This window comes from Hypanus sabinus, chromosome 4 (genome assembly GCF_030144855.1).
Source record: "Hypanus sabinus isolate sHypSab1 chromosome 4, sHypSab1.hap1, whole genome shotgun sequence".
NCBI classification, from domain to species: Eukaryota; Metazoa; Chordata; class Chondrichthyes; order Myliobatiformes; family Dasyatidae; genus Hypanus; species Hypanus sabinus.
This window is the reverse complement of record NC_082709.1, coordinates 189,333,179-189,405,267: the sequence shown is the minus strand read 5'-3', so window position 1 is coordinate 189,405,267 and position 72,089 is coordinate 189,333,179.

Below are 72,089 nucleotides of genomic sequence, written 5' to 3'. Positions count from 1 at the left end.
AATTGAACATAACCACCTGGTGAGGCTGAACCAGTGGTTTATCACAGTTCAACATGAGCCCCGATGCCTCCCTGCCGTTATCCTCTGTGCCTCTGCTGACAGAGCTAGGTATTGTGTGTGTCCTTTAATCGACATTTTCAGCTGCCCTCCCACTATTGATAACTTGTGCCCCCATACCCCAGCTCCCTGCCCTCCTACAGTCATTTTACAACAAGATCCCATGTAGTCTCTCCTCATTCTTGGTATCATCATGGAATGGCGAATCAGATTCAATGGGCTGAATGGCCTAATCTTGCTCCTATGTCTGATGTTCTTATGGTGAGATACATCACCTCACGTTCCTCCCCGTTAAAACTCATCTGCTACACATCTGCCCCCTTCCACCAACCTGCTGTAATTTATCACCAGTTATCCATAAGCTTCAAAATTATAACCATATAACTATATAACAATTACAGCATGGAAACAGGCCATCTTGGCCCCTCTAGTCTGTGCCGAACACTTACTCTCACCTAATCCCACTGACCCGCATTCAGCCCACAACCCTCCATTCCTTTCCTGTCCATATACCTATCCGATTTTACTTTAAATGTCAATACCGAACCTGCCTCTACCACTTCTACTGGAAGCTTATTCCACACAGCTACCACTCTCTGAGTAAAGAAATTCCCCCCCATGTTACCAAACTTTTGCCCTCTAACTCTCAACTCATGTCCTCTTGTTTGAATCTCCCCTACTCTCAATGGAAAAAGCCTATCCACATCAACTCTATCTAACCCCCTCATGATTTTAAATACCTCTATCAGAACTTTGTTCTGCTGAGCATTGTGGGTATGCTATGTTGGTGCTGGAATGTGTGGTGACGTCTGCGGGCTGCCCCACCACACCCTTGGGGGTGCTGGTGCATTTCGCTGTATGTTTCCATGTATGTGTGATAATGAATCCTGTAATCCAGGAGCAGTTAGTTGTAAACTAATCACCAAAGTGAGGGTGTAAACATAGGAGCAGAATGAGGCCATTTGGCCTTTCAGATTTGCTCTGCCATTCCATCATGGCTGATTTATTATCCCTTTCAACCCAATTCTCCTGCCTTTTCCCTGTAACCGTTGATGCTCTGACTAATCACGAACCTATCAGCCTCCATTTTAAATATACCCAGTGACTTGGCCTCCTCAGCAGTTCCTGGCAATGAATTCCACAGATTCACCATCCTCTAGTTAAAGAAATTTCTCCTCATCTCTGTTTTAAGTGGATGACCCTCTATTCTGAGGCTACGCTCTCTGGTCCTAGACTCCCCCACTATAGGAAACATCCTCTCCGCATACATTCAATTCAGGCATTTTAATATTTCAAAGTTCACAGTACATTTATTATCAAAGTATGTATACTATGTACAACCTTGAGATTTGTCTTCTTACAGGCAGCCACAAAACAAAGAAACCCAACAGAACCCATTAATAAAAATTATCAAACACTCAACGTACAGTAAAACAAATTGTGAAACAATAAAGATAACCAAATTACATTCAGAACCGAAATTCATGAAAGCAAAGCCATGAAGTCAGTCACAGCTGGTCCAGGAGCCCATTAGCTGCAGGCCACAGCCTCAGTTCAGCACAGAGACAAAGTAAACCTCGCAGTGCAGTGAGCTGAACACTGACCTGTTCTGCTCTGGCCCCAACCCCTTGACCTTTGCAATTTAGCCTGGCCTTTAAATCAGTCATCTATCAGCTTATTCCTCCCTTTTGGGCCTGGCCCTGCTGCTTTGACTGTATCTTGCCTTACTTTGGATCTGCTGCTCCATGTCTGCTCCAGCAGTTGTCAAAATTGGCTCATTCCGACTGGATTGAGTGCAAACGCGCCACGGTGCACCTATCCTGCACCTCTGAGACTTCAATCTGCACCTCAAAAATGCCAGTTCGTACAGACAGTTTCAAAGCTCAATGTGAAAGGGAGGTTACAGGCTATTCATTGCAGAGATCATTTTTGAGAAAATATGTGATTAATAAAGTAATTAGCAGTTTTCTTTGCTGGCACCAAAATCATTGCTGTGCTTTACAAGTGCCATCTTAAACCGGAAGATAGGTTTCAATGAATTATCCCCACCATTTTTCCAAACTCCAGTGAGTACAGACCCAGAGCTAACAAACACTCCTCATTCATTAACCTTTCATTCTTGAGCTCACTGTCATGAACCTCCTTTAGACCCTCTCCAATGCGGGCACATCTTTTCTTCGATAGTAAGGATTTGCAAATATTCTCTGTGTTTTTCAGTTATTTCATGATTTCCCTCTCAAGCTATTTTGACACTGGGGATTGCTTTCATGTTTTGTTTTGTGCACTGGCTCTCCAGGTCAGGTTTCAGAGGTACATTAGATCAGTAAAAATAAAATGAATTTAGTTTCTGGCTGATTCCTTGTGAACTTGACCTTGAATGTCATTGTGGTCCATTTGATGAATACTTGGTTTTTCAGGGAATCCAAAGCTTGTCAACCCCTCTGCGAACTATTTAATCAAAAACGTTATTTCATTCCTCATGATCTTTACAGCAAACTTCAGCTTTGCACTTACCTTTTGGAATTGGTTTATTATTGTCACATGTGCGGAGGTACAGTGAAAAACTTGACTTACGTACTGTTCACACAGATCAGATCATTACACAACGCATTGAGGTAGAACCAGGTAAAACACTAATAGAATGCAGAACAAAGTGTAATAGATACAGAGAAATTGCACTGCAGTTAGACAAGATCACAATGAGCTAGATTGTGAGTTTGAGTCCATCTTTTTGTACTAGGGAAGCATTTAATAGTCTTATAACTCTAGGATAGAAGCCATTCTTGAGCATAATGGTATGTGCTTGCAAGCTTTTATATCCTCTGCCAGATGGGAGAGGAGAGAACATCCGGGGGCAGTGAACTCTTTGATAATGTTGGTTGCTTTAATGAGGCTGTGAGAAGTGTAAACAGAGAAACTATTTTGGTTTCTGTCTCCGGTATTATGGAGAAACAAATGTCATGCATTTTAGGAGCATTGGTATCACCTGTTGTCATTTTGCATCTCAGGCAAAAATGGATTTGGTTTCACCAAGTTTTTGCACTACTAGCCTCTGCAGATGTACATGAATCACAGTGAGAAATGTGTTGTTGTTCTCTAACAGAGTCAGTGCCGATGCACCTGTCTTCTGCCACAATCCTCTGTGTGTTATACTTAACGACATAAGGTAGAGTGTACAACGTGTCTCCAATTAAACGAAATCCCACCTGGATCATCGATTAAAAATTATAACCTTAAATCTCTGTCTCTAAAATCAAGAGATAGATGCAAATTATGAATTTACTCTTGCAATCATGAAATTTTAAAAAACTACCTGGTCCATTAGCCAGATCTGTGCAAGGTGCTTCAAGATGCAGCTCTTAAGAGACCGAGTTAGAGTACTGAACCTGCAACTCAGTGACCTCAGGCTTGTCAGGGAAAGTGAAGAGGTGACAGAGAGGAGTTACATAGACAGTCACCCCAAGGTTACAGGAAACAGATAAATAGAAGACTGAAGAGAGAGTAAGGAGTAAGTCAGCAAGTGGAGAACAACCCTGTGACAGTCCCTCTCAGTAATAAGTATTCCATAAGACATGAGAGCAGGAATAGGCTGTCTGGCCCATCGAGCTGCTCTGCCATTCAATCTTGACTGATCCTTTTTTTCTATCTCCTCCTCAATCCCAGTTCTCAGTCTTCTCCCTGTAACTTTTGATACCATGTCCAATCAGGAACCTCTCAATCTCTGCCTTAAATACATCCAATGACCTGGGTGGCAACAAATTCCACAAGTTCACCATCCTTTAGCTAAAGAAATTTCTCCGCATCTCTGTTTTGAAAGGGTGCTGTTCCATCCTGAGGCTGTGCCCTCTTGTCCTAGACTCTCCCACCATGGGAGACATCCTTTCCACATCTACTCTTCAACATTCAAAAGGTTTCAATGAGATCCCCTCTCATCCTTCTAAATTCCAGCAAGTACAGACCCAAAGCTATCAAACATTTCTTGTATGATAACCCTTTCATTCCTGGAATCATCCTTCTGAACCTCCTCTGGACCCTCTCCAATGTCAGCACATCTTTTCTAAGATGAGAGGCCCAAAACTGTTCACAATACTCAAGGTGAGGCCTCACCAGTGCCTTATAAAGCCTCAGCATCACATTCTTGTTCTTGTATTCTAGACGTCTTAAAATGAATGTTAACATGACATTTGCATTCCTCACCACTGATTCAATCTGCAAGATAACCTTCAGGGTGTTCTGCACAAGGACTCTCAAGTCCCTATGCATCTCAGATTTCCATTTAGAAAATAGTCTCCATATTTATTTCTATTACCAAAGTGCATGACCATGCATTTTCCAACATTGTTCTTCATTTGCCACTTTCTTGGCCATTCTCCTAATCTGTCCAAGCCCTTCTGCATCCTACCTGTTTCCTCAACATTACCTGTCCTCCACCAATCTTCGTTTCATCTTCAAATTTGGCAACAAAGCCATCTATTCCATCATCTAACTTATTTATATGCAGCATACATAGAAGTGGTGCCAACACTGACTCCTGCTGACCACAACTAGTCACTAGCAACCAACCAGGAATGGATCCTTTTGTTCCCACTCACTGCCTCCTACCAATCAGCCAATGCTTTAACCATGTTAGTGACTTTCCTGTAATACCATGGGCTATTAACTTTATCAAAAGCATTCTGAAAGTGAAATATACAACATCCACCGCATACCCTTTATCTATCCTTCTTGTAATCTACTCAAAGAATTCCAATTGGTTCGTCAGGCAGGATTTTCCATGAAAGAAACCATGCTGACTTTGCATTATCTTGTCCTATGTCACCAAGTACTCCACCATCTCATCCTTCACAAGTGACTCCAACATCTTCCCAACCACTGAGGTCAAGCTAACTGGACTATAGTTCTCTTTCTGCTACCTTCCTCCTTTCTTAAAGAATGGAGTGACATTTGCAATTTTCCAGTCCTCTGGCACCACGCCAGAGCCTGATAATTTTTGAAAGATTATTTCAAATCCCACCACAATTTCTAATGCTACCTCTTTCAGAACCCTAGGGTGCAGTTCCTCTGGTCCAGGTAACTTATGTACTTTTAGTTCTTTCAACTTTTTGGACACCTTCTCCCTTGTAACAGTAACTGCACCCACTTCTCTTCCTTCACACACTACAACATCAGGCACACTGCTAATGCTTTCCACAGTGAAGAGTGATGCAAAATACTCATTTTGTTCATGAGCCATCTCTTTGTCCCCCATTATTATTTCTCCTGCCTCATTTTCTAGCGGTCCTATATCCACTCTCATTTATCTTTTATTTTTAACATACTTGAAAAAACGTTTACTATCCACGTGGATATTATTTGCTAGCCTGCTGCATTATTTCATCTTTTCCCTTCTAAAGATTTTTTTTTGCTTGCTCTCTGTAGGTTTTTAAAAACTTCCCACTAATTTTTTGCTTTTTGTATGCCCATTCTTTTGCTTATGTCCTGCACCTTCCTCATTTTTCCCAGAAAGGCACGCCATTGCTGCTCTGCTGACATCCCTTCCAGTTTACTTTGGTCAACTCTTCTTTCATACCACTGTAATTTCCCTTACTCCACTGAAATGCTGCTACATCAGACTTTACTTTCACCCTATCAAATTTCAAATTGAACACAACCGTGTTGTGATCACTGGTTCCTAAGGGTTCCTTTACCTTAAGCTCCTTTATCGCTTCTGGTTTATTACGTAACCAATCCTGCCAGTATAGCCAAGCCCCTAGTATGACAAACTGCTCTAAAAAGCCACTTCTTAGGCATTCAACAAACTCACGCTCTTGAGATCTATTACCAACTTGATTTTCCCAATTGACCAGCAGGCTAAGACCTCCCATGACATTGCCCTTCTGACTTGCCTTTTCTATTTCCTGTTGTGACCTGTGGTCCACCTCCCAGTCACTGTCTTAACTCAACCCACAAGGATTCAACATCTTCTGATCCTATGTCACATCTTTCTAATGATTTGATGCCACTCTTTACCAGTAGAGTCACACCATCCCCTCTGCCTACCTTCCTATCCTTCCGCTATAACGTGTAACCTTGGACATTCAGCTCCCAACTACAACCATCCTTCAGCCACGATTCATTGATGGCCACAACATCATACCTGGCAATCTGTAATATTGCAACAAGATCATCCACCTTATTTCTTATACTACATACATTTAGATATAACATCCTGAGTACCGTATTTGTTATCTTTTCTGATTCTGCATCCCAAATGATTTGATACTCAGCCTGTTGGCTGCAACTAAGTCCCATCACCTGCCTGCCCTTCCTGACAGTCTGACTACACGCTAATTATCCAAAAACTTGAAGCCCTGCCTCCTGCACCAGATTCTCTGCTATGCCCTTATCTGCCAAATTATCCTGTTTCTACCCTCCCTGGCATGAGGTACAGGCAGCAATCCAGAAATTACTACTTGGGAGGTCCTGCTTTCTACCTAGCTCTCTAAATCCTCTTTTTAGAACATCATTGCTTTTCTTTCCTATGTCTTCCCATTTTAAATACTGTTGGGAGGTCGACCTATCTGTGGGAAACAACATCGGCCATGCCTCTGGCACTGAGTCTGGCCCTGTGGCTCAGAATAGTAGGGAGCTACTACTCTAGCAGCAATAATAAGCAACTCTATAGTCAATTCTGTGGCTGCGAAAAGGAAACACAAATGAGGGTTTGCTTCCAGGTGCTAGGGTTCATGATGTTTCTGAACATGTCCACAATATCCTGAAAAGGGAGGGTGAGCAGCCAGAAGTCATGGTACATATTGGAACCAATGACATAGGAAGAAAAAGGGAGGAGGTCCTGAAAAGAGAATACAGAGAGTTAGGAAGGAAGCTGAGAAATAGGACTGCAAAGATAGTAATTTCAGGATTGCTGCCTGTACCTCACCACAGTGAGCATAGGAATAGAATGAGGTGGCAGATGAATTATGTGGCTGAAGAACTGGAGCAGGGGACAGGGATTCAGTTTTCTGGATAATTGGGACTTCTTTCTCAGGCAGGTGTGACCTGTACAAAAGGGATGGGTTGCACTTGAATCTAAGGGGGACCAATATTCTTGCAGGCAGATTTACCTGAACTGTTGGGAGTGGCTTAAGCTAATATAGCAGGGGGGTGGGAACCAGGATGATAGAGCTGAGGATGAGCCAGCAGGTTTACAAATAGATGATGGTTATAATATGAATGTAAGGAAGAACAAGCCAATGACTGGGTACAAATGCAGACAGAGCAAAGAATTAGATTGTACCACAGAGGCAAAATTAAAAAGGGGGAAGAATGTAGGACTGAAGGTTCAGTATTGAAATGCATGTATCATTCAGAATAAGGTGGACAAACTCGTAGCGCAATTAGAGATTGGTCGGTATGACGTTGTGGGCATCACTGAGTTGTGGCCAAAAGAAGGCCATATTTGGGAGCTTAACATTAAAAGATATACAAATGTTTGTACTTTGTATTGAAAGGACAGGCAGGAAGGCATAGGTGGTGGTGTGGTTCTGTTGGTAAGAGATGGAATTATATCTTTAGAAAGAGGTGACATAGGGTCAGAGAATGTTGAATTTTTGTGGGTGGAGTTAGGAAACTGCAAGGGTGAAAAAACCATTATGGGAATCATATATAGGCCTCCAAATAGAAGCCAAAATGTGGGTTTGAGTTTTCAAAGGGAACTGGAAAAGGCATGTAATAAGGGTAATTATACAATTGTAATGGGGGACTTCAATATGCAAGGGGATTGGAAAAACAAGTTGGTATTGGATCGCAAAAGAGGGAATTTGTTGAAAGCCTATGAGATGGCTTTTTAGAGCAGCTTGTGCTTGAGCCTACTCGGGGAAAGGCTATCTTAGATTGGGTGTTGTGTAATAACCCTGATCTGATCAGGGAACTTAAAGTAAAGAAACCCTTAGGAGGTAGTGATTATAATATGATTGAATTCATACTGCAGTTTGAGAGAGAGAAGCACAAGTCACATGTATCTGTATCACAACAGAATAAAGGGAATTACAGAGGCATGACGGAGGAGCTTGCCCAGGTGGATTGGAGGAGGATACTGGTGGGGATGATGGCAGAGCAGAGACGGCTGAAGTTTCTGGGAATAGTTCACAAGGTGCAGGATAGATTTGTCCCACAGAGGAAGAAGTTCTCAAGTGGCAGGGGTAGGCAACCGTGGCTGACAAGGGAAGTTAAGGACTGTATAAAAGCCAAGGAAAGGGTATATGAGGTAGCAAAAGTTGGTGGGAAGTTGGGTGATGGGGAAGTTTTTAAAATACAACAAATGAAACTAAAAAAGCCCAACTAAAGAAGGGAAAAGATGAAATATGAAGGGAGACTAGCCAATAATATAAAGCAGGATACCAAAAGTTTTTTCAGTTATATAAAGAGTAAAAGGGAGGAGAGAGTTGATATTGGACCACTGGAAAATGATGCTGGTGAGGTAGTAATGGGGACAAAGAAATGGCAGATGAACTTAATGGGTACTTTGCATTTGTCTTCACCATGGAAGACACTAGCAGTGTGCCAGAGGTCCATGAGTGTCAGGGAGCAGGAGTGAGTGCCATTGCTATTTCAAAGGAAAAATTGCAAGACAAACTCAAAGCTCTTAAGGTGGTTAAGTCACCTGGGCCAGATGGACTACATCCCAGAGTCCTGAGAGAGGTTGCTGAAGAGATAATGGATGTATTGGTCATGATAATTCAAGAATCACTTGATTCTGGCATGGTCCTGGAGGACTGGAAGATTGCAAATATCACTCCACTGTTTAGGAAGGGAGGAAGACAAATGAAAATAAATTATAGGCACATTAGGCTGATCTCAGTGGTTGGGAAAGTGTTGGAGTCTATTTTTAAGTATGAGATTTCTGGGCACTTGGAGACTAATGATAAAATAAGTCAAAGTCAGCATGGTTTCTGTGAAGGGAAATCTTGCCTGACAAATCTGTTAGAGTTCTTCGAAGAAGTAACAAGCAGGGTGGACAAAAGGTGAGTCAGTGGATGTCATTTACTTGGATTTTCAGAAGGCGTTTGATAAGGTGCCACACATGAGACTGCTTAACAAGATAAAATCCCATGGCTTTACAGGAATGATACTGCCATGGATAACTGAATGGCTGACAGGCAGGAGGCAACGAGTGGGAATAAAAGGGGCCTTTTCTGGTTGGCTGCCAGTGACTAGTGATGTTCCTCAGGGGTCAGTATTGGGACTGCTACTTTTCACAGTTTGTCAATGATTTCCATAATGGACTTGATGGCTTTGTGGCAAAGTTTATGGATGATATGAAGATAGGTGACGGGCTAGGTAATGCTGAGGAAAGAATGTGATTGCAGCAGGACTTTGACAAATTGGAAAAATGAGAACAAAAGGGGCGGATAGAATGCACTGTTGGAAATGTATAATGAATTTTTCTTCAAGGAACAATAGTGTGGACTATTATATAAATGGGGAGAAGGTTCAAACATCAGAAATGCAGAGGATTCATTGTGCAAGACTCTTAGAAGGATAATTTACAGGTTGAGTCTGTGGCAAAGAAAGGAAATGCAATGCTGGCATTTGCTTCAAGGGAAATAGAAGATAAAAGCAAGGAGATAATTCTAAATATTGAGAAGACACTAGTCAGGCTGCACTTGGAGTATTGTCAGCAGTTTTTTGTCAACAGTCAACATATCTCAGAAAGGATGTGTTGTCAATGGAGAGAGTCTCATGGAAGTTCACGAGGATGATTTCAGGAATGAAAGGGTTAGCATATGAGAAGCGTTTGACAGCTTTAGGCCTGTACTCACTGGAATTTAGGAGAGTGTGGGGGATCTCATGGAAAACTACCAAAGGTTGAAAGGACTAAATACAATGGATGTGGAGTTTCCTCTGGTGGGGTATCCAGAACTAGGGGGTATGGTTTCAAAATTGAGGGGTGATCCTTTAGAACAGAGATAAGGAGGAATTTTTTTAGCCAGTGAGTAGTAAATATGTGGAATGCTCTGCCACAGATCGTGGTGGCCAAATCCATCGGTATACTTTAGGCAGAAGTTGATCGTTTCCTGACAGGTCAGGGCATCGAAGGATATGGTGGGGGTTGTCAGGGGGTGTTGGGGGTTGAGTGGGAACTGCAATCAGTCATGATGGAATGGCAGAGCAGAATTGATGGGCTGAATGGCCTATTTCTGCTCCCATGTCTTATGGTCTTATATTCTGATAACCAAAGAGTTCCCTCAGAGAGGGGTTGCAAAAGGGAACATAATTGTTGGGACCCCCCCTCCCATTGTTTGTTCCTCCAGAGAAATCCAAACACATACTTAGTTTTTAAGAATTGATTTGGTTTTATTGCCAGTTTTAACTTTGTTCAGATTCATTTATTATGCCGATATGATGTTTCACCCTGAGGGTGTAATAGTTCCTTTACTTTATAATTGTTAGCAAATTATTTGGGCATTGGGTAAAGGTTGCTGTCTAACTACAGTTATCACTTTTATTTCTATAAATGACAAACTCAGCAAGAGCTGTGTGCCATGATGTTAGCACTAGTTAAAAACCTGTAAGAATTGGGCTTCAATACAGGTCCAGAAATAGAAATGTAGAAACATAGAAAACCTACAGCACAATATAGGCCCTTCAGCCCACAATGCCGTGCAGAATATGTACTTTCTTTAGAAATTACTTCGTGTTACCCATAGCCCTCTATTTTTCTAAGCTCCATGTACATGTCCAGGAGACTCTTAAAAGACCCTATCGTATCCACCTCCACCACCATCACCGGCAGCTCATTCCACGCACTCACCACTCTCTCTGTAAATAAACTTACCCCTGACATCTCTTCTGTATCTATTTAAAACAGTGTTTGCCATGGTGTTAGCCACTTCAGCCCTGAGAAGAAGCCTGTTACTATCCACATGGTCAGTGCCTCTCGTCATCTTATACACCTCTATGAGGTCACCTCACATCCTCCGTCGCTCCAAGGAGAAAAGGCCGAGTTCACTCAACCTATTCTCATAAGGCATGCTCCCCAATCCAGGAGATATCCTTGTAAATCTTCTCTGCACTCTTTCTATAGTTTCCACTTCCTTCCTGTAGTGAGGTGACCATTATCGCTGAAGCTTTGCTGAGCCAAAGCACTCTTGCGCTGACTCCCTCTACTTCAACGACACTCTATAAAGCTGTTTTCTTTTCAAATTCTTCCCACTGGTCTCACTCACTGATGTCCACGCCCCTGCGCAGTCGTGCCACAAGCAAAATGCTGAAGAATGACAACACAAAAATTCCAGCCAGCTGTGCCGGCATGGTGTGCTGGCAGTTTCACTCTGTGCAAGATACAGTTGAGTTATTGCATCTCTGGTGTAAATAACTGAGGCTCCAGACAAGCTGTTTCTGATGGTTTCAATGCTGGTTCCTAACTGATAAGGTGAAAAACAGCCCCATTTTGATTTATTCATACAAGACAAAAGTATTTCAGTTCGCCTGAATAACACACTGCTCCCAATCCACCCCCAGCAGAGGAGTGGAGGTCTCGTTTACAGTGCTGTTAACCATCACTTGTCAATAATCTTCCACTTGTCAGGGTGGCATGATAGCTGGTGTTACACTATGCAATGCCAGCTGTAAAGTTACAGTTCAATACCGGCCGCTGTAAGAAGTTTGTACAACCTCCCTGTGATCATATGGAGAACAGTTTCCTCCCACATTCCAGTGATGTACAGGTTAGCTTTAGGTCCAATCACCCTCACAGTGAGACCAATCTCCCTCACAGTGAGTCCAATCTCCCTCACAGTGAGTCCAATCAACATCACAGTGAGACCAATCACCCTCACAGTGAGACCAATCTCCCTCACAGTGAGTCCAATCAACATCACAGTGAGACCAATCACCCTCACAGTGAGACCAATCTCCCTCACAGTGAGTCCAATCACCCTCACAGTGAGACCAATCTCCCTCACAGTGAGTCCAATCTCCCTCACAGTGAGACCAATCTCCCTCACAGTGAGTCCAATCAACATCACAGTGAGACCAATCACCCTCACAGTGAGACCAATCTCCCTCACAGTGAGTCCAATCAACATCACAGTGAGACCAATCACCCTCACAGTGAGACCAATCTCCCTCACAGTGAGTCCAATCAACATCACAGTGAGACCAATCACCCTCACAGTGAGACCAGTCACCCTCACTGTGAGTCCAATCACCCTCACAGTGAGACCAATCTCCCTCACAGTGAGTCCAATCAACATCACAGTGAGACCAATCACCCTCACAGTGAGTCCAATCACCCTCACTGTGAGTCCAATCACCCTCACAGTGAGTCCAATCACCCTCACAGTGAGACCAATCACCATCACAGTGAGACCAATCACCCTCATAGTGAGTCCAATCTCCCTCACAGTGAGTCCAATCACCATCATAGTGAGACCAATCATCCTCACAGTGAGTCCAATCACCCTCACAGTGAGACCAATCACCATCACAGTGAGACCAATCACCATCACAGTGAGACCAATCACCATCACAGTGAGACCAGTCACCCTCATAGTGAGTCCAATCTCCCTCACAGTGAGACCAATCACCCTCACAGTGAGTCCAATCACCATCATAGTGAGACCAATCATCCTCACAGTGAGTCCAATCATGGTCACAGTGAGACCAATCACCCTCACTGTGAGTCCAGTCACCCTCACAGTGAGTCCAATCACCATCATAGTGAGACCAATCATCCTCACAGTGAGTCCAATCACGGTCACAGTGAGACCAATCATCCTCACAGTGAGTCCAATCACGGTCTCAGTGAGACCAATCACCCTCACAGTGAGTCCAATCTCCCTCACAGTGAGTCCAATCTCCCTCACAGTGAGTCCAATCACCCTCACAGGGAGATCAATCTCCCTCACAGTGAGACCAATCACCCTCACAGTGAGTCCAATCACGGTCACAGTGAGACCAATCACCATCATAGTGAGACCAATCACGGTCATAGTGAGTCCAATCACGGTCACAGTGAGACCAATCACCATCATAGTGAGACCAATCATCCTCACAGTGAGTCCAGTCTCCCTCACAGTGAGTCCAATCACGGTCACAGTGAGACCAGTCTCCCTCACTGTGAGTCCAATCAACATCACAGTGAGACCAATCACCCTCACTGTGAGTCCAATCTCCCTCACTGTGAGTCCAATCAACATCACAGTGAGACCAATCACCCTCACTGTGAGTCCAATCTCCCTCACAGTGAGTCCAATCACCCTCACAGGGAGATCAATCTCCCTCACAGTGAGACCAATCACCCTCACAGTGAGTCCAATCACGGTCACAGTGAGACCAATCACCATCATAGTGAGACCAATCATCCTCACAGTGAGACCAGTCTCCCTCACTGTGAGTCCAATCACGGTCACAGTGAGTCCAATCACGGTCACAGTGAGACCAATCACCCTCACAGTGAGACCAATCACGCTCACAGTGAGACCAATCACGGTCACAGTGAGTCCAATCTCCCTCACAGTGAGTCCAATCACCCTCACAGTGAGTCCAGTCACCCTCATAGTGAGTCCAATCACCCTCACAGAGAGACCAATCACCCTCATAGTGAGTCCAGTCACCCTCACAGTGAGACCAGTCACTCATAGTGAGACCAGTCACCCTCACAGTGAGTCCAATCACCCTCACAGAGAGACCAATCACAGTCCCAGTGAGACCAATCACCCTCACAGTGAGTCCAATCACCCTCACAGTGAGACCAGTCACTCATAGTGAGACCAATCACCCTCATAGTGAGTCCAATCACCCTCACAGAGAGACCAATCACCCTCATAGTGAGTCCAATCACGGTCACAGTGAGACCAATCACCCTCATAGTGAGTCCAATCACCCTCACAGAGAGACCAATCACCCTCATAGTGAGTCCAATCACGGTCACAGTGAGACCAATCATCCTCACAGTGAGTCCAATCACCCTCACAGAGAGACCAATCACCCATAGTGAGTCCAATCACCCTCACAGTGAGTCCAATCACGGTCACAGTGAGACCAATCACCCTCACAGTGAGTCCAATCACCCTCACAGAGAGACCAATCACCCTCATAGTGAGTCCAATCACCCTCACAGTGAGTCCAATCATGGTCACAGTGAGACCAATTACCCTCACTGAGAGTCCAATCACCCTCACAGTGAGTCCAATCACCCTCACAGTGAGACCAGTCACCCTCACTGAGAGACCAATCACCATCACAGTGAGTCCAATCACCATCACAGTGAGTCCAATCACCCTCACTGAGAGTCCAACCAGCTGCCATGACTTTCCATGAGATCATTAGACGTAAGAGCAGAATTCGGTCATTCAGTCCAGTAAGTCTGGTCCACCATTCCATCATGGCTGATTTATTATCACTTTCATCCCCATTCTCCTGTCTTTTCTGTGTAACCTTTGACAGACTTACTAGTCAAAAAGCTATCAACCTGTGCTTTAAATTTACCCAATGACTTGGCCTTCACAGCCATCTGTGGCAATGAGTTCCACAGTTTCACCAACCTCTGACTAAAGGAATTCCTCCTCATCTCTGTTCTAAATTGATATTCCTATATTCTGAGGCTATGTCTTCTTGTCCTAGATTCATGCACTATTAGAAATATGCTCTCCACATCCACTCTATTGAGGCCTTTCAATGTTCAATAGATTTCAATGAGATCCCCGTTATTCTTCTGAACACCACTAAGTACAGACCCAGAGCCATCAACTGCTCCTCATACATTAGCCCTTTCTTTCCCAGAATTATTCTCGCAAAACTCCCCTGTTACCCGCTCCAATGCCAGCACATCCTTTCTTAGATAAGGGGCCCAGAACTGCTCACAAGACGTCAAATGTAGTCTGACCAGTGCCTTCCAAAACTTCAGCATCACATCCTTGGGGTTAAACATGGTAGTTCTGCTCGCTGGTGCCATTTATAATAATATTTAATCCTTACTTGTCACTACAGACTAACAACTATCCATGTGCTTGCATGACAGATCTGATTATGTGATTCTCAGGTATATCACACTCACATTGTCATGCCTCCCCTCAGTGGTGGAGACTAGGGGTGTGGGAGGTGCTGTCAGAGTAAGCTGGAGCACCTGCACTTCTTTCTGTAGATGGTGCACACTGTGGTCATTGTGTGCCGGTGGTTGAGGGGGTTAATGTATAGAGGGTGGATAAGAGGAAGTGGAGGGAGTCTACTTCATTCTGGATGAGAGTTATTGGAACCGCACTCATTGGGCAATGTGGACTTTTCCATCACCTGCTGACTTGTATGTTGTTCAAAAGTTGAAAGTTCTAAGTAAATTTATTATCCAAGAACATATGTGTTGTCATATTCTGAGATTTGTTTTCTTGTGGGCATTCACAGTAAATACAAAGAAACACAATAGAGTCAATGGAAGACCACACACAACAAGACAAACAAACAAGCAATGTACAAAAGACAACAAACTTTGCAAACAGAAAAAGAAAAAAACAAACTCAATTATAATAATAAATAAATAAGCAATCAATATCGGGAACATGAAATGAAGAGTCCTTGAAAGTGAGTCCATTGGTCGTGGGAACGTTTCAATGTTGGGGTGGGTGAAGTTATACTCACTAGCTCAGGAGCCTGATGGCTGAGGGGCGATAACCGTTTCCGAGGCTCCTGTATGTCCTGCCTGATGGCGGCAGTGAGAAGAGAGCATGGCCTGGATGGTGAGAGTCCTTGATGAAGAACACTGCTTTCCTGCAACAGCACTTCTTGTAGATGAGCTCAGTGGTGGGAGGGCTTTACCCATGATGGACTGGGTGAGATCCACAGCACTGCTTGCTTCTCCACCGATCTTCGCATTACCTACAGACTTGGCCACAATGCCATCAATTCTGTCATACAGATTATTAACACAATAGGAGTAGCAAACTCAATATGGTCCCAGCGGAACACCACTCGTCACTGGATCCAGGTCTCAAACACACAAGGACCATTCAGATGTAAAGCTGCTGTCTACTGAACCATAACCAGGCAGAAAGGGATTTTTAAAGTCTGCACATTGAGCTGTTGTCAAATACAATGAAATCTAATTTTGGCCTAGCATGCCAGTTTGAATGATTTTCTGCTGTCTTCTTATACGCCATGAAAAGAAAATATTTTTGTGAGAATAAAGCGGGAAATATTACAGGGCCATAGCCACGGCAGCTGAATAAGCAGAATGATTGCATCAAATAACATAAAAAATATGAGCCCAGGTTTGTAAAAGTTGCAAGCAAACCAGAAGTAAGACATAGGAGCAGAATAAAGCCATTCAGCCCATCAACTTGTTTTGACATTCCTACTCCACATCCACTCTATCTAGGGCTAGTTCTTTCAACATTCGATAAGTTTCAATGAGATCCTCCCTTATTCTTCTAAACTCCAGTGTCATTAAATACTCAGCCAAGAGCATGTCAGGAAAGGATGATCATTGAGAGGTATTAGAAGAAAGGGCTGGTTGTTTTCTATAGATTACGTTATGCTTCAGTATTCAGAAGATGGTGTATTTAAAGTTGAGACTGATCGGTCCTTGTTTAGTAAGGGTGTCAAAGGTTATGGAGAGAAGGCAGGAACATGGGGTTGAGAGGGATAATAAATCAGCCATGCCCATGTTAGAATGGTGGAGCCAACTTTATGGGCTGAATGGCCTAATTCTGCTTCTGTGTTTTATGGATATGTGATCTAGTCTAATGAACTGCTTTTAGCTGAGCACATCTGAAGCTGATGGTTGGATATTGGTCTTGCGGATGCTTGGGTTTAAGTGGTGAGAGGTGACACCTGCTGCCCTGGGTGGTCTTCTGATTTTTAGGTTGGCAGCGGGTCAGATGGTGGTAAAGCTGATTGGCTTTATTATCGTAATCCGACAGCTCCATCTGCTGTCGTTGGCAGTGAATCCTGTTCGCGTTGTAGTTCACTGCCCCAGCTGACAAGTGGCCATCCAGATTGCCCCTGCCTTCAGCTTTTCACCACCATGCTCTTCCAGAGTAGCACAGTTGTCAGGTGTGGAAATTAGCCAAGGTGCAGTCCACAAATCTATCGAGTGGATGAACAGTGACAGCTACACCACACCTGTTTGCAAGTGTACAGGTGGCTGCTGACACAGGCACGTGCCCACCCAGCTGGCACTCTGCGTTCCTCCTGCCCTTTGACTGTGACCGCTCTCCACTTCTGAAGCTCACTGCACTGCTGGTTTTGCCAAGAGCGCTGTGGTGTGCCGTGAGGTGCTAGGATAGCCCGGGCTGTAACAAACCCCTCAAATGAGGTGGCATAATTTTAAGATGATTAGAGGAAAGTATAAAGCGAGTTGTCGGAAGTAATTTTTTACCCAGAGTGGTGGGTACATGAAACATCCTGAAGGAGATTGCAGGATAGGCAAATGTATTAGAGACATTTAGAGATTTTTAGAAAGGCACATGAATGATAAAAAAAATAGAGGACTATGTGGGAGGGGAGGGTTAGATTGATCTCAGAGTAGTTTAAAAGGTCGGCACAACATTGTGGGCTGAAGGGCCTCTACTGTGCAGAAATGTTCTATGTTGTAAACCATTCCAAGACTTTCAATCACAACCACAGAATGAGTGTTTGAAAATTGGATGCAAGACGCATCATAAAACATTGGGTGTTGGTGTATGGCGTTTGACTGGTTTTATGTACTGCCTGTGTTAGTGAATGAGCAGAGATACGAAAATGTACCATTTTATGCAATCCAGCAGCACAGAGCGAGGAGGTATTTCGTAGGTCGGCTGTGCTCATTTAAGAGGAGAGCTTTGCAGGTGTTTGGTGTCATTCCGGCGGCCCAGTCAGTGGTGGGAGCAGTGCAGAGAGGAATAAATAAAAGTGCAGAACAGACAAGTGGAGCAGCCATTGTCAGGAATGGACCAGTGGTGAGAGTGGGAGTGTCAGCCTTTGACTCAGAGGTGGAGTTGGCTCTAGCTAAGCTGTAAACTTGAAAGTTTCCCTTTTGTCAGGGGTACTTAGTGTAATTTAATTGGTTGTTGTGTGTTCTTCATGCTGGATGTTGGAGTCCTGGAGACCCAGAGTCTCCCAGGGAGCATCTGTGGAAGTGCATCCGGCTGCAGCTCCTTGAAGACTGTGTTAGGGACCTGGAGCAGCAGCTGGACGACCTTTGGCTTGTACAGGAGAGTGAGGAGATCATCGATCAGTTACAGGGAAGTAGTCACCCCGAAGTTGCAGGAGGCGAGTGTCTGGGTGACTGTCAGAAGAAATGAAAATGTGAATAGGAGGTTAGCGCAGAGCTCCCCTGTGGCTATTCCCCTCAAAAATAAATATACAGTTGTGTAGGATGACCTCCCGGGTAATGCCATGGAGACCAGGTTACTGGCACTGAGTATAGGTCCATGGTGCAGAAGGGAATGAGGGAGAAGAGGGGAGCAGTAGTGATAGGAGACTTAATAGTCAGGGGAACAGACAGGAGATTCTGTGGACGTGAATGGGACACCCGGATGGTATGTTGCCAGGGTCAGGGATGGCTCAGATCACGTTGACAGTATTTTGGAGGGGGAGGGGGAGCAGGCAATTGGTGCATATTGGTACCAATGACATAGAAAGGAAAAAAAAAGAGGTTCTGAAAAGAGAATTTAGAGGGTTAGGTAGAAAGCTGAGAAGCAGGACCTCCCGGGTAGTAAATCTGGATTGCTGCCGGTGCCATGTGCCAGTGAGGGTAGAAACAGGATGATTTGGCAGATTAATGCGAGGCTGAAACACTGGTGCAGGGGGCAGGACTTCAGGTTCTTGGATCATTGGGATCTCTTTTGGGGGAGGTATGACCTGTTCAAAAGTGATGGGTTGCACCTGAACCCGAAGGGAACCAATAGGCTCACTAGCTGGTTTGTTAGAGTTATCATAGAAGGTTTAATCTAATTTGGCAGGGGAATGGGAACCAGAGTAAAGGGATTCAGGATAGGACAGTCTGTAATAAAACAAAGATAGCATGCAGTCAGCTAGTTGAGTGGTGTTGTAGCAACAACCTTGCACTCAATATCAGAAAGACCAAGGAAATGTTTTAGATACATGGCTTATGACCAAAGGAAAAATGCCTGGAGTTCCTCAGCACTTTAGAGAAAGGGTGTTTATTAGGTGCAGCAAAAATCAAACTCACAAAAAATTAGTAAAAATAGTGAAAAGAAAACTGCCAATATTTACAAAAGCATATCTCCCAGAAAACATGATGACAGCTCCATACTTTGACCAGCATGAAGTCCTGGCAGTGCTGCTACTCTCCCTCTCTCATACTGAAAGCAAAAAGCCCAGTTTATTAAACATTAGGACGTACAATTTTAATTACACACAAAGTTAACTTAAGACTATATGTGACTTGGAAGTGTTATTAGGAATATGAAGTGTTGCTCCTCCAACTTGAGTATGGCCTCATCATGGCTGTAGAGGAGGCCATGGATTGACATGTAGAATGGTAATGAGTCTAAGCCAGGCATGGGCAAACTACGGCCCGTTAAGCTTTTTAATCCGGCCCACAGAACTTGATGAAATTATATTAATAAACCTTGTTAACGTCTTTTCCCCGCAATTCTGGCGTTTTCCCAATAGATGACGCACTCTATATACATTGACCTTTGTTGAGGTGCAGCGTATTACTCCACATTTGCGCTTTACTCTGTGACCTTGTGGCGACCCATTTCCTGGCACATCCGAACCGGCTCACAATTAGCCAGCGTTCCGGCTAAGGGAGATGGCCTGCGGGGATTTGCGAGCACAGAGCTTTGGAGCCTCTGTGCCACGGGGGGGGCGGGGGGGGGGGCAGGTTGAGGGAGTCTTAAAAGTGAGGCTGGGGATTTCGAATAAAGTTTTTTCCTTCGACTGCAGTTACTGACTCCGTGTCGTAATTTTAGCGCTGCGTGTAGCACACCGCTACAACCTCTCACCCCTTCTGTAAAGATGAGTGGAGCTAAGAAAAGAAAAGTGGATAGAGAATGTCGGGTGTTTAATAAGGAGTGGACAACTAAATATCTTTTTACCGAACACCGATCAACTGCTGTATGCCTGATATGCCAAGAGACTGTGGCGGTTTTTAAAGAATATAATATCCCATGATATTTTATTTTCTCTTATGAGTGTATTACCAAAACACTCCGTCCATCTGCTCCTGGTCCGGCCCCCCTGTCAAATTTTAGAATCCTTTGTGGCCCACAAGTCAAGAAGTTTGCCCACCCCTGGTCTAAGCAGACAAGATTAAAGAAAGCAGCATTTTGCATATTTGGTTGAGGTGGAATGTTGGAGAATACAGTGCTCTCTCAGTATTTACTAGCCTCTCAGTCTAGAAATAATCACCCAGAATCAGCTATAATCCAAAACCTTTTGATCTGGGTGAATGTGTAGTCAGTAGAGACAGGTTGACATTAGTAAGGCAAAGTAATTGTATATATTAAAGTGCCCAACTGCAGAGTACATTAGAATGTGATTAGAGCCTTGCAAACGAGCTTGTATGTTGTTGGTAAACCTGGACCATAGTGACAAGCGTACTGTTGTACTCATGTCTGCCACTGCAGTGAAAACGTTTGGTATTGGGCCAAACTCTTCATTACCCATGGACAGATTTAAACAGGACTGCCCTTTGTTAACAGAGCTGAGTCATTTGGATAGATTCTCTCTACCAAGACATATACAAAAAACATTTTTGGGACTGATTTCTATTGCTGCAATAAATCAAACTGCTGAGCTATAGTAACAGTGAAAATATAAAGGCTTTGTTATCATTTTCTAATGGCCTCACTCACACTTATTGCTCTGACAAAGTTATTCTAACATCACTGACAACAATATTAGGAATATAAATATGTTCTTTGCCAGAACAATGTTCTCCATTCAAGCTGATTCTATCTGAACTGAAGAAAAGAACCTGCAGAAATGGAAAGACCTTTAACCCGATCAAAGCTGAAGATTTTGATTAATTTCAGCCCCACGGACACTTTTTTTTCTCAACAATACGTCCTCTGTCCAGAAACAGAATTTGTTGAGTCTTGAACAAGTTTATTCAAGTTGCGTGAATAGACTTCCCCATTCCAGTGCCCTAAGTGATTTCTTTCTAATGTTAACCTTTGTTTCTTGCTAGGTCTGGCAGTTTCCCAGTACCTAGAGGGAGAGCAATTGTTTCATGTGCTTTCAAGGTCTCTGATTTAAACAAATCTTCTGGGATTTGAGTTTTTTACAAAGGGAATAATTTGCTTAGATCAGTTTTGTCATTGGAATGAATTTCAGATTCCGATTCAGATTTATTCATTCTATGTACATTGAAACATGCAGTAAAATGTGTCATTTCCGATATCAACCAACACACCAAGGACGTGTAGGGGCAGTCCTCCAACCCAGTACAGGACTCTGGGCCTCCAGTTTCCAGATATTGGGCATTGACTTTGGATTTCCAATTGATGTTAGGTATCTACCTCCAGACTAGCAGATGATGGATCCCTGAACTCCAGGCTTGAACTCTGGGCTCACAAAATGACCAGACCACCATGAAATCTGCCATTCCTTAATAAATCAATGAAATGCCTTTAGATTGTCTTGTGAAAGTATATGGGAAGGCACCCCACCCCCCCCCAGCCTTCTCCCTCTAACCTTTGATGCAGCATCCAAACACAAACTTACCAATTTCTGACTTAAAAAACACAACAACATGGCCTCCACAAATGCCTGTGGTAACAAGTTCCACAAATTCACAACCCTTTGGCGAAAGAAACTTTTCCACATCTCTCTTTTAAATGGACGCCCCTCTATCTTAAGTCTGTGCCCTCCTGTCCTAGACTCCCCCACAATGGAGAACATCTTTTCCTCATCTACTCTGTCCAGGTCTTTCAACATTTGAAAAGTTTCAGTGAGATCCCCCTCATCTTTCTAAATTCCAGTGAGCACAGGCCCAAAATTTTCAAATGTTCCTCATAGGATAACCCTTTAATTCCTGGAATCATCCTTGTGAACCTCCTCTGAACCCTCTCCAATGCCAGCAAATCTTTTCTTAGATGAGAGACCCAAAACTGTTCACAATACTCAAAGTGAAGCCTCACTAGTGTCTTATAAAGCCTCAGCATCACATCTTTGCTCTTGTATTCTAGATCTCTTGAAATGAATGCTAACATGGCATTTGCCTTCCTCACCACAGACTCAATCTGCAAGTTAACCTTCAGGGTGTTCAGCACAAGGAAGTCGATTTGCATCTCAGATTTTTGGATTTTCTCCCTGTTTAGAAAATAGTCCACACATTTATGTCTACTAACAAAGTGCATGATCATGCATTTTCCAACGTTGTATTTCATTTACTACTTTCTTGCCCATTCTCCTAATCTGTGTAAATCTGTCTGGATCTGACCTGTTTGCTCAACACTACCTGCCCCTCCACCAATCTTCATAGCATCTGTAAACTTGGCAACACAGCCATCTATTCCATCATCTAAATCATTGATATACAGCATAAAAAGAAGTGGTCCCAACACTGACCCCTGTGGAACACCTCTAGTCACTGGCAGCCAACCAGAAAAGGATCCTTTTATTCCCACTGGCTGCCTCCGACCAATCAGACAATGCTCTAAACATGCCAGTAACTTTCCTGTAATACCATGGGCTATTAACTTGGTAAGCAACCTCATGCGTGGCACCTTATCAAAAGCTTTCTGAAAGTCCAAATGTACAACATCCACTGCATCCCTTTTATCTATCCTACTTGTAATCTCCTCAAAGACTTCCAACAGGTTTATCAGGCAGAATTTTCCATGAAAAAAACCATACTGACTTTGTACTATCTTGTCCTGTGTCACCAAGTACTCTATCACTTCATCCTTAACAATTGACTCTTACATCTTCCCAACCACTGAGGTCAGGCTAACTGGTCTATGATTTCCTTTCTTCTGCCTTCCTCCTTTCTTAAAGAGTGGAGTGACATTTACGATTTTCTAGTCCTCTGACACCATGCCAGAGCCCAAAGATTTTTGAAAGATCATTTCTCATGCCACCACAATCTCTAATGCTACCTCTTTCAGCGCCCTAGGGTGCAGTTCATCTGGTCCAGATGACTTATGTACCTTTAGGTCTTTCAGCTTTTTGACCACCTCCTCTCTTGTAACAGTAACTGCACCCACTTCTCTTCCTTCACACACAACATCAGGCATACTGCTAGTGTCTTTCACAGTGAAGACTAACGCAAAATACTCATTTAGTTCATCAGCCTTCTCCTTGTCCCCTATTATTATTTCTCCTGCCTCATTTTCTAGCAGTTTCATATCCCACTGTCATTTGTCTTTTATTTTTAACATACTTGAAAAAACTTCTGCTATCCACTTTGATATTATTTGCTTGCTTGATTTCATATTCCATCTTTTCCCTTCTAATGATTTTTTTAGTTGCTCTCTGTAAGTTTTAAAAAACTTCCCACTCCTCTATCTTCCCATTAATTTTTGCTTTGTTATATGCCCTTTCTTTTGCTTTTACAATAGCTTTGACTTCCCTTGTCAGCCATGGTTGTACTATTTTACCATTTGAGGATTTCTTCATTTTTGGAATATACGCATCCTGCACCTTCCTCATTTTCCCCAGAAGCTCATGCCATTGCTGCTCTGCTGACATCCTTGCCAGCAGCTCCTTTCAGTTTACTTTGGTCAAGTCCTCTCTCATACCACTGTAATTTCCCTTACTCCACTGAAATACTGCTACATCAGACTTTACTTTCTCCCTATCAGATTTCAAGTTGAACACAATCATATTGTGATCATTGATTCCTAAGAGTTCTTTTACCTTAAGCTCCCTAATCACCTCCAGTTTATTACATAACACCCAATCCAGTATAGCTGATCCCCTAGTAGGCTCAACAACAAACTGCTCTAAAAAGCAATCAAGAAACTCAGTCTCTTGAGATCCATTACCAACCTGATTTTCCCAATCGATCTGCATGTTAAAATCTCCCATGACTTCCATAACATTGCTCTTTTGACTCGCCTTTTCTATTTCCTGTTGTAATCTAACATTGCATTTGCATTCCTCAACACTGACTCACCTGAAAGTTAACCTTTAGGTTGTTCTGCACAAGGACCCCTAAGTCCCTTTACATCTCAAATTTTCGGATTTTCTCCCCATTTAAAAATAGTTTGCAGATTTATCTCTGCAGCTAAAGTGCATTTTCCAACATTGTATTTCATTTGCCACTTTCTTGTCCATTCTCCTAATCTGTCAAAGTCCTTCTGCAGCCTTCCGTTTCCTCAACACTACCTGCCTCTCTACGAACCTTGGGATCAGCTGCAAACATGGCAAAAAAGCGATCTATTCCATCATCTAAATCATTGATACAGCGTAGAAGAGACCCCAACACCGACCCCTGCAGAACACCACTAGTCACTCGCAGCCAACCAGGAAAGGATCTTTTTATTCCCACTTGCTGCCTCATGTTTAGAGCATGCAAATCAGCCAATGCTCTAGCCATGCTAGTGACTTTTCTGTAATACCATGAGCTCTTAACTTGGTAAGCAGCCTCATGTGTGGCACCTTGTCAAAGGCCTTCTGAAAATCCAAATGTACAACATCCACTGCATCCCCTTTATCTATCCTACTTGTAATCTCCTCAAAGAATTCCAACAGGTTCATCAGGCAGGATTTTCCCTGAAGTAAACCATGCTGACTTTGTCCTATTTTGTCCTGTGTCACCAAGTACTCCATAACATAATCCTTAATTGAATCCAACATCTTCCCAACCACTGAGGTCAGGCTAACTGGTCTATAATTTCCTTTCTGCTGCCTCCCTCCTTTCTTAAAGAGTGGAGTGACATTTGCAATTTTCCAGTCCTTTGGCAGCATGTCAAATTCCAATGATTTTTGAAAGATCATTACTAATGTCTCATCAATCTTGACTGCTAAATTTCAATGTTTTCATTTCACTTCAGAGCATGGCAATCATACTGATGGCCTAGCACTAAAATTCTTCCTGAAAGTATGTTGATAAATAATTATTACAAAGACTGTGAGAATATTGAGGAGTGTGAAAACATCTCTAGAACAAGGGAGGATTGAGGAAGGAGTAACTGGATGTTGCACAGGAGTTTTAATTTCACGAAAAATATCTACCAACGTTATAATGACCGGATATTGATCTACTCACTCTACTTTGGGGCTTGTGAGATGGCTCTGCAAATTGTAAGAACAATATTTAAAATAATTATAAAGGTAACATGATTCTGAAATGCCTCTTGCCCTGACATTAATATCCTGAAATGGAGAATCTGTATGTTTACACGCATTGATCTTGGCAGGCACCGCAGTGTAACAGCATAAGATCGGGGTTTGATTCCCACCACTGTCTGTAAAGAGCTTGTATATTCTCCCTGTGATGGCCTGGGCTTCATCTGGGTGCTTCAGTGTCCTCCAACATTCCAAAGAAGTAAGTGCTTGGCAACACTTGTGGGCTGCCCAAAACAAGTCTCGCTGATTTGATTTGACACAAATAACACATTTCACTGTATGTTTCCATGTACACGTGACAAATAAAGCTAAACTTATTAATGTTCGACTTTTTCCAGTGAAGAAGTACTTTGCCTTTGACTTGGGCCTGTTTGCCATCTCCTTCGACATCAACATGTGAGTAGTGTCACTCTCTGACTGTAGGACAGGTCCATCAGCAGCTGAAGCATCTGATTCACTGATGAAGTTTGAGTACTTCTCTCCTTCTATCATTCGGAAACAGCTCTCTGGTCGTTCCATGGGAAGAAGGGACAAGGATCAGTGAGATTTGTGGTGTTGTTTTACTGGAAGCACAATCATGGCGAATTAAATGCTTTCAGACGGCCTTTCAGTTCATTGTGTGTGTGTGTGTGTGTGTGTGTGTGTGTGTGTGTGTGTGTGTGTGTGCCAACTCACTTCTGACCCATTCAACCGTAAGACCTCAGAGCAGAGTTAGGCCTCTCAGCCTATTCAGTGTGTTCTGCCATTCCATCATGGCTGACTTATTAACCTTCGCAACTCCATTCTTCTGCCTTCTCCCCATGACCTTTGATGCCCTCACTAATTAAGTACCTATCAATCTCTGCTTTAGATACACTCAGTGTCATGGCCTCCAGAGATTTTTTTGACAATCAATTCCACAGATTCACAACCCACTGGATTAAGAAATTTCTCCTCATCTCTATTCCCTTTCCATGGCTATGCCTCTGCTCCTAAACTCCCCCTCTATAGGAAACATAATCTCTATATCCACTCTATCTAGGCCTTTCAATATTCTATAGGTTTCACTGAGATCACCCGTAATCCTTCTAAACTCCAGTGAGTACAGGCTGAAAGCCATCAAACACTCTTCATATGTTAACCCTTACATTCCTGGTAATCATTCCCTTGCTCTATCCCTGTGGCCCATCCATTTTCTTTGCTCAGCTCTCTAAAATCCCCATTGAAATCTTTGGTTAACACTGTTTTCCCATCTCTTTACACAGCATTCATTACAGTGAAATACATTGCCCTCACATTCTCCTTGTCCCCACCACCTTTCTTCACCATCATGTTAAACATGTTCCCTCTCACTACAGCTGGTGGACACAGCTTTGTTTTATTTATTCTAAACAATCCTGACCTGATCTTGTCCCGTCCCAGCTCCAGCTCCTCTTGTCTGAATGTATCTAAGAGCCTCTAAATGTCTCTAACGTCTCTGCCTCCACCACCGCCCTTCACAGTGCAATCCAGGCACCCACTGCTCTCTAAAACAACACTTTACCCACACATCTCCTTTGAACTTTTCCCCCCTCACCTTAAATGCATACCCTCTGCTATTAAACACTGCAACCCTAGGAAAGAACATCATTATCATCTCCTGTGTACCTTTCAACAGCCTCACCAGAAATATAAGTCAGGTTTCCCATTGCAAATCCATGCTGGATGTTCTTAGCCTCAACTGTCTCAAGTGCTTTTTGAAGTTTTCCCGAGCCCTTGTTTCTCAGCACCAGGGTGGAGCTGAGTGACCTGCAGTTCCATAGCTTGTCTTTATATGCTGCATTGATCAAGATGGTGACGTCTTCCACCTTGCCTGTGTCCGGGAAGGTGGCAATCTGGTATAAGATCTTCACTGTGCACATCCCATCTGGCCCAAGTAACATTCATACTTTTACCATAGCTTGCCTTTCTAATGCCCCATGTTTATCAATTTTTACCCCATCCAATACCCCATAATAGGCCAGTACTGAGACTTTGTCAGTGTCATCCGCAAAAAATATGGTGCACAGTATATACTAAATATTGTAGCCTCTCTCTTCATCATCTTTGTGGTTCTTACTCTATCCCATTATCCCTTTTATTTCCAGCTCACTTTTCATAAATTGGGTTCTCATCTTCTGAAAATGTCTCTTTCCCTCAATTAGATTCTCAGTTCCTCTCTCAGCTCACAATATTCAGCCCACTTCCCATTTGAATTGTTCATCTGAGATCTGTCATATTCACCCTTTTGTTGACTGAATTTTATTGACATGTAAGTGTAATAGATAGTGTAATGCTTTACAGTGCTAGCAATCAGTGCAAGTGTAATAGTGTAATGTTTTACAGTGTCATCAATCCGTGTATGTGTAATAGTGTAACACTTTACAGCATAAGCAATCAGTGTAAGTGTAATAGTGTCATGCTTTACAGTGTGATCAATCAGTGTAAGTGTAATAGTGCAACGCTTCACTGTGCTAGCAATCAATGTAAGTGTAATAATTAGTGTAATGCTTCACAGTGGTAGCAATCAGTCTAAGTGTAATAGTGTAATGCTTTATAGCTCTAGTTTTCAGTGTCAGTGTAATAGTGTAACACTTTACAGCACGAGCAATCAGATTCAACTCCCAACACTGTTTGTAAAGTGTTCGTATACTCTCCCTGTAGCAAACCTACAAAGTGTAGATTATTTCCTCCCACATTCCAAAGACCCATGGGTTAGTACGGGTTGGTGAGTTCTGGGTGTGCTATCTTGGAGCCAGAAGCACGGCAACACTCATGGCCTGTCCCAGCACGTCCTCAGACTGTGTTGGTCATTGACACAAACATCGCATTCCATTGTATGTTTTAATGTACATGACAAATAAAGCTTATCTTTAACCTTTAAAATTCATTCCAGTTCCCACATGAATCATTCATCTGCGATTTGTTATATTTGCCTTTTTGTTGACCACATTTTATGAATATTTAAAAGAATCAAGTAATTTAAGGCTCAGACTTTAAAAAACACACATGAGAGTTTTTCTAAGAGGGCTCACCTGCTGTGACATTGTGAGCTTTGGTCTTAGCTCCCTTCCTGCTGCGATATAGGGTTGACTGACTGGGTTACCCATGCAGAGACCTCTCCTACCACCTCAGGTGAAGGGATCCTTTCGCAGACCTGTCTGATGTCTGGGCTGTTGAGGTCGACAATGGATGTAAGATAAACAGGACTTCATCCAAAACACTGGTCAGCAAAAAGTGGGATGAGGTATAGCAAAGAATAGAAAAGATTATTTTGGAAATATTTCCTTGAGAAGGAATGATCTTGAGGACCTCAATGGAGATTTCTACAGTTCCAGTATGATCCCTCTACTTTAATTTTCTATGTCTTGCCCAATAAAATCAAATAGAGTGTCTGCCTTCTTAACGGCCTGTCCTGCTGTCTTTAGAGATGAGTGGATGTGCCTTCACAATCCCCCTGTTCCTCAATGTTTGTCAGTAGCCACCACTTGTTCCTTGTCTATTTTCCCTGAACCAAACCCACTCCTCTTCTTCTCCAATGCCCACTTCCTTGCCCACCCAGCCAATCTGTTGATTTATTCTCATTGCCTAGGATGCTCACCCTCACTGTCAAGTCTGGAATCATCAGGGAACTTGATAAATGTGGCCCCCTGCTTTGTCAAAGTCAGTTATATTTACCACAAGAAATCAGAGGACCTGTCCAGGTCTATGCCCAATCCCCTGAGACCAGCTAACCAGTCGCTAAATACCCCACCTCTTCACCGTCACTGAGATAGTTTCTGATCTAAATTACCACCAATAAATACAGAAAATACAGGAAACATCCAGTCAAGCAGCATCTGTAGAGAGCAAAACAGAGTTAATATTGTGGGTCAAGGCATCATTAGTTTTGGCAACCTGAAATATTAACTGTCTTTCTCACACCACAGATGCTGACTGACCAGCCTTGAGCTTCCAGAAATTTCTGTCTTTATTTCAGATTTCCAACATCTACAGTATAGTCTTTTTAGTTGATTTTCATCAGCTTGTTTCTTTCCCTTCGATCTTCTGGGCTTATGCCTTTTTAATAGTTCTGCTGTAGTGAGTGTACCTTGTTGGAACTGTATTATTTTAATAGTAATCTCATTGCCACGAAGATTTGCAAAATGATTTAGAAATAATACAGAGAATGGTAGAGGGGTTTGCTTCTTTGCAGAATTATATTGAGAGCTTAAGATTTCACCACGCAGTGCTCTGATGTTCTGTTGTCAATTTGCTTCCGATCAGCAGCCTCTCCTCTTTCCCGATGCATTCAGGGCATTGAAATAGCATGAATAATAAATAACAGAAGAACCAAGATTGCAATCCTCCCCATGGAAGCCGCCAGCAATGCTGCTCAACCCACGTTTTCTGCAAACTGTGGCCTTGTGAATTCCTTGAGCTTTTTAAAAAAAAATTCAGTATTTTCAGCAAATGGCAATAAAGTTTTGAGCAATTTCAAGCTCTTGTTGGGGTCAGAAGTTGACGTTGCTGATAATGAGAAGCGCTTCACAGTGTACAGAAGATCATTCTGCTTTCGAGCCAAGACCAGAGGTCATGGATTGAAGCCGGCCACTAATGAACCCAATCAGGAATTCAGGAGGAAGGTACTCACCCCCATTGTGGAGCTGGCAGTGTGGCAAACAGCAGAGGAAGCAATGTAACCATATGGAGGGAGCGGAGTGGGTCAGTGCAAGGGGAGGGAGCTGGCAGGAAGTTATTAGCATGCAACAGCTCAATCATTTACACTGTGTTTCACGGCCTCTCTCTCTGGGTAATGGCAGACTTCAGTTGCCATTTTGTTTTTACTGACACACAAGAGAACTCTAAGTAAATTAATCTCAAACACGAGATTCTGCAGATGTTTGAAATCCTTACCAACACACTCAAAATGCTCAAGGAACTCAGCAGGTCAGGCAGCATCTATGGAAGGAAATGAATGGTCACTGTTTCAAGCTAAGATCCTGCATCAGACCTGTCATTTTGTTTCAAGAGGTTTTGCCTTCTCATCTGGATTAACAGTTCGAATGAAAATTATTCAGTGTTGTAAAAGTTTCTGCAGCATTTTCCTTAACGGAGGATTCTATCCTCTGAGCAAGAGAGTTTGAGGCGTACACAGGCCAGCATGACCAGAACCTGCTGGTGCAGGTCTCGACATAATCCATTAAATGGAGGCTAAGACTGCTTGTGGTCAGTCAAGAACATACAGTGTGTAGTCAGACAGTGAGTGATGGGACAGTCAGTATACAAGTAGATACAGTGTGTAGTGAGACAGTGAGTGATGGGACAGTCAGTATACAAGTAGATACAGTGTGTAGTGAGACTGTGAGTGAAGGGGCAGCCAGAATACAAGTGGATACAGTGTATAGTGAGACTGTGAGTGAAGGGGCAGCCAGAATACAAGTGGATACAGTGTATAGTCAGACTGTGAGTGATGGGACAGTCAGTATACAAGTAGATACAGTGTGTAGTGAGACTGTGAGTGAAGGGGCAGCCAGAATACAAGTGGATACAGTGTAGAGTGAGACTGTGAGTGAAGGGGCAGCCAGAATACAAGTGGATACAGTGTGTAGTGGGACTGTGAGTGAAGGGGCAGCCAGAATACAAGTGGATACAGTGTATAGTGAGACTGTGAGTGAAGGGGCAGCCAGAATACAAGTGGATACAGTGTGTAGTGAGACTGTGAGTGAAGGGGCAGCCAGAATACAAGTAAATACAGTGTGTAGTGAGACTGTGAGTGAAGGGGCAGCCAGAATACAAGTGGATACAGTGTGTAGTGAGACTGTGAGTGAAGGGGCAGTCAGTATACAAGTAAATACAGTGTGTAGTGAGACTGTGAGTGAAGGGGCAGCCAGAATACAAGTGGATACAGTGTGTAGTGAGACTGTGAGTGAAGGGGCAGCCAGAATACAAGTGGATACAGTGTGTAGTGAGACTGTGAGTGAAGGGGCAGCCAGAATACAAGTGGATACAGTGTGTAGTGAGACTGTGAGTGAAGGGGCAGCCAGAATACAAGTGGATACAGTGTGTAGTGAGACTGTGATGATGGGACAGTCAGTATACAAGTAGATACAATGTGTAGTCAGACTGTGAGTGATGGGCCTGTCAGTATATAAATAGATACAGTGTGTAGTCAGACTGTGGAAGGACAGGCAGATGATAGGGGAGAATTGCAGTCAGTGGGATGAGGTGAAGTGCAACACGGGGGCAAAATCAAAAAGGTGATGAATACAAGACTGAAGGTGTTATATTTGAATGAGCACAGTGTACAGAATAAGGTAGATGATCTTCTAGCTCAATTAGAGTTTGGCAGGTATAACATTGTGGACATCTCTGAGTCATGGCTGAAAGAAAATTATTGTTGGGAGCTTAGCATCCAAGGATGCAAATAGGATTGAAAGGACAGGCAGGGTGTAGGGTGGCTCTGTTAGTACAAAAAATTAAATGAAATCTTTCGAAGGAGGTGACAGGATTGGAAGATGTAGAATCCTTGTGGGTAAAGTTAAGAAACTACAATTGTAAAAAGACCCTTATGGCAGTTATAAACAAGCTTCTGAACAGCAGCCAAGATGTGGGATATAAATTTCAATAAGGAATAGAAAAAGCATGTAAAAAGGGAAATTTAAAAATAGTCATGGAGGATTTCAAAATGCAAGGAGTTTGTAAAAAGCAGGTTTGTGCTGGGTCCCAAGAAAGGTATTTGTAGAATACCTATGAGATGGCTTTTTAGAGCAGCCTATGGCTAAGCCTACTATGGAAAACCCTATTGTGTTGTGTGTTGTTTTGTGTTGTGTTGTGTATTGTGTAATGAACTGGATTTGATGAAGGAACTTAAGGACAGAGGCATGGCAGGTGAGCTGGCCAAAGTTGATTGGAAGGGGACATTAGCAGGGTGACGGTGGATTGGGAATGGCTAGAGTTTCTTTGGACAATTTGAAGGGTGCAGGATGAAGAAGTATTCTAAAGGGAGGATGTGGCAATTGTGTCTGACAAAGGTAGTCATTGACAGCATAAATGCAAAAGAGAGGGCTTATGTATAATAATATGCAGATTGCCAGGTACGATGTTGTGGCCACCACTGAATTATGGCTGAAGGATAGTTGTAGTTGAGAGCTGAATGCCTAAGGTTATACGTTATATCAGAGGGGGATAAAGGGGGCTGTCGGTGACGGGTGATTCTCTGCAGGGCTTGATATTGGGACTGCTTCTTTTCATGTTATATGTCAATGATTTGGATGATGAAATTGATGGCTTTGTGTCCAAGTTTGCAGATGATGCAAAGACAAATAGAGATGCCTGTAGCGTTGAGGAAGTGGGGAATCTGCACAAGGACTTGAACAGATTGGGAGAATGGGCTGTTACAAACCCTGTAACTGGGTCACTTACCAGCAAAGATAGAGAGGTCTGTTGAGGTCTGATGGTACTATTTTAACAGTATTTATTGATAAAAATACACAAAATAATATCAATGCAAACATACAGATAATATACGTCGTCAATACTAAATCTAAAAGCACGGGTATAATAATAATCAATAAGAAATAGCTCTATCGTTGTCTAGGGGATAATGTATTGTCCAATGGAAATATAAAAGTCACTGTTAGTTCGTTCAAGCTGCAGCGTTTTGGTTTGAGAGAAAGACGGGTTAAAACTTGCCCAGTCCTTTTATGATGTCAATCCTTCGAGAGTCGTTGGGAGTTGGTTTCCCCGTTGTTAGCGAAAAGCCATTCTTCCGTGGTAAAGGACACCGGTTCAGGGGCAAATGGAACCGAATGCACGTGGCCTCCCCACCAGCTTCCGCAATTACGCGATCGCTAGCGTTTCTTCTGGTGCGTCTGGAGGGGCAGTTCCCCAGACCCTCTTTTATCCTGACTCACAGGGTCTCAGATGTCAATCAGGTTGAGATGATGCAATCTCTCCACCAACCTCCCCCTCGGTTCATTGCCTGGGGCTTCGATACAGGATGCAATACATAAGTCCATCTCCAAGAGACAGTAGCCGGTATCAATGGGTCCGCCTCTCTGAGGCCAGATCACATTCCAATCTTTGTGAATTCTGCATGTCTTTCTCTCATTTCCTGGGTCTCCTGGACTGACTCAATAGTGATCTTGCTATTCTCACAAAGGAGGGGGCTACCCCGCACCCTTCGGCCCCTCAGAGCTGTGGTCCATTCATAACAGGGCAAAGAGTTGGCAGGTGGAATATAGAGTAGGGAAGTGTATGGTTATGATTTGATGGAAGGAGTCTATTTTCTAAACAGGGAAAAAGATTTTTAAAAATCAGAGGTGCAAAGAGACTTGTGAGGCCTCGTGCTGGATTCCCTGAAGGTTAATTTGTAGGTTGAGTGGGTGGTGAGGAAGGTAAATGAAAAATTAGAATTAATTTTGAGAGGACTAGAATATAAGGACAACAATGTGATGTTGAGGTTTTATAAGGCATTGGGCAGACCGCACTTTGGAGTAGCTGTGGGCCAATTACCTCAGAAAAGGTGAGCTGGCATTGAAGAGGGTCCAGAGGTGGTACACCAGAATTATTCCAGAAATGAAAGGAGTAACATATGAGGAATGTTTGATAGCTTTGGGCCTGTATTCACTGGAAGTTGTAAGAATGAGTGGGATCTCATTGAAACCTATCGAATATTAGAAGGCTTTGATAAAATGGATGGGGAGAGGATGCTTCCTTTTGTGGATGATTGGACCATTTCTGGAAGGGAATAAATAGTCAACTGGCAGGTTTTAGGTGAGAAGAGAAGAGGGGAAGGATGGTGAGTGGAGCAGGGGGATAAATTGAGAAGCTGCATCCAGGACTGGCAAATCATTTGAGGATGAATATAGGAGACAGGGGAGATTTGATGAAGGTATACAAAATTATGATGAGTATACATAGGGGAAATGCAAACATGCTTTTTTCCACTGATGTTGGGTGAGACTACAACTAGAGGTCATGGGTTAGGGGTGAAAGGTGAAATGTTTAAGGGGACCGTGAGAGGGAACTTCTTCATTCAGAGGGTGATGAGAATGCAGAGCAAGCTGCCAACAGAAGTGGCGGATATGGGTCAACCACAATGTTTAAGAGAAGTTTGGATAGGTATGGAGGGGTATGGAGGCCTGTGGTCCAGGTGTGTTGATGGGACTAGGTAGAATAAGAGTTTGGTGTGGACTAGATGGGCCAAAGGGGGTGCTTCTGCTCTATAATGCTCTATGACTCTATGGCACTGCTCCCACTGTTCTGAGGTTTTTGAGATACCAGGCCACAGCACCTTTCATGGCCAATGTGGACTTTCCCGAGGAGTTTGATAATAAGCATAAAATAGCAAGACTGAAGACTGTGGGTTACACAGAAAGGAACCAAGACAGCGTGATACTGAAAGGTGTTTCTCAGACTGGAGAGACATCAGCTTGCAAATTCTGTATTGGAACCACAGCTGTGTGTGATCGATCTGGGGGTGTCGGAGGGGCAGTGAGATGCCATTCCAAAATCTGCAGAAGACTGAGACTGAGGAGTGCAGTGAGCTGTGGGGAGAGCAGCAATAGACTACAAAGAGATAAACGTAGGCTGTTGGAAGGACAGATGCCCATATGTGGAGATGCAAGATGTCCTTTTGAAGACGGTTTGTGTGTTAAAGAATGTGAAGATGACAGATATTGTAAATACTGTGTTCCGTTCTGGTTGCCCCGTTATAGGAAGCTTTGGAGAGGGTGCAGAGGAGCTTCACCAGGATGCTGCCTGGATTAGAGAGGGTGCAGAGGAGATTCACCAGGATGCTGCCTGGATTAGAGAGGGTGCAGAGGAGATTCACCAGGATGCTGCCTGGATTAGAGAGGGTTTAGAGGAGCTTCACCAGGATGCTGCCTGGATTAGAGTGTGGGTTTTCTGAGGATAGTTTGAGCAAGCTAGGACTTTGTTCTTTGGAGTGGAGGTGGATGAGAGGTGACTTGATAGTGGTGTACAAGATGATAAGAGGCATAGATCGAGTGAACAGCCCGAGACTTTTTCCCAGGATGGAAATGGCTAATGCAAAGAGACATAATTTTGAAATGATTTTGGAGATAGTGGGGGGGAGGATGTCAGAGGTAAGTTTTTCTGCAGAGCGTGGTGTTTACTGCTGGGGTGGTTGTATAGGGACATTTAAGAGATTCTTAGATTGGCACATGGATGAAATAAAAATGGAGAGCTATGTGGGAGGGAAGGGTTAGATTGATCTTAGAATAGTTAAAATATTGATACAATGTCGTGAGCCGAAGAACCTGTATTGTGCTGTATGTTTCTATGTCTGATGTTCTCAACAGGTGACAAAGCTGTCAATATTTCATGTATAAGCCCAAGAGATTCTGCTGATGCCGGAAATTCAGAGGTAATGGGTGCATTGGTTGTGATCTTTCAAGGATCACTTGATTCTGGCATGGTCCCAGAGGACTGGAAAATTGCAAATGTCACTCCACTCTTTAAGAAGGGAAGAAGGCAAAGGGAAATTATATGTCAGTTAACTTAACCTCAGTGTTTGGGAAAGTGTTGGAGTCTATTATTAAGGATGAGGTTTTGAGGTACTTGGAGACTAATGAAAAAAATAGGTCGAAGTCAGCATGGTTTCTGTGAAGGGAAATCTTGCCTGACAAATCTGTTAAGAGTTCTTCAAGGAAGTAACAAGCAGGGTGGACAAAGGAGAGGCAGTGGATGTCATTTACTTGGATTTTCAGAAGGCATTTGATAAATGCCACACATTTGATAAATGCTGCTTGACAAGATAAAATCCTATGGTGTTACAGGAAGTATACAGGCATGGATAACAGAATAGAATTGATGGCTTTGTGGCAAAGTTTGCAGATGAAATGAAGATAGCTGGAGTTGTAAGTAGTGCTGAGGAAGCAATGCGATTGCAACAGGATTTAGACAACATGCTGGAGGAATTCAACAGGTTGGGCAACATCTATGGAAATGAACAGTCAACCAGCATTCCTCCAGCATGTTGTACATGTTGCTTTGACCCCAGCATCTGCAGTGTACTTTGTGTTTAGGATTTAGACAGATTGGAAGAATGGGCAACAAAGTGGCAGATGGAATAGGGTATTAGGAAACGTATGATAATGCATTCTGGTAAAAGGAAAAATAGTGTGGGCTATTATCTAAGTGAGGAGAAGGTTCAACCTTCAAAGGTGCAGAGGGAACTAGAAGGTTAATTTACAAGTTGAGTCTGTGGTAACAAAGGCAAAAGCAATGTTGGCATTTATTTAAAGGGGAATAGAACATAAAAGCAAGGAGATAATGCTGAGGCTTTATAAGACACTTGTCAGGCTGCACTTGGAGTATTGTCAACTGTTTTGTGCCCCTCAGGCAAGAAGTGTTGTCATTGGAGAGAGTCCAGAGGAGGTTCATGAGGATGATCCTGGGAATGAAGGGGTTAACATATGAGAAGCATTTGGCTTCTTTGAGCCTGTATTCACTGGAACTTAGAAGAATGACAGGCAATCTCATTGAAACGTACTGAATGTTGAAAGGACTAGATCGGGTGGATGTGGGGAGGATGTTTCCTGTTTCCTGTAGTGGGGGTATCCAGAGCTAGAGGGCGCAGCTTTAAAATTGATCTTAGAATAGGTTAAAAGGTCGTACAGCATCATGGGCCAATGGTCTGTACTGTGCTGTATTCCATGTTCTATAAATTGATGCCCCGTTCTTTCTGCCTTCCTTATTGTCCTCCTTCACTCCTCAGTCATTACCTCTTTGCTGCAGTACCCATTACATTCTCTCAACTTAAACACAAGAGATCCTGCAGAAGCTGGAAATCCAAGGAACACACACAAAATGCTGGAGGAACTCAGCAGGTTGGGCAGCATGAATGGAAAAGAATAAACAGTCAACGTTTTGGGCCAAGACCCTTTATCAGGTTTGGAAAGTAGGGTGCAGAAGCCAGAGTAAGAAGGAGAGGCAGGGAAGGAGGACAAGTTGGCAGGTTATTGGTGAGGGGGAAGGTGGATGAGGCAAGAGAGTGGGAGGGGATCGGTGGAAAAGATAAAGGGCTAAAGAAGAAAGAATCTTGAAGAAGGAGGGGAGTCAGAAGGAGGTGATAAGCAGGTGAGGAGAACCAAAATGGGGAATGGAAGAACCTCTCGTATCTTGGAAGGTGTGAGATATCCAGTTTTCCCCTCACCTGAGGTAATCAAGTACTGCCTGCCCCACCACCTACTGGGATCCTGCAAACCTTCCTCTCTGTAGCAGAGATTACCAGAGTCACGTGGGAGATTGACAATGCTGGAAATCTCAAATAACACAAAGCACTGGAGAAATTCAGTGGATCAGGCAGCATCTGTGGGGGGCAATAAACAGTCTACACTAAGACCGTTCATCATAAAATTTTGAAGCATTGACTGGAAATTGAATGAATCTGATCAGATATTCAATGCTTCACCCCTCAGGCAGAGTGAATCCATTCACTCCACCTTCCTTCATCAGTCTCCTTGGCTTTTGAATACTACATTTAGTCACGAAAGAAGTATTTATCCATAAATACTGACAGTTAAACAGAACCTCATCTTCCATGAAGATGCATGCAGTGCAATTGCACCATTAACACTTAAGGTTAAATGTACATATTCACCAACTTCTGTGCAAAATACAAGATAATTGTAGCTGTACAGATTTCAGGCTTCGAGAGAAGGATTTTACACAGTTTTCTATGGATCTTGTAATGCCGGTGCAGAGAATAACTTGTTCCTCTTCCAAGAGAGAAAGCATTATGATAATAGTTTAGCATATTCATCTTAATTAATGTGCCAGGTACAAAGGTGCCTGAGGAGCACGTACTTGTACCCTTGGATATCGTCAAGGCTTAGCTTCATTCGGCTAAAGGAACTACATGTGCTGGAATGTATAGTCTGCTTGTAAATAAGCAATTAAAGTGCTTTGAATTTTGGGGCAGGCAATTAGGAAATCTCATTAAGAAATATTGAGACATGTGTACTGAAGGAATTCTCAAATTCCTTCATTTGTAATGTTGCGGGGGGTTAATTTCAAGGCGAAGATGCGAGTTCTTTGAAGATGGATTTGGTACCTGTTCTGTATTGATTTTTACTGTATTGCTTTTCTGACTAGCTGGCTTTATTGGATTTGTTTAATGAATGTGCTGCAGTGCCACGCATGGGTTCATTATCTACAAGCAGTCTTCTTCATAAAGGTTTGAAGAAGTTGAAAGGCAGATGTCTAAGTTTCATTCCCAGGGACACTAATGTTCCAGTCAGTGGGTCTGCTACACCAGCAAATATTATCTGGATGAAAACGAAGTACCCGGTGAAGAGTTGGGAAACTTTCAGAGTCTGATGTTAGCTCAAGTTGTCTTTGTAGAGAAAACATCGTTTCATTAGGAATCTGTACCAAAGGACTATTGAATGAAAAGGCAAAGGTGTGTGAGGTCTCCAATTAGTTGCACTCCCCCACTCTTAACTTTTTTTTTTCATTAGTTATGTCTAAGTATAATCTTGTGAAGATTCCTGATAAATCAACATGTATTGCTTTTTGTGGGAATGTGACTTGGCAGATTGTTTTGTAAATTAGAATTCTCCTCAAAGTCCCTCCCCGCTGCAATTTAATTGTTGACCATCTTCAGACCATTTTGTCATCTCCTTGTTTCTTCTACAGAGAGAGACACAAGAGGCCACAGATACTGGCATGTGCATTCTTACCCTAAGCACCTTCTCTTTTGGCTCTTCCCACTTTCCACAAAAACTAGCCATGGGTACTCACACAGGCTCGAGCAGTGCTTGTCTATTCAGTGGCTACATGCAATTATCCCTGTTCCAAACCTCCTCTGGTACCACTCCCAACTCTGTCTGTGTTACGTTAATGTGGCTTCCTAACCTTATCACCTTCACCATTAAAGTCCAATCAGGCCTCAAATTCACACAAGCCATTTCTGACTCATTTCTCCCTTTTCTAGGTCTCCATCTCCATTTCAGGTCATTAACATTCTACTGAGATTAATGATAAATTCACTGACCAACATAGCTGCCTAGACTGGACCTCTTCCCATCTTGTCTCTGGTGAGGATGCCATTCCTTTCTTCTTGTTCGTACACCTCTACCTGATTTGTTCTGAAGCTGGGGCATCTGAACTGTCCTCCGTTTTTGGGAAGTTTGACTTCCCCGCTGCCTGATCTTGCACCTCCTCAGATTTTTGTCCTTCACATCTCACCCTGCCCCCTTCCGCACAAATGGAACAGGGATAGATTTCCCCTCATCCCTATGAGTCTCTGCATCCAGTGCATCATCCTTTATCATTTCCGCCTGCTGCAACAAGATCCCACCATTAGTCACATCTTCTCCCTATTTCCTGCATTCTGCAGGGACTGCTCCCTGTGTGACTCCCTGATCCACTCACCCCTCCATACCAATCCCTCTCTGACCATTGCACTTTCCCTTGCAGTCACCTCTACCCTCACCACCATACACAGCCTTAAACAGCTCATCCTAGTGAGGCAGAGATTCACCTGCACTCCCTTCAGCCTGTTCTATGGCCTCCTCAGCATCACGAAACCTGGGCGAATGTTTGGCAAGGTGGTAGCCATTCTAAGCATTGAAAGCTATTTCAATTGCCACTCCCCTTCCCAGGCTGACACTAAGCCCACCTAGTTCTGGTTGAACCTGCCATGCACCTCTTTCATACTCATTCCCATTCTCACCTACTGTACCATCAGACTCCAGCACTGGGACGCCTTACAGTTCCCTCGAGTAACTGACACTCCTCTCCCACCGCGTCATTCCATCTGTCTCTCAATGTATTGTTTCACTCCCTCTCTCTGTCTGTCTTTATCTGCCATTCGCTCACAACTTCACTGCCACTCCCCTCCTCTACCTGGTACAACTTGCCTGTGGTCTCACTCTCTGCCTGAGAACATAGGCTCCTGCTTCATCCACCACTTCTCTTTATACCAACCATCTCCCCTCTCCACTCGCAGCTTCAATCTGAAATATCACCAATTCCTTCCCCCCACAAATACTGCTCAGTTCACCGAGTTGTCCCATAATGTTTGTCAGGACAACACAAGGAGTAACAACAACAACAACGTAACAGCATTAGACATAGGAGCTGAATTAGGCCACTCGGCCCATCAATTCTGCTCACCATTCAGTCATGGCTGATCTATTATCCTTCTCAACCCCTTCTCATGCCATATCCCAGTAACCTTTGACACCCTGATTAATCAAGAACCTATCAACCTCTGCTTTAACTATACTCAACAACTTGGCCTCCACAGCTATCTTTGGCAATGAATTCCACACATCCACTGTGGTTAAAGAAATTCCTCTTCATTTCCATTATAAATGGATGTCCCTCTATTCTGAAGCTATACCCTCTGGTCTTAAACTCACTCACCATAAGAAACATCTCTCCACATCCACTCTATCTGGTATATTTGATAAGTTTCAGTGAGATCTCCCCTCCATCCTTCTAAACTCCAGCAAGTACAGGCCCAGAGCTATCAAACACTCATCATATGTCAACCCGTTCATTCCTGGAATCATTTTCGTGAACCTCCTCTGGACCTACTCCAATGCCAACATATCTTTTTCTAGATAAGGAGCCCAAAACTGCTCAAAATGCTGCATGCGAGATCTGACCAATGCCTTAAAAAGCCTCAGTATCACATCCTTGCTTTGAAATTTTCATATTCTCAAAATAAATGTTAACATTGCATTTCCCTTCCTTGCAATCTGCATGTTAACCTTTAGGGAATTGTCTGCAAAGACTCACCAACTCTGATTTTTGAATCTTCTCCATTTGGAAAATAGTGTGCTCCTTCATTCCTTCCACCAAAGTGCATGACCATACACTTTCCTACGCTGTATTCAATCTGTCACTTCTTTGCCAATTTCCCAATCTGTCCAAGTCCTCGTGCAGACTCCTTGCTTCCTCGACATTTACCTGTCCCTCCACCAATCTTTGTATAGTCTGCAAACTTGGCCACAAAGCCACTAATTCCTTCATCCAAATCATTGACATGCAATGTGAAAAGTACACCCCAGTACTGACCTCTACAGAACACCAGTAGTCACTGGCAGCCAACCAGAGCAGGCCACTTTTATTCCTACTCGCTGCCTCCTGCCAGACTGCAAATCTTCTATCCATGTTAGTATCTTTTCACTGGTTCTTGTTAAGCATGGTCATGTGTGACACTTGTCAAAGGCCTTCTGAAAATCCAAATAAACAACATCCACTGACTCTCCTTTGTCTGTCCTGCCTGATCTTTCCTCAAAGAGTTCCAACATATTTGTCAGGCAAGATTTCCCCTGAAGGAAACCATGCTGATTTTGGCCTTCTTTATCACATGCCTCCAAGTACCCCAAAACTTCATCCCAACACCTTCCCAACCATCAGACTAATCATTTCCATTCCTCTGCCTCTCTCTATTATTAAAGATTGGAGTGAAATTTGCAATTTTTCAGTCCCCCAGAACACTAGAACACTCAAACACTAGAACACTACAGCACACTACAGGCCCTTCAGCCCTCCATGTTGTGCCGACCCATATAATCCTTAAAAAAAGTACTAAACCCACACTACCCCATAACCCTCTATTTTTCTTTCATCCATGTGCCTGTCCAAGAGGCTCTTAAATACCCCTAATGTTTTCGCCTCCACCTCCATTCTTGGCAAGACATTCCAGGTACCCACAACCAACTTACCTCTGTTATTTCCCCTAAACTTCCCTCCCTTAGCTTTGAACTTAACTTTTGGTAGGAATAATCAAAATAGGACGTACATGGTAAATGGTAGGGCATCGAGGAATGCGGTAGAACAGAGTGATTTAGGAATAATGGTGCATAGTTCCCTGAAGGTGGAATCTCATGTGGATAGGGTGGTGAAGAAAGCTTTTGGTATGCTGGCCTTTATAAATCAGAGCATTGAGTATAGGAGTTGGGATGTACAAAATTGTACAAGGCATTGGTGAGGCCAAATTTAGAGTATTGCGTACAGTTCTGGTCACCGAATTATAGGAAAGATGTCAACAAAATAGAGAGTACACAGAGGAGGTTTAATAATTTCCCTTGGGATCAATAAAATATGTCTGTCTGTCTGTCTGTAGAATGTTACCTGGGTTTCAGCACCTAGGTTACAGAGAAAGTTAGGTCTTTATTCTTTGGAGCGTAGAAGGTGAGGGGGGACTTGAGAGAGGTATTTAAAATTATGAGGGGGATAGATAGAGTTGATGTGGATAGGCTTTTTCCATTGAGAGTAGGGGAGATTCAAACAAGAGGACATGAGTTGAGAGTTAAGGGGCAGAAGTTTAGGGGTAACAGGAGTGGGAACTTCTTTACTCCAGAGAGTGGTAGCTGTGTGGAACGAGCTTCCAGTAGAAGTGGTAGAGGCAGGTTCGATTTTGTCATTTAAAAAAAAAATGGATAGGTATATGGACAGGAAAGGAATGGAGGGTTATCGGCTAAGTGCAGGTAGGTGGGACTAGGTGAGAGTAAGCGTTCGGCACGAACTGTAAGGGCCGAGATGGCCCGTTTCCGTTCTGTAATTGTTATATGGTTATATGTTATATGGTTACATATGCCCTCTCGTGTTTGCAATTTGTGCCCTGGGAAACAGGTTTTGGCTATCCACCTTATCTATGCCTCTCATAATCTTGTAGACCTCTATCAAGTTCCCTCTCATCCTTATACACTCCAAAGAGAAAAGTCCCAGCTCTGCTAGCCTTGCCTCATAAGACTTGTTTTCCAATCCAGGCAACATCCTGATAAATCTCCTCTGCATCCTCTCCATAACATCCACATCCTTCCTATAATGAGGTGACCAGAACAGAACACAATACTCTAAGTGCGGTCTCACCAGAGATTTGTAGAGTTGCAACATGACTTCTCTACTCTTGAACTCAATCCCCCTGTTAATGAAGCCTAGCATCCGAAAGGCCTTCTTAGTTACCCTATGAACCTGTGCAGCAACCTTGAGAGTTGTATGGATTTGAACCCCAAGGTCCCTCTGTTCATCCACACTCTTAAGTACAGGTAGTCCCCGAGTTACGAACGTCCGACTTACGGACAACTCATACTTACGAACCGAGGAAGGAGAACACCGTCCGCCATTTTAAGTCAGATCGCGACGCCGCTCACCATTTTAAGTTGTTGCCATTGACACTGCCTTGAGTGTTTAACTTTGTATTTGGCTTAAACTTTTCTTATTAAGATTCGCCCTTACCCCGTTCCCCCCCCCGCACACCCCACCGTTCGTCGACTGGTGGTGCAGTGAGATCAGTGCCACGCTCAAGAACAGAGGTTTCCGAATTTGATCCAGTGACAGACCGCTCCCGTGCTGGGTTGATTTCGATCCAGTGACTCCCATATCATCCACACCGGGTTGATGTCAAGCTCGCAACTCGACCTCGTAAAAAAACCACTGCCACCTCCAGTTTAAATTCCCATGCTGAATATTGTGGAGGATCAAATACCCAAACCCAGCACAGCCCCCACTTGTCCCATTTAGTCTGTCTCAGTGCAGTGGTCCTTAGGACCCAGCGAACCTCGGGACCCGCCGCCCGGAGTGTTTCTGTTCCATTGACAGGAAGCGATTGCGATTGAAAATAAAGTGGATATAATAAAGCATTTGGAAAGAGGTGAAACGCTATCCATCATTGCAAAAACATTAGGCCACAGTCGATCAACAATCGGAACAATTTTAAAGGATGACGGATAAACTGAGACTAATGGAGCATGTGAAAGGCCCTGCCCTGGTGAAAGCTACAATTATTACTAAGCAACGCAGTGGTTTAATACATATGTTTCTTAAGAGTTTTATATGCATAGAAAGGTAAAACATATACTACGTACTAAGACAAACGTTTGACGAACTGATGCTAAATAATACCGGATGTACTTGTTCCAACGTACAAATTCGACTTAAAGACAGACTCAGGAACGGAACTCATATGTAACCCAGGGACTGCCTGTAACCGACCATTAATCCTGTACTCAGTCTTCTGGTTTGTCCTTCCAAAATGCATCACCTCACACTTAACTGGATTGAACTCCATCTGCCACTTTTCTGTCCAACTCTGCATCCTGTCTATATCCTCTTGTAACCTTCAACAACCTACAGCTCCATCCACAACTCCTCCAATCTTTGTGTCATCTGCAAACTTACTCACCCAACCTTCTGCCTCTTCATCCAGGTCATTTATAAAAATAACAAATAGGAGGGGTCCCAGGACAGAGCCTTGCGGCACTCCACTAGTCACCTCCAGGCAGAATACTTTCCTTCCACTGCTACACTCTGCTTTCTTCCTGTAAGCCAATTTTTTATCCAAACAGCCAAGGTTCCACTTATCCCATGCCTCATGACTTTCTGGATGAGTCTCTCGTGGGGAACCTTGTCAAATGCATTGCTAAAATCCATGTAGACCACGTCTACCGCCCTGCCCTCATCAATTTCTTTTGTTACCTCTTCAAAAAACTCTATTAGGCTTGTGAGTGTTACGTATTCAGGCAACAATAAATATATGAGTTCGGCAAGGGTTTCTTATAATAAAACAACACGTTTATTAAACACAGAAAACAAACCCCCCAAAAGTAAACAAACACTACCGTAACCGGAAACAGCTGCTGAGCGGCTGTTCAAACAGTTCGTAAAGTGATATTCCAAAACAGTTCTTTAAAGTGGTATTGCCAAAAGTTCGATATGCTCACAGTCCATTTAAAAGGAGAGACTTTACAGGACGATTTAAGTTCTCTTTCACGTCGCTTGCTTCGATTCCCGACGTCGAAATTCCCACGAAGAATTTACGAAACAGAACGGCTTAAAGCCACTGACCTTTCCTTCTCCACTACCTTCAATCCTTTCTAGGTAAACCTAGGGATTAACACGAAGATAGTCAACGAAATCCTTCCAAATAAGGATCAAACAAAGGTCGCCCCCGTTTCACCGTAGAAAGCGATTCTCCTCGATCTTTAACTTCCAACCTTGAATCTTCACTCTCCTTTAATTCTCAAACTAACAGAATCATAAAGAACCTGTTGGCATTAACCTTTTAAACTTTAGGCATTAAATAAAAACTTCATCCTTCAACTAAACTGCGTCATCACTTCAAACACGCAGTGGCATGAAGTCAACTTGGCAAATCCAGCCACGAACTGCCCCTCCTCACAGGGTGGGGTCTACCTTTTATAACCTGTAAAAAACCCATCACATGATCTCTACTGGCGGGAAAATGACGTCATTCCACCATCACAAGACCATCACCTCAAGTCCAGTACAGCTTCAACCCCAGTCACATGACAAGGGCACCACTGTCATGTGTCACGAGTATGTAACACCTCCCTCCAAAAAAAACATTTTTGGTCTGACAAGAACAAAAATTTTTAACAATTGCTTACAAGAAAAACAAAGGTATAAATTTTATAACATATACAATCCACAACACCATCATATAACAGCTTATAACTCACAATACAGTAGGAGTGTTACAATTGAAAAAAAAACCACTCCAAAAAAAAATTACAGTGTACATTCAACATCGAGATAGACAATCAGCAACCACATTATCTTTACCTTTAATATGTGTTATCACAATATTGTACTCTTGTAACATCAAACTCCAATTTAATAACCTGTTTTTGTTTTTCATCTTACACAGAAAAACTAACGGATTATGATCAGTGTAAACAATAAGTGGTTTCTGAGTTGTACTAACATATACCTCAAAATATTCCAAAGCTAAAACAAGAGATAACAATTCTTTCTCTATTGTCGAATAATTTCTTTGATGCTTATTAAATTTCTTAGAAAAGTAAGCTACTGGATGATCAACCTCATCACCCTCATTCCTTTGATTTAATACTGCTCCTGCAGCCTCATCACTAGCATCCACAGCCAATGAAAAAGGTTTTCCAAAGTCAGGTGCCTTAAGCACAGGTTGTTGACATATCATTGTTTTCAATTTTTCAAATGCTTCTTGACAAGGCACCGTCCATACAAACTTCTCATTCTTCTGCAGAAGGTTAGTTAATGGAAGGGCAACATTAGCAAAATTCTTACAAAATTTCCGATAATATCCTACCATTCCCAAAAACCTTCTGAGAGTCTTTTTCCCCGTTGGAGTGGGAATCTCTAAAATTGCCTGAACTTTTGCCTGAACAGGAGCTACCTTACCTTGACCCACAACATAACCAAGGTAAGTCACAGTGGCATGTCCAAATTCACTCTTAGCTAAATTAATATTTAAGTTAGCTTTTGAAAGCCTTTCAAACAATTTCTCCATCGCAATAATGTGTGCTTCCCAAGTATCATTTCCTGTCACTAAATCATCAATATAAGCATCAGTATCTTTCAATCCCTGAATCACAAAGTTAATCATCCTCTGGAAAGTACCTGGGGCATTCTTCATCCCAAATGGAAGAACATTATACTCATATAACCCAGATGGAGTTACAAATGCAGAAATCTCTCTACCTCTGTCCGTTAATGGAACACACCAATACCCTTTCAATAAATCAATCTTTGTAAGGAACTTTGCTTTTCCAACTTTATCTACACAATCATCTACTCTAGGAATTGGATATGCATCTGTTTTCGTTACAGCATTCACCTTCCTATAATCCGTACAAAACCTAATACTACCATCTGGCTTTGGCACCATAACACATGACGAACTCCAATTCGAGTTAGAATGTCTAATGATATTATTCTCTAACATATATTCAATTTCTTTCTCAGCAAGTTCACATTTTTCCATGTTCATCCTATATGGATGTTGTTTAATAGGTTTGGCATCTCCAACATCTACATCATGTGAAGCTATAGTAGTCCTTCTCGGAACATCTGGAAACAACTCCCTATATTTAAAAATCAACTCCTTCATCTGTTGTCTCTGCTCTAACTGTAAATGTGCTAATTTTTCATCAATATTTTCCAGAATGGTTGAATTTGGTAACCTAACAGAAACAATGTTGGATTTAGAATGAAAGTCAGATGAATCATCTATCATGTTCCTAGTTAAATCAAACTCATTCTCACTAACCACAACAGTCACAGTATCAGATTGTTTCTCAAAATATGGTTTCAACATATTTATATGGCAAAGTTGTGTTGACCTTCTACGATCTGGAGTTTTCACCACGTAATCCACATCATTAATTTTAGACACAATTTCATAAGGACCATGAAATCTAGCTTGTAAAGGATTTGTCTGCACTGGGAAAAGAACCAACACCTTATCTCCAGGCTTAAACATCCTCATCCTAGCGTCTTTATCATACCAAGTCTTCATTTTCTCCTGAGCCAACTTTAAATTTTCCTTAGCTAAGCTACAAGCTTTATGTAACCTGTCCTTAAATTTCAACACATAGTCCAACAAATTAGTATGTACTTCCTTATTAATCCACTGTTCTTTCAACAAAGCTAAAGGTCCTCTAACTCTATGCCCAAACACAAGTTCAAATGGACTAAAACCTAAAGATTCCTGTACCGATTCCCTTACTGCAAATAAAAGTAAGTTTATACCCTCATTCCAGTCACTTTCATTTTCCACACAAAATGTCCTAATCATATTCTTGAGGGTAGAATAAAACCTCTCCAAGGCACCCTGCGATTCTGGATGGTATGCAGACGAAGTGATTTGCTTAGCTCCCAATTTATAAACAATCTGTTGAAACAATCCAGACATAAAATTACTGCCTTGATCAGTTTGTATCTCCTTAGGTAATCCAAAATAAGTAAAAAAATTTATAAGGGCCTTTGTCACAGTCTTAGCTTTTATATTCCTAAGTGGTACTGCCTCTGGAAACCTAGAAGTAGTACACGATAGTCAACAAATACTGATAACCAGTTTTTGTCTTTGGTAATGGACCAACACAATCTACAATAACTTTAGAAAATGGTTCACCAAATGCTGGGATAGGTTGTAATGGAGCTACTGGTGTAACCTGATTTGGTTTACCCACAATTTGACAAGTATGGCACGTTTTACAAAACATCGCCACATCTTTTCTTAGACCAGGCCAGTAAAAATGTTTTAAAATCTTGTCCACAGTTTTCCTTACCCCTTGATGTCCACCTAAAGGCACACTATGAGCTAAAGTCAAAATCTCATTTCGATAAGCTTTTGGAACAACTACCTGGTAAACAACATTCCAATCCTCACTTGCAGGAATTGTAGGCGATCTCCACTTCCTCATCAACACTCCTTTTTCCAAGTAATATCCTACTGGCACCTTATCAATTTCACTATCTAGTAAAACCTGCTCTTTTAATTTTATAATCTCAGAGTCTCTATTCTGCTCTGCTATCATCTCCTTCCTAGACAAAGATAAATCTTTATAGTCAGACTTACTCCCAGAATCTTGTTCAAACAACGAAGATAAGAAAGTCTCTGACACATCCTCAAAACTCGAATCCTGAGTTGAACAGTCCTGAATAACAACCTCATTCTGCGCATCAATCTTTTTAGCCATAGCTCTAGTCACAACACAGGAAGAATCTGTGTTAGAATTCATCTCTGGTTCCTCTGACTCCATTGTCAAATGCACTTCAGGAAAAACTTGTCCACCTGCCAAGTCATTACCTAACAATAAAGAAATACCATTCACAGGTAAGCTATGCTGTAATCCTACTTTAACAAATCCAGTAACTAACCCTGACTTTAAATTTACTTTATGTAAATGTACAGGCATAAAATCACTTCCAACACCTCTTATGTAATTTACCTCACCAGTATCAGACTCTTCATTAAACTTCAACACACTGTCTAACATCAGTGACTGAGAAGCACCAGTATCCCTAAGGATTTTTATTGGCACTAGAGTAGATCCTTCCTTCAAGGATACAAACCCTTCAGTTACAAAATGATCATATCCCTTTCTAACTTGGTCAGACTCTAACAAAGCCTCATTTATGTTTATCAAACCTTGTAACTTTACAGGTGCTTCAGTATGTTGCACACAAGCATCTGGAACTGCTTCCTTCTCTTTCTTTTTCAATTTGAAACAGTTAGCTATTACATGGCCAGGCTTCTTACAATAGTTACAAGTAAGACCAAACTGTCTTTCCTTCACAGGCTTTCCTTTCTCATCAACTTTCTCATTAACCCCCGATTTAATTTCAAATTTATCTGGAGTCTCCATGTTATTTTTCCTCTTAAAAATTCTGCCCTGAGGAAATTTGTTCTTGTGGATCAAAACATACTCATCAGCTAATCTAGCACAGTCCTGCAATTTATCAGTATCCTTCTCATTTAAGTAGGTCCTTACTTCAACAGGAATGCTTCTTTTAAATTCCTCCATTAAAATCAGCTCTCTCAATGTATCATAGTCCCCATTTACATTTTTAGAAGAAACCCATCTCTCAAAACACATAGCTTTATCATAGGCAAATTCCACATAAGTTTTTTCCACAGACTTTTTCAAACTTCTGAATCTTTCCCTATATGCTTCTGGGACTAACTCATATGCGTTTAAAATATGACTCTTTACAATATCATAATCAAGTGCTTGTGCAGCTGTTAAAGCTGTGTAAACTTGTTGTGCTTTGCCTTTAATTACACTTTGTAACAACACTGACCATTTATCTTTCGGCCACTCTGACATCAGAGCAATAGTTTCAAAATGTTGAAAATACCTTTCCACTTCTGTTTCACTAAATGGAGGGACCAATTTAATTTCTTGACTAGCAACAAACGTTTTTTTAGAACCAGAAGACTGATTTCCAGTCCTTAATTCCTCCATTGCATATGCAAATTCTCTCTGCTTTTGTTCCGCCTCCAATTTACACCTCTCCAATTTCATTTGTTCGATTTGCAACTGCATCTCCAGATTACTTATTGGAAACGACTCTAAAATCGATTCATCAAAAACACCCGAATCCACATAGTGTGACGCGATTTTTCTCTGTATTACAGCCTTAGAAGTAGTCTGCAAAATACCTTTAAGTCGCAATCTACTAGCTAGCTCAAACACCTCAGTTTTTTTCGCCTTCGCCAACACCTCTGCAGCTGGCGAAGCCAGAAACTCATCAATATTCATTGCTGCCGAATACCACAACAAGCCAAACAAAAGAACCGAGTAATCCCCGTTTCCAAAACACCGATTTAAAAGTTAGCAAGCATGTAAACTAAAAAAATTCAATCCCGGACGAGCCCCCATATTTAATGTTACGTATTCAGGCAACAATAAATATATGAGTTCGGCAAGGGTTTCTTATAATAAAACAACACGTTTATTAAACACAGAAAACAAACCCCCCAAAAGTAAACAAACACTACCGTAACCGGAAACAGCTGCTGAGCGGCTGTTCAAACAGTTCGTAAAGTGATATTCCAAAACAGTTCTTTAAAGTGGTATTGCCAAAAGTTCGATATGCTCACAGTCCATTTAAAAGGAGAGACTTTACAGGACGATTTAAGTTCTCTTTCATGTCGCTTGCTTCGATTCCCGACGTCGAAATTCCCACGAAGAATTTACGAAACAGAACGGCTTAAAGGCACTGACCTTTCCTTCTCCACTACCTTCAATCCTTTCTAGGTAAACCTAGGGATTAACACGAAGATAGTCAACGAAATCCTTCCAAATAAGGATCAAACAAAGGTCGCCCCCGTTTCACCGTAGAAAGCGATTCTCCTCGATCTTTAACTTCCAACCTTGAATCTTCACTCTCCTTTAATTCTCAAACTAACAGAATCATAAAGAACCTGTTGGCATTAACCTTTTAAACTTTAGGCATTAAATAAAAACTTCATCCTTCAACTAAACTGCGTCATCACTTCAAACACGCAGTGGCATGAAGTCAACTTGGCAAATCCAGCCACGAACTGCCCCTCCTCACAGGGTGGGGTCTACCTTTTATAACCTGTAAAAAACCCATCACATGATCTCTACTGGCGGGAAAATGACGTCATTCCACCATCACAAGACCATCACCTCAAGTCCAGTACAGCTTCAACCCCAGTCACATGACAAGGGCACCACTGTCATGTGTCACGAGTATGTAACATGAGGCACGACCTTCCCTTCACAAAGCCATGTTGACTATCCTTGAGTAGACTGTACTTCTCCAAATGCTCGTAGATCGTATCTTTAAGAATCCTTCCCAATAGTTTGTAGACCACCGACGTAAAACTCATCGGTCTATAGCTCCCAGGATTCTCCCTATTACCTTTTTTAAACAAGGGAACTACATTTGCCATTCTCTAATCCTCTGGCACCTCCCCTGATCATTACTAATGCCCCACAATCTCTGCAACCCCCTCTTTCAGAATACTGAGTTGTCGTTTATCTAGTCCAGATGACTTCCTACCTTTAAACCTTTTAGCTTCTCAACCACCACCTCCATAGTAACAGCAACTTCACTCACTTCTGGAATTTCTGGCATACTGTTAGTGCCTTCCACAGTGAAGACTGACACAAAATGCTTATTAAGTTCATCCACCATTTCTTTGTTCCCAATTACTATCTCTCCAGCATCATTTTACAACGGTCCAAGATTAACTCTCGCCTCTCTTTTACACATCACATATCAGAAAAATAAATCTTTTGGTATTCTCTTTGATATTATTGGCTAGCTTACTTAAATGTTTCACCTTTACTTCCTTATGATTTTTTTTGTTGTCTTCTGTTGGTTTTTAAAATCTTTTCAATCCTCTAACTTCCCAGTGATTTTTTGCTCTATTATAGGCCCTCACTGGCTTTCATGCCTTCTTTGACTTTCCTTGTCAGCCACGGTTGCCTCATCCTCCCTTTAAAATATTTCTTCTTCTTTGGGATTATCTATCCTGTTCCTTCTGAATTTCCCCCAGAAACCCCAGCCAGTCCTGATCTACCTTCATCCCTGCTAGTGTCCCCTTCCAATCAACTTTGGCCAGCTCCTGTTTCATGCCTCTGTAATTCCCATTACTGCACTGTAATACCAATACATCTACCTGTCTTCTCCCTTTGAAAAGGCAGGAGGTTTTATATCACATTTTGATCACTGTTTCTGAATGGTTTAGAAACATAGAAAACCTACAGCACAATTCAGGCCCTTTGGCCCACAATGCTGTGCCAAACATGTACTTACTTTAGAAATTACCTAGTGTTACCCATAGCCCTCTATTTTTCTAAGCTCCATATACTTGTCCAGAAGTCTCTTAAAAGACCCTATTGTATCCACCTCCACCACTGTCACCAGCAGCCCATTTCATGCACTCACCCCTTCTGTGTAAAAACTTGCCCCTGACATCTCCTCTGTACCTATTTCAAAGCACTTAAAAACTATGCCCTCTCGTGTTAGCCATTTCAGGCCTGGGAAAAAGCCTCTGACTATCCACACGATCAATGCCTCTCATTATCTTATACACCTCTATTAGGTTGCTTGTTTACATTAAATTCCCTGATCAAATCTGGGTCATTACACAACACCCAATCCAGAATAACTGATCCCCATGTGGGCTCAGCCACAAGCTGCTCTAAAAAGGCATCTTGTAGGCATTCTATAAATTACCTCTCCTGGGATGCAGAATCAACCTGATTTTCCCTGTCAACCTGCATATTGAAATCCCCCATGACTTCTGTAACATTGTCCTTATTACATGCCTTTTCTTTCTCACAGGGAAATTTAAATCCCACATCCTGGCTACTGTTCAGAGGCTTGTGTACAACTCCCAGCGAGGACTTTATACCCTTGCAGTTTCTTAACTTTACACACAAGGGTTCTACATCGTCCTCTTTCCAAGACAGTAATTTGATTTTTACCAACAAAGCCATCCCATCTCCTCTGCATGCCTGCCTACAGCAAGACAAGACCATTGGCCATCCTGCTACCCTCCCTCACCCACAGACATGCCTCCAAAGCCAGAACTACATTCTCCAGTCCTCAGCCCCAAACCCTCAGAGCTACTGACACTGAGCCTCCAAACTCCAATTCCTGGCCCAGATTGCAAACATGCCAGCCAAGTGCTTAGAGCTGCTCACAGAGACCTCTCCCTCCCTGCCCTCTGTGTGGGGTTGAGTTACAGTGACTGCACTGGGAATTCAGTGGACTGAGTGAGGTTGAGTTACAGTGACTGCACTGGGAATTCAGTGGACTGAGTGAGGTTGAGTTACAGTGACTGCACTGGGAATTCAGTGGACTGAGTGGGGTCAAGTTACAGTGACTACACTGGGAATTCAGTGGACTGAGTAGGGTTGAGTTACAGTGACTGCACTGGGAATTCAGTGGACTGAGTGGGGTCAAGTTACAGTGACTGCACTGGGAATTCAGTGGACTGAGTGGGGTCAAGTTACAGTGACTACACTGGGAATTCAGTGGACTGAGTGGGGTCGAGTTACAGTGACTGCACTGGGAATTCAGTGGACTGAGTGGGGTCAAGTTACAGTGACTGCACTGGGAATTCAGTGGACTGAGTGGGGTTGAGTTACAGTGACTGCACTGGGAATTCAGTGGACTGAGTAGGGTTGAGTTACAGTGACTGCACTGGGAATTCAGTGGCCTGAGTGGGGTTGAGTTACAGTGACTGCACTGGGAATTCAGTGGACTGAGTGAGGTTGAGTTACAGTGACTGTACTGGGAATTCAGTGGACTGAGTGGGGTTGAGTTACAGTGACTGCACTGGGAATTCAGTGGACTGAGTGGGGTTGAGTTACAGTGATTGCACTGGGAATTCAGTACCTGCACGAGAACCCAGAGCAATGGTCTTTGGGTTATTATTGTGACATCAACTGAGATACCATGAAAAATGTGCCTTCCAGTCAGATTATTACATGTATCAAGGTAGTACGAAAGGGAAAACAATAGCAGCATGCAGAAACAAGTGTTAGCATTGCAGAGAGCCTCTTGATAGGGTACAACTGCAGTCAACAGGGCAAGTTGCAGTTTAAAAGTGGATAAAATTGAAACGAGTCAACGCAGGACTGAGAGTATTACATTTGAATGTGCACAATGTATGATAAGGTAGATGGACTTGCAACATAATTGCAGAATGGCATGTAAGATGTTTAGGCATCACTGAATCATGGCTGAAAGATTATAGCTGGGTGCTTTATGTCCAAGGATACTCATTGTATTGAAAGGACAGGTAGGATGGCAGAAAAGGTGGCGTGGGTCTGTTGGATAAAAATGAAATAATAACATTAGAAAGAGGAAATCAAATCACTAGGGTCAGAAGGTGTTGAATAGTTGTGGGTAGAACTGAGGAACAGCAAGAGTAAAAAGACCCTGATGTGTTGTATATAAACCCCTAAACAGTAATAAGGATGTGATCTACATATTACAATGGGAGGTAGAAAATGTCTGCCAGAGGGCAGTGTTACAATAGTCATGGGGGATTTCAATATGCAGAGGAATTGGGAAAATAAGGTTTGTGTGGATTCCAGGTGGGGGATTTCTCAAGTGCCTACGAGATGGCTTTTTAGAACAGCTTGGAGCTGAGTCCTCCAGAGTGTCAGCTATTGTGGATTGGGTGTTGTGCAATGAACCAGAATTGATCAGAAACCTTAAGGGAAAAGAACCCTAAGGGGCAAGTGATCATAATATGATCGAATTCACCCTGAAATTTGAGAAGGACAAGCTTTATCAGTTCTACAGGTAGGGGAGTCTAGGACAGGAGAACACAACTTCAGGATTGAAGGACGACCATTTAGATCAGAGAAACAGAGAAATTCAGTCAGAGGGTGGTAAATCTGTAGAATTTGTTACCATGAGCAGCTGTGGAGGCCAAGTTATTGGGTGCATTTAAAGCAGAGATAGATAGGTTCTTGATTAGCCAGGGCATCAAGGGGTATGGGGAGAAGGCAGGAGAGTGAGGATGACTGGAAGAATTGGATCAGCCCATGATTGAATAGCAGAGCAGACTCGATGGGCTGAAAGGCCCCATTTTGCTCCTATATCTATTGGTCTTATGGTCTTACAGTGGAGTAAAGGGAATTACTGAGGCATGAGAGAGGAGTCGGCCAGAATTGATTGCAAAAGAACACTGGCAGGGATGACGGCAGAGCAGCAATGGCTGGAATTTCTAGAAACAATTCACAAGATACAGGGTATGTACAAACGTGTTTGTACATTCCAAAGAGCAGGAAGTATTCTCAAGGAAAGCTGACACAATCATGGCAAACAAGAGAAGTCAATGCCTACATAAAAGCTAAAGACAGGGCATACAATACAGCAAAACTTAGTGGGAAGTTAGAAAATTGGGAAGCTTTTAAAAACCAACAGAAGACCATAAAAAAGTCATTAAGAAGGTAAAGATAGAATACAAAAGTAAGCTGGTCAATAATATTAAAGAATAAGACCATAAGACATAGGAGCAGAATTAGGCCTTTCAGTCCATCGAGATTTCACCATGGCTGATCCTGGATCTCACTCAACCCCATACACCTCCTTCTTGCCATATCCTTTGATGCCCTGACCAATCAGGAAATGATCAACTTCTGCCTTAAATGTACCCACAGATTTAGCCTCCATCACAGCCTGTGGCAGAGCATTCCACAGATTCACTACTCTCTGGCTAAAAAATTCCTTCTTACCTGTTTTAGAAGGTCACCGCTCAATTTTGAAGCTGCTGCCTCTAGTTCTGGATACCCTCACCATAGGAAACATCATCCCCACATCCACCCTATTGTGTCCTTTCAACATTAAATAGGTTTCAATGAGTTCTTCTAAATTCTAGTGATTACAAGCCCAAAGCTCCCAAACGCTCCACATACATTAACCCCTTCATTCCCTGAATAATCCTCGTGAACCTCCTTTGGACTCTCTCCAATGACATCCTTTCCGAGATATGGGGCCCAAAATTGTTGCCAAGTGTGGCCTGACTAGTTTCTTATAAAGGCTCAGTATTATCTCCTTGTTTTTATATTCTATTCCGTTTGAAATAAATACCAACATTGCATTTACCTGCTTTATCTCAGACTCAACCTGTAAGTTAACTTTCTGGGAGTCTTGCACGAGGACTCCTATGTCCCTCTGCACCTCTCCCTCTGATACTTGATCCTTCTCCCCATTTAGGTAATTGTCCGCAGTATTGTTCCTTTTACCAAAATGCATTATCATTCCTGATACTCTATACCATCTGCCACGTTTTTGCCCATTTTTCCAATTTGTCAAAGTCCTGCTACAATTGCATTGCTTCCTCAGCATTCCCGATCCCTTCACCTATCTTCATCTCATCTGAAAACTTTGCCACAAAACCATCAATTCTATTATCCAAATCATTGACAAACAATGTGAAAAGTGGTGGTCCCGATATTAACTCCTGAGGAACACCACTAGTCACTGGTAGTCAACCAGAAAGGCCCCTTTATTCCCACTCCCTACCTGCTGCCTGTCTGCCTTTCCTCACCCAAGCCAGTACCTTTCCTGTAACATCGTAAGATTTTATCTTGATAAGCAGCCTTGTGTGGTTCCTTATCAAATACCTTTTGAAAATCCAAGTGAATGACATCCACTGTTGACATCCTTTGTTCACCCTGGTTATCCTGGCGACTCAGTCTCTCCTCACAATCTAACCCCTTCATCTCTGGAATCAACCTGGTGAACCTCCTCTTTTCAGCCTCCAAAGACAGGATATCCTTCCTCAAGTAAGGAGACCAGAACTGCGCACAGTACTCCAGGTGCGGCCTCACCAGTACCCTGTACAGTTGCAGCATAACCTCCCTCCTCTTAAATTCAATCCCTCTAGCAATGAAGGCCAACATTCCATTTGCCTTCTTGACAGCCTGCTGCACCTGCAAACCAACCTTTTGTGATTCATGCACAACCACTCCCCAGTCCCCCTGCACAGCAGCATAGCATACTGCAATTTTTTACCATTTAAATAATAATCAGCACTTTCCTTTTTTCCTTCTAAAGAAGATGACCTTGCATTTACCAACATTGTACTCCATCTGCCAAACCCTTGCCCACTCACTTAACCAATTTATATCTCTCCGCAGGCTCTCCAAATCCTCTGCACAATTTAGTTTTCCACTCAATTTAGTCTTATCAGCAAACTTAGATACAGTACACTTAGTCCCCTCTTCCAGATTGTTAATATATATTGTGAACAGTTGCGAGCCCAGCACCGACCGCTGTGGCACAGCACTCACCACTGAGTAACACCCATGCATCCCAACTCTCTGCTTTCTATTAGTTAACCAGTCCTCTATCCATGCTAATACATCACCACCAACTCTATGCTACATGTACAACAAGCTGGAGAAACTCAGTAGGTCGGGCAGCATCCGTGGAAACAAGCAGTCAACGTTTCGGGCCGAGACCCTTTGTCAGGACTGAAGAGGGAGGGGGCAGGAGCCCTATAAAGAAGGTGGGGAGAGGGTGAAAAACCAATCAGAGGAAAGATCAAGGGGTGGGGGAGGGGAAGCAGGGAGGGGATAGGCAGGAGAGGTGAAGAAGGAATGTAAGGGGAGAGCACTATGTGTAGTAGAAGAAGGCAGAATCATGAGAGAGGTGATAGGCAGCTGGAGGAGGAGGCAGAGTGAAACTGGGATGGAAGAAAGGAGGGAATTACCATAAATTGGAGAATTCAATATTTAAGCCAAGGGGCTGGAGACTACCCAGACGGTATATGAGGTGTTGCTCCTCCAACCTGAGTTTGGCCTCATCATGGCAATAGAGGAGGTCATGTATGGACATATCCGAATGGGAATGTGAAGCCGAGTTGAAGTGGGTGGCAACTGTGAGATCCTGTCTGTTGTGGACAGAGCGAAGGTGTTCAACGAAGCGGTCCCCCAATCTGCGTCGGGTCTCGCCGATGCAGAGGAGGCCACACTGGGAGCACCGGATGCAATAGATGACCCCAACAGACTCACAAGTGAAGTAACACACACACACAAAATGCTGGTGGAACACAGCAGGCCAGGCAGCAGGTGAAGTGTTGCCTCACCTAGAAGGACAGTTTGGGGCCCTAAACGGTGGTAGAAAGAAGGTGTAGGGACAGGTGTAGCACTTACGCTTGCGGGGATAAGTGCCAGTTGGGAGATCTGTGGGGAGGGATGTGTGGACCAGGGAGTCGTGGAGGGAACGCAGAGAGAAAAGTCTGCCTCACCCCACCCTTACTGTCCTTGCTTTTAACTAGAATATACTTCTGTTGAACACTGTGAAAAATCTCTTTGAAACTCTTCCACCGTTCCTCAACTGTCCCACCATATGGCCTGTGTTCCCAGTCTACCCGATCCAACTCCTTCCTCTTCCCAATGTGGTCTCCCTTGTTTTGGCATAATCTACTGGTTTTAGATCGAACTATTGCACCCTCCATTTGTATGAGAAACTCATTCATACTGTTGTCACTATTTCCAAGAGGATCCCTAACTACACGATTACTAATTTCACCTGTCTTATTGCACAGGACCAGATCTAAGACAACACGTTATTAATATAACCATATAACAATCACAGCACGGAAACAGGCCATCTCGGCCCTCCTAGTCCGTGCCGAACTCTTAATCTCACCTAGTCCCACTTACTCGCACTCAGCCCATTACCTTCCACTCCTTTCCTGTCCATATACCTATCCAATTTTACCTTAAATGACACAAATGAACTGGCCTCTACTACTTCTACAGGAAGCTCATTCCACGCAGCTATCACTCTCTGAGTAAAGAAATACCCCCTCATGTTTCCCTTAAACTTCTGCCCCCTAACTCTCAAATCATGTCCTCTCGTTTGAATCTCCCCTACTCTCAATGGAAACAGCCTATTCACGTCAACTCTATCTATCCCTCTCAAAATTTTAAATACCTCGATCAAATCCCCCCTCAACCTTCTCCGCTCCAATGAATAGAGACCTAACTTGTTCAACCTTTCTCTGTAAATTAGGTGCTGAAACCCAGGTAACATCCTAGTAAATCATCTCTGCACTCTCTCTAATTTATTGATATCTTTCCTATAATTCGGTGACCAAAATGTTAGATAGCTGATAGTTATTAATGAATATGATATAGTTGGGATCACAGAGACATGGCTCCAGGGTGATCAAGGATGGGAGCTCAACATCCAGGGATATTCAATATTCAGGAGGGATATTCAGGAAAGAAAAGGAGGTGGGGTAGCATTGCTGGTTAGAGAGGAGATTAACGCAATAGAAAGGAAGGACATTAGACTGGAGGATGTGGAATCGATATGGGTAGAGCTGCATAACACTAAGGGGCAGAAAATGCTGGTGGGAGTTGTGTACAGGCCACCTAACAGCAGTAGTGAGGTTGGGGATGGCATTAACAGGAAATTAGAAATGCGTGCAATAAAGGAACAGTAGTTATAATGGGTGACTTCAATCTACATATAGATTGGGTGAACCAAATTGGTAAGGGTGCTGAGGAAGAGGATTTCTTGGAATGTATGCGGGATGGTTTTCTGAACCAACATGTCAAGGAACCAACTAGAGAGCAGGCCATTCTAGATTGGGTATTGAGCAATGAGGAAGGGTTAGTTAGCAATCTTGTCATGCGAGGCCCCTTGGGTAAGAGTGACCATAATATGGTGGAATTCTTCATTAAGATGGAGAGTGACATAGTTAATTCAGAAACAAAGGTTCTGAACTTAAAGAAGGGTAACTTTGAAGGTATGAGACGTGAATTAGCTAAGATAGACTGGCAAATGATACTTAAAGGGTTGACGGTGGATATGCAATGGCAAGCATTTAAAGATCGCATGGATGAACTACAACAATTATTCATCCCAGTTTGGCAAAAGAATAAACCAGGGAAGGTAGTGCACCCGTGGCTGACAAGGGAAATTAGGGATAGTATCAAGTCCAAAGAAGAAACATATAAATTAGCAAAAAAAGCGGCACACCTGAGGACTGGGAGAAATTCAGAGACCAACAGAGGAGGACAAAGGGCTTAATTAGGAAAAGGAAAAAAGATTATGAGAGAAAGCTGGCAAGGAACATAAAAACTGACTGTAAAAGCTTTTATAGATACGTGAAAAGAAATAGATTGGTCCAGACAAATATAGGTCTTTTACAGTCAGAAACAGATAATTGATCATAGGGAACAAGGACATGGCAGACCAATTGAATAACTACTTTGGTTCTGTTTTCACTAAGGAGGACATAAATATTCTTCCGGAAATAGTAAGGGACCAAGGGTCTAGTGAGATGGAGGAACTGAGGAAAATGCATGTTAGTAGGGAAGTGGTGTTAGGTAAATTGAAGGAATTAAAGGCAGATAAATCCCCAGGGCCAGATGGTCTGCATCCCAGAGTGCTTAAGGAAATAGCCCAAGAAATAGTGGATGTATTAGTGATAATTTTTCAAAACTCCTTAGATTCTGGATTAGTTCCTGAGGATTGAAGGGTGGCTAATGTAACCCCACTTTTTAAAAAAGGAGGGAGAGAGAAACCGGGAAATTATAGACCCGTTAGTCTGACATCGGTGGTGGGGAAAGTGCTAGAGTCGGTTATCAAAGATGTGATAACAGCACATTTGGAAAGAGGTGAAACCATCAGACAAAGTCAGCATGGATTTGTGAAAGGAAAATCATGACGAATCTTATAGAATTTTTTGAAGATGTAACTAGTAGAGTGGATAGGGGAGAGCCAGTGGATGTGGTATATTTAGATTTTCAAAAGGCTTTTGACAAGGTCCCACACAGGAGATTAGTGTGCAAACTTAAAGCGCATAGTATTGAGGGTATGGTATTGATGTGGATAGAAAGTTGGTTAGCAGACAGGAAGCAAAGAGTGGGAGTAAACAGGATCTTTTCAGAATGGCAGGCAGTGACTAGTGGGGTACCGCAAGGCTCAGTGCTGGGACCCCAGTTGTCTACAATATATATTAATGATTTAGATGAGGGAATTAAATGCAGCATCTCCAAGTTTGCAGATGACACGAAGCTGGGTGGTGGTGTTAGCTGTGAGGAGGATGCTAAGAGGATGCAGGGTGACTTGGATGGGTTAGGTGAGTGGGCAAATTCATGGCAGATGCAATTTAATGTGGATAAATGAGAGGTTATCCACTTTGGTGGCAAGAACAGGAAAACAGATTATTATCTGAACGGTGGCCGATTAGGAAAAGGGGAGATGCAACGAGACCTGGGTGTCATTGTGCACTAGTCATTGAAGGTGGGCATGCAGGTACAGCAGGCGGTGAAAAAGGCAAATGGTATGTTGGCATTCATAGCAAAGGGATTTGAGTACAGGAACAGAGAGGTTCTACTGCAGTTGTACAAGGCCTTGGTGAGACCGCACCTAGAATATTGTGTGCAGTTTGGGTCCCCTAATCTGAGGAAAGACATTCTTGCCATAGAGGGAGTACAGAGAAGGTTCACTAGATTGATTCCTGGGATGGCAGGACTTTGATATGAAGAAAGACTGGATCGACTAGGCTTATACTCACTGGAATTTAGAAGATTGAGGGGGGATCTTATTGAAATGTATAAAATTCTAAAGGGATTGGACAGGCTAGATGCAGGAAGATTGTTTCCAATGTTGGGGAAGTCCAGAACGAGAGGTCACAGTTTAAGGATAAAGGGGAAGCCTTTTAGGACCAAGATGAGGAAAAACTTCTTCACACAGAGAGTGGTGAATCTGTGGAATTCTCTGCCACAGGAAACAGTTGAGGCCGGTTCAGTGGCTATATTTAAGAGGAAGTTAGATATGGCCCTTGTGGCTAAAGGGATCGGGGGTATGGAGAGAAAGCAGGTACAGGGTTCTGAGTTGGATGATCAGCCGTGATCATACTGAGTGGCGGTGCAGGCTCAAAGAGCCGAATGGCCGACTCCTGCACCTATTTTCTATGTTTCTATGTTTCTACATATCCTTGTAGGTTCAGTAACATGCTGTTCATGAATGCATTCTATGATGTCCTCCTCAAGACTGCCTCCGCCAACTTGATTCACCCAATCTATGTGAAAGTTAGAGTCCCCCACGATAACTGCTGTTCTGTTCCTACTTGCCTCAGATATTTCTGTTTATTGTCTGTGTCACTGTAATATTATTAATCAGTGGCCGATAGACAACTCCCACCAGTGAATTTTTTCCCTTTACTATTCCTGATATCTGCCCAGATGGATTCAAAATTCTGCTCCTTCAATCATATATCCTCTCTTACTATTGTCCTGATCTCATCCTTAATTAAGAATGCTACCCCACCTCCCTCACCTTCCTGCCTTTCCTTCCATATTGTGGTTAACTATGTTTTGCACATCGTGGCAGGATTGGTCACATGACGCATTACCTGATATCCTTGGATATTTAATTCTCAATCCTCTCCACCCTACAACCTTTTTTCTGTGTTGGCCACTAGATCAAACCCCTTTGTACTGATTTGTGCCACAACTTCACTGACCTTGTTTCAAGTACCACAGGCATTCAGATAGTGTGCCCCTACACTGATGGTGCTTTTAAAATCTGGTAATCTTTTCCTTTGCACTTCAACTTTTCTGCACTCCACTCTTACATTTCTCTTTTGTATCTTTTGCTTTTACTTTAGCTTTATCTACACTTTTCTCTTCCACTTTATCCATCCTTCTCCAATCTGTTGAACTCAGCCTCCTACTATTTAGTTTTAAGACCTATCCACAGCCCTAGCTATGCGATTCACTAGGATCCAGGTCTCATCAGGGTTCAGCTGGAGCCCGTCCCAATGGAACAGCTCCCTCCTTCCCCAATACTTCTTTCAATTCCCCATGAATTGAAACCCACTTCTCCCACACCAATGTATTTAACTCTCTAATCTTCTCAACCCTGTGCTAATTTGTACGTCGCTCAGGTAGTAATCCAGGAAGCACGACTTTTTTGGTTTTGCTTTTTAATTTAGTTCTGAACTGCTCAAATTCCCTCAGCAGAACCTCTTTACTCATTCTACCCTTGTCGTTGGTACCCACATGGACCACGACAACTGGATCTTTCCCCTCTCACTGCAAATTCCTCTTCAGGTCAGATAAGATATCCCGAACCCAGGCACCGGGCAGGCAACAGAGTCTTTGGGACACTCAATCCCCATGACAGAGGACTTTGTCTATCCCCCTGATTATACTATCTCCAATTACCACTGTATTTCTCTTCCCTCCCCTCTTTTGAATGGCTCCCTGAACTACGGTGTCACAGTTAGGTTGCTCATCCTTCATGTGGTCCCCACCCTCATCCACACAGGGAGCAAGAATCTCAGACCCATTGGACAAGCTCAAGGAATGATGCTCCTCCAGCACTGTCTCTTGGATCCCACTACCCTCCTGACTTTCAGAAAACACTCTTGTCCCTGACAACAGACTGAATTTGAGGCAGTTAATCTAATGGGCATGACTACCTCCTGAAACAGAGCATCCAGGTAACTCTCCCCCTCCCTGATGTGCCACAGTGTTTGAAGCGCAGATTCCAGGTCATCAACTTTGAGCCTGAGTTCCTCGATCCGGCAACATTTGCTGCAGATGTGGTCACCAGGAACCACAATGGGGTTCACCTGCTCCGACATCATGCAGCTACGGCACGTCACCTGATCCTGCATCATTCCTGCTTTATTTAATCAGTTGTAATTTAGTGACTTTTCATTCAACCAGTACAAAAGCTTTACCTGCTACTCACCTGTGCCTCCTCACCAAAGCCTCTTGAGTCAGTCAGTGAACTCTGCTCTCTCCGCCAGTAAACTGTACAGCGAAGCAACTCTTGGTCCTGCTTTGTTAAGCCTACAACAACTTCATCACTATCCTAATTATTGTTTTTTTTCTTTTAAAAATCATGCTAAGCGCCTCTAATACAAACAGCTCCAGCGAACTGCTTATGCAAAGACTGCCCAAAATAAGCTGGAAAAAAGTTCCTTCCAGCCCCAGTAAGGTGATTAAACACAAAACTGTATAAGCAGCTGTGTCCAACATTTAAAATAGGACAAAAGAATGCTCCAGGCCAAACCGGCCAAACCGACCAAATCTCTTTCTCACACTTTCCCAAACAGCGTACACAGTCGGACAGGAGTCATGCAGCTATACAAAATTCTAGCTTTTTTCCTTTGTAATAGCAATAGCACATCCACCTGCTCCCAGACACTCATGGATCTCTGACACATTGCTAGTGTCTTTCACAGTGAAGACTGACGCAAAGTACCCATTAAGTTCATCTGCCACTTCTTTGTTCCCCATTACTACCTCACCAACATCATTCTCCAGCGGTCCGATATCAACTCTCACCTTCCTTTTACCCCGTATATAACTGAACACCCTTTTCGTATCCTGCTTTATATTATTGCCTAGTTAGCCATCATATTTCATCTTTTTCCTTATTATAGCTTTAGAATTACCTTTTGTTCAATTTTAAAAGCTTCCCACTCACTTTTGATACCTTATATGCCCTTTCCTTGGCTTTTATGCAGACCTTAACTTCCCTTGTCAGCCACGGTTGCTGACCCCTGCCATTTGAGAACTACTTCCTCTGTAGGACATATCTATTCTGTGCCTTGTGAACTATTCCCATAAACTTCAACCATATCTATTCTGCCTGTATCACTGTTAGTATCCTCCTCCAATCCACCTAGGCAAGCTCCTCTCTCATGCCTCTGAAATTCTTTATTTCATTGTGATACTGATAATGTGAATTATGCTTCTCCCTCTCAAATTGCAGTATGAATTCAGTCATATTATGATCACTGTCTCTTAAGGGTTCCTTTACCTCAAGTTCCCTAATAAGATCTGGGTTATTACACAACACCCAATCTAAGATAGCATTTCCCTGAGTAGAATCAAGCACACACTGTTCTAAAAAGCCATCTCATTGGCGTTCAACAAATTCCTTCTCTTACGACACCAATCTGATTTTTCCAACCTCCTTGCATATTGAAATCTCCCTTACAATTGTGTCATTACCCTTATTAAATGCCTTTTACAGCTCCCTTTTCAAACTCAACCCTACATCAATGACTCCCCTCTCTTACAATCCAACACCAACCTGATTTTCCCAATCTCCTTGTTAAATGCCTTTTCCAGCTCCCTTTTCAAACTCAACACCACATCTTGGCTACTATTTGGAGACCAATATATGATCCCCACTCTGGTTTTTTTACCCTTACAGTTCCATAACTACACCTAAAAAGATTCAACATTCTCTGTCTAAAGATGTAATTCCGGCTCTTACCAACAGAGCCACACCACCGCCTATGCCTTCCTGCCTGTCCTTTCAATACAAAGTATATCCTTTGATGCTAAGCTCCCAACTATGGCCTTCTTTCAGCCACAACTCAGTGATGCCCACAATGTTATACTGACCAGTCTCTAATTGAACAAAAAGGATACCAAAAGTTTCCTCAGATACATAAAGTGTAGGAGAGAGGCAAGAGTGGATATTGGACTGCTGGAGAAGTAGTAATTGGGGACAATGAAATGGTGGACGAACTATCTAAGTATTTTGCATCAGTCTTCGCTGCAGTAGCAGTATGGTGGAAGATCAGGTGTCAGGGGTCATGAAATGTATGAAGTTATCATAACTAGAGAGAAGGTCCTTGGGAAATTGAAAGGTCTAAATATAAATAAATCACCTGGAGCAGATGGTGTACACCCAGGGTTCTGAAAGATGTTTGAAGAGATTATGGAGGCATTAGTACTGATCTTTCAAGAATGACTGGATTCTAGAATAGTTCCGGAAGACTGGAACATTGCATATGTCACTCCGTTCTTCAAGAAGGGAGAGACAGGAAAAAGGAAACTATAGCCCAGTTAGTTTGACCTCTGACTGGGAAGATGTTGGAGTCAATTATTAAGGATGAGGTCTCAGGGTATTTGGAGGCACATGATAAAATAGGCTGTAGTCAGCATGGTTTCCTCAAGGGAAAATCTTGTCTGACAAAGCTGTTGGAATTTTTTTAAAGAAATGAGAAATAGGATAGACAAAGTAGAATTGGTTGATGTTGTTTACTTGGATTTTCATAAGTTCTTTGACAAGATGCCACACATGAGGCTGCTTCACAAGCCATAGTGTTACAGGAAAAATTCTAGCATAGATAAAGCAGTGGCTGATTGTCAGGGGGCAATGAGTGGGAATACGGGGAGCCTTTTATGATCGGTTGCCAGTGACTATTGGTGTTCCACAGGGGTCTGTGTTGGGGCCGACTCTTTTTACATTATGTGTGAATGATTTGGATGATGGAATTGATGGCTTTGTTGCAAAGTTTGCAGACAATATGAAGATAGGTAGAGGGGCAGGTAGCTTTGAAGAAGTAGAGAAACCACAGAAGGACTTAGTGGGATTTGCAGAATGAGCAAAGACATGGCAGATGGAATACAGTGTTGGAAAGTGTATAGTCATGCAGGTAGAAGAATGAAAAGGTTGACTATTTTCTAAATGGAGAGCAAATACGAAAAACTGAGGTATGAAGGGATTTGGGGGTCTTTGTGCAGGATTCCCTAAAGATTAATTTGCTGGTTGAGTCTGTGGTGAGGAAGGCAAATACAATGTTAGCGTTCATTTCAGGCAGATTAGAATATAAAAGCAAGGATGTAATGTTGAGACTTTGTAAAGCTCCAGTGAGGTCTCACTTGGAGTATTATGAACAGTTGTGGGCCCCTTATCTTTGAAGGATGTGTTGAAGCTGGAGAGGTTTCAAAGTAGACTCATGAAAATGGTTCCAGGATTGAATGGCTTGTCAAACAAAGAGCGTTTGATGGCTCTGGGCCTGTGCTCACTGGAATTCAGAAGAATGAGGTATGACCTAATTGCAATTTACTGAAAGGTGAAAAGCCTAGATAGAGTGGATGTGGAGAGGATGTTTCCTATAGTAGGGAGTCTAGGACCAGAGGACACAGATAGAGTGGATGTGAAGAGGATGTTTCCTATAGTGGGGGAGTCTAGGACCAGAGGACACAGATAGAGTGGATGTGGAGAGGATGTTTCCTAGAGTGGGGGAGTCTAGGACCTGAGGACACAGATAGAGTGGATGTGGAGAGGATGTTTCCTATGGTGGGGGAGTCTAGGACCAGAGGACACAGATAGAGTGGATATGGAGAGGATGTTTCCTATGGTGGGAGAATCTAAGACCAGAGGCACATATTGGTACCAATGACATAGGCAGGAAAAAGGAGGAGGTCCCTAAAACAGACTACCGGGAGTTAGGAAGGAAGTTGAGAAGCAGGACTTCAAAGGTAGTCATCTTGGGATTACTGCCTGTGCCATGCGACAGTGAGTATAGGAATAGTTTGGGGTGGAGGATAAGTGCGTGGCTGAGGGATTGGAGCAGGGGGCAGAGATTCAGATTTCTAGATCATTGGGACCTCTTTTGGGACAGGTGTGACCTGTACAAAAAGGACAGGTTTCACTTGAATTCAAGGGGGACCAACATCCCAATACTAAGGCTATTGGGAAGAGTTTAAACTAGAATTCCTGTGGTATGGGAACCGAACTGAAGAGACGGAGGAAGAGGTGGTTGGCTCACAAATGGAGAAAGCTTGGAGACTGTGTGAGAGGGAAGATAGTCAGGTGATAGAGAAGGGACGCACTCAGACTAAAGGTTTGAGATGTGTCTATTTTAATGCAAGAAGTATGATGAACACAGCGAATGAACTTAGGGCATGGATCAGTACTTGGAGCTATGATGTTGTGGCCATTACAGAGACTTGGATGGCTCAGGGGCAGGAATGGTTACTTTGAGTGCCAGGCTTTAGATGTTTCAGAAAGGACAAGGAGGAAGACAAAACAGGTGGGGGCATGGCACTGCTGATCAGAGATAGTGTCACGGCTGCAGAAAAGGAGGAAGTCATGGAGGGGTTGTCTACTGAGTCTCAGTGGGTTGAAGTTAGAAACAGAAAGGGGTCAATAACTCTGCTGGATGTTTTTTATAGACTGAAAAGCTTAAGCATATAGACATTGAGAAAGAGGATGAGCTGGAGCTTTTGGGAGGCATCAAGTTGGATAAGGCTCCAGGACCAGATGAGTTGTACCCCAGGCTACTGTGGGAGGTGAGAGAGGAGATTGCTGAGCCTCTGGCAATGATCTTTGCATCATCAATGGGGACGGGAGAGGTTTCAGAAGATTGGAGGGTTACAGATGTTGTTCCCTTATTCAAGAAAGGGAGTAGAGATAGCCCAGGAAATTATAGACCAGTGAGTCTTATTTCAGTGGTTGGCAAGTTGTTGGAGAAGATCCTGAGAGGCAGGATTTATGAACATTTAAAGAGGCATAATATGATTAGGAATAGTCAGCATGGCTTTGTCAAAGGTAGGTCGTACCTTACAAGCCTGACTGAATTTTTTGAGGATGTGACTAAACACATTGATGTAGGTAGAGCAGTTGATGTAGTGTATATGGATTTCAGCAAGGCATTTGATAAGATACCCCATTCAAGGCTTATTGAGAAAGTAAGGAGGTATGGGATCCAAGAGGAAATTGCTTTGTGGATCCAGAACTGGCTTGCCCACAGAAGGCAAAGAGTGGTTGTAGACGGGTCATATTCTGCATGGAGGTCGGTCACCAGTGGTGTGCCTCAGGGATCTGTTCTGGGTCCCTTACTCTTCGTGATTTTTATAAATGACCTGGATAAGGAAGTGGAGGGATGGGTTAGTAAATTTGCTGATGACACAAAGGTTGGGGGTGTTGTGTATAGTGTGGAGAGCGGTCAGAAGTTACAACGGGACATCGATAGGATGCAAAACTGGGCTGAGAAGTGGCAGGTGGAGTTCAACCCAGGTAAGTGCCAGGTGATTCATTTTGGCAGAATATAGCTTTAATGGTAAGACTCTTGGCAATGTGGAGGATCAGAGGGATCTTGGGGTCCGAGTCTATAGGACACTCAAAACTGCTGCGCAGTTTGACTCTGTGTTTAAGAAGGCATATGGAGCATCAATAGTGGAATTGAGTTTAAGAGCCGAGAGGTAATGTTGCAGCTATGTAGGACCCTGGTCAGATCCCACTTGGAGTACTGTGTTCATTTCTGGTCACCTCACTACAGGAAGCATAGGGAAACTATAGAAAGGGTGCAGAGGAGATTTACAAGGATGTTGCCTGGATTGGGGAGCATGCCTTTTGAGAATAGGTTGAGTGAACTCGGCCTTTTCTCCTTGGTGTGGCGGAGGCTGAGGATGACTTCTCCCCATTTAGATAGTAGTCCACACTATAGTTCCTTTTACCAAAATGCATTTCATACATTTCCCTACGTTGTATTCCTTCTGATGTGTTTTTGCCCATTCTTCCAATCTGTCTGTCCTGCTGCAATCGCATTGCTTCCTCAGCACCTATTTTTTGTATCATCCACAAACTTTGCCATAAAGCCATCAATTCCATTATTTAAAAAATGTGAAAAGTAGCAGTCCCAATATTGGCCTCTGAGGAACACCACTAATCACTGGTAGCCAACCAGAAATGGCCCCTTATGTTCCCACTCGCTGCTTCCTGCCTGTCAGTCATTCTATCCATGCCAGTATCTTTCCGTAATGGCAAAGGATTTTATCTTGTTAAGCAGCCTCATGTGTGACACCTAGAAACATAGAAAACCCACAGAACAATACAGGCCCTTCAGCCCACCATGCTGTGCCGAACATGTACTTACTTTAGAAATTACCTCGGGTTACCCATAGCCCTCTATTTTTCTAAGCTCCATGTACCTTTCCAAAAGTTTCTTAAAAGACCCTATCGTATCCGCCTCCACTACCATCACTGGCAGTCCATTCCACACACTCACCACTCTCTGCGTAAAAAACTTACTCCTGACATCTCCTCTGTACCTACTTCCAAGCACTTTAAAACTGTGCCCTCTCATGTTAGCTTATCACCTTATCAAATGCCTTCTGAAAATCCAAGTAAATTACATCCACTGCCTCTTCTTTGTCCACCCTGCTTGTTATTTCCTTGAAGAATTCTAACAGATTTGTCAGGCAAGATTTCTCTTTACAGAAACCATGCTGACTTTGGACTTGTTTTACCATTAGTCTCCAAGTACCCCAAAACCTTGTCCTTAATAATGGACTCCAATACTTTTCCAACCACTGAGGTTAGGCTAACTAGTCTATAATTTGCTTTCTTTTGCCTTCTTCCCTTCTTAAAGTGTGGAATGACATTTGCATCTTCCAGTCCTCTGGGACCATGTCAGAATCAAGTGATTCTTCAAAGATCATGACCAATGCTTCCGTCATCTCTTCAGCAACCTCTCTCAGTAATCTGGGATGTAGTCCATCTGGTCCAAGTGACTTATCCACCTTAAGGCACCTTTGAATATGCCTAGCACTTTTTCCTTAATAATAGCAATGATACCCATTCCTGCTCCCTGACACTCATGAACCTCTGGCACACTGCTAGTGTCTTCCACAGTGAAGAATGAAGCAAAGTACCCATTAAGTTCATCTGCCAGCTCTTTGTCCCTCATTACAACCTCATTCTCCTGTGGTGCAATATCAACTCTCACCTCCCTTTTAGTCTTTATATAACTGAAAAAACTTTTAATATCATACTTTATATTATTGGCCAGTTTTCTCTCATATTTTATTCTTTCCTTTCTTATAGTTTTTTTAGATGTCATTTGGTGGATTTTAAAAGCTTCCGAATTATCTAAATTCACAATCCCCTTGTGTATTGAAGTCCCCCATTACAATTGTGACATTACCCCTATTACATGCCCTTTCCAGTTCCCATCGCAATCTCAACCCCACATCTTGGCGATTACTTGGAGGCCTATATGCTATTCCCTTAATGCCATCTTTCACCCTTGCAGTTTCCTAACTCCACCCACAAAATTTCAACATTCTCTGACCCTCTGTTACCTCTTTCTAAAGATGTCACAACCGTGGTTAACAAGATAAGTCAAAGCAAAATAAAAGCCTATAATACAGCAACAATGAAGGGAAAGTTCGAGGATTGGGAAGCTTTTAAAAACCAAGAGAAGGCAACTGAAAGTCATTGAGAAGGTAAAGGTGGAATACAAAAGTAAGCAAGCCAATACTATTGAAGAGAACACCAAAAGTTCTTCAGATACATAAAATGTGAAAGAGAGATGAAAGTGGATATTGAACCAGAGGAAAATGACACTGGAGAGGTAGTAATGTGTGACAAGAAAATGGTGGATGACTGAATAGGTATTTGCAGCAGTCTTCAAAGTGGAAGACACTAGCAGTATGATGGAAGCTCCAGGTGTCAGGGGTCAGAAAGTGTGTGAATTTGCCATTACTAAGGAGAAAGTTCTTGGCAAACTGAAAGGTCGGAAGGTTGATAAATCATCAGGACCAGATGGTATATAACCCAGGGTTCTGAAAGAGATTGTGGAGGTATTAGTAATGATCTTTCAACAATCACTAGATTCTGCAATGTTTCTGGAAGACTGCAAAACTGCAAATGTCAGTCTGCTCTTCAAGAAAGGAGAGAGGCAGAAGAAATGATAGGCTAGTTGCAAACAAGAGAAAACCTGCAGATGCTGGAAATCCAAGCAACACACACAAAATTCTAGAGGAACTCAGCAGGCCAGGCAGCATCTATGGAAGAAAGTACAGTCAGCAGTTTGGGCCAAGATCTTTTGACAGGACTCTCAGGCCAGTTAGTCTGACTTCAGTGGTTGGGAAGATGCTGGATTGTTCAGAATCAGAATCAGGTTTATTATCACCAGCATGTATTGTGAAATTTGTTAACTTAGCAGCAGCAGTTCAATGCATTACATAATATAGAGAAAAAATAAATAAAATAATAATAATAAATAAATAATCTATTACAGTATACGTATATTGAATAGATTCAAAATCGTGTAAAAAACAGAAATAATATATATTGAAATCCACAGATCTAGCCTTCAGCAGACAACATACCTCACCATGGCTTTTGTTTTGGGAATGTACAGTAAGTCTTTGTAGGCACAAACTCATCCACACAGATTGGTAACAACTGCAACATACACATCCAGGTTCGAAGATGAATCCCTGAATACAGTCCAGTCCATTGATTCAAAGCAGTCCTGTAGG